Source organism: Atractosteus spatula (genome assembly GCF_055471065.1).
Source record: "Atractosteus spatula isolate fAtrSpa1 chromosome 10 unlocalized genomic scaffold, fAtrSpa1.hap1 SUPER_10_unloc_6, whole genome shotgun sequence".
In the NCBI taxonomy this organism is placed as follows: domain Eukaryota; kingdom Metazoa; phylum Chordata; class Actinopteri; order Semionotiformes; family Lepisosteidae; genus Atractosteus; species Atractosteus spatula.
This window is the reverse complement of record NW_028296626.1, coordinates 1,303,795-1,375,512: the sequence shown is the minus strand read 5'-3', so window position 1 is coordinate 1,375,512 and position 71,718 is coordinate 1,303,795. Positions and strand designations below refer to the sequence as shown.

At 44.6% G+C, this 71,718-nt stretch overlaps 2 protein-coding genes and 2 non-coding genes across 4 annotated transcripts; 2 read left to right on the top strand and 2 right to left on the bottom strand.

Moving 5' to 3' along the window:
- Positions 1-17,133: 17,133 nt before the first annotated feature.
- On the bottom strand, positions 17,134-21,440 carry LOC148811980 (uncharacterized). Its single transcript, XM_088908710.1, has 6 exons — positions 21,364-21,440; positions 20,452-20,645; positions 19,855-20,009; positions 18,922-19,310; positions 18,164-18,372; positions 17,134-17,532 (listed from the first exon to the last, which is right to left on the bottom strand). Exons 1-6 carry the CDS (start codon positions 21,377-21,379, stop codon positions 17,344-17,346), a joined length of 1,152 nt encoding a protein of 383 aa, XP_088764836.1. The 5' UTR covers positions 21,380-21,440; the 3' UTR covers positions 17,134-17,343.
- An 8,030-nt stretch (positions 21,441-29,470) lies between these two features.
- On the top strand, positions 29,471-35,112 carry LOC148811979 (uncharacterized). Its single transcript, XM_088908709.1, has 6 exons — positions 29,471-29,486; positions 29,799-29,998; positions 30,898-31,052; positions 32,506-32,969; positions 33,760-33,968; positions 34,888-35,112. The coding sequence occupies exons 1-6, from the start codon at positions 29,471-29,473 to the stop codon at positions 35,110-35,112; spliced, it is 1,269 nt and encodes a 422-aa protein (XP_088764835.1).
- A 4,673-nt stretch (positions 35,113-39,785) lies between these two features.
- Positions 39,786-39,896, bottom strand: trnal-caa (transfer RNA leucine (anticodon CAA)). Its single transcript has 2 exons — positions 39,859-39,896; positions 39,786-39,831 (listed from the first exon to the last, which is right to left on the bottom strand). It is a non-coding gene; the product is annotated as a tRNA-Leu (tRNA).
- Positions 39,897-44,840: 4,944 nt separating this feature from the next.
- On the top strand, positions 44,841-44,914 carry trnan-guu (transfer RNA asparagine (anticodon GUU)). Its single transcript has one exon. It is a non-coding gene; the product is annotated as a tRNA-Asn (tRNA).
- The last annotated feature ends 26,804 nt before the right edge of the window (positions 44,915-71,718 follow it).

Here is a 71,718-nt window from a genome sequence, read left to right as displayed (position 1 = left end):
AATTACCCCAAGAGCACAGCGACGACTCATCCAAGAGGTCACAAAAAACCCCACAACAACATCCAAAGAACTGCAGGCTTCACTTGCCTCAGTTAAGATCAGTGTTCATGACTCCACCATAAGAAAGAGACTGGGCAAAAATGGCCTGCATGGCAGAATTCCAAGACGAAAACCACTGATGAGCCAGAAAACATCTTGATGACCCCCAAGACTTTTGGGAAAATACTCTGTGGACTGACGAGACAAAAGTTGAACTCTTTGGAAGGTGTGTCCCATTACATCTGGCGTAAAAGTAACACAGCATTTCAGAAAAGGAACATCATACCAACAGTAAAATATGGTGGTGGTAGTGTGATGGTCTGGGGCTGTTTTGCTGCTTCAGGACCTGGAAGACTTGCTGTGGTAAATGGAACCATGAATTCTGCTGTCTACCAAAAAATCCTGAAGGAGAATGTCCGGCCATCTGTTCGTGACCTCAAGCTGAAGTGCACTTGGGTTCTCCAGCAGGACAATGATCCAAAGTGGGCAAATTCTATGCCCGCTTTGATGCTCTGAACACGGGCAATGCTGAGAAGACAGCAAGTGTGCAGGGCGAGTTTGTTCTGAAACTCTCAGAGCAGGACGTGCAGAAGACTCTGAGCAGGGTGAAAATCCGTAAGGCTGCAGGGCCTGATGGGATACCACCTCACGTCCTGAGGACATGTGCAGCCCAGCTGACCACAGTGCTTACGGACATCTTTAACTCCTCCCTGTCACAGTCCATGGTCCCCACCTGCTTCAAAAAAACCACTATTGTTCCAACCCCCAAAAAGACAAAAGTGACATGCCTGAATGATTACCGCCCAGTAGCATTAACATCTGTGGTGATGAAATGCCTGGAGAAGCTGGTGTTGTCACACATCAACTCCTCCATCACAGAGTCCCTGGACCCCTTGCAGTTCACCTACCATAACAACAGATCAGTGGATGATGCTGTCTCCCTGGCTCTGCATACAACCTTGGAACACCTGGACACTAAGAACTCGTATGTGAGAATGCTGTTTGTGGACTACAGTTTAGCATTCAATTCCATCATACCCAGTCAACTGGTGACAAAGCTCAGGGGATTAGGTCTGTACAACTCTGTCTGCAACTGGCTGCTGGACTTTCTTATCGAGAGACCACAGGTGGTGCGGATAGGCAATAAAACATCAACACCACTCACCCTGAGCACTGGAACCCCAAAAGGCTGCTGTCTGAGTCCAAGGTTGTACTCCCTATTTACTCACGACTGCACAGCAAGACACAGCAACAACCGCATCATTAAGTTTGCCGATGACACCACTATAATAGGACTGATCAGTGATGATGACAAGTCCACTTACAGGGATGAAGTTGTACAGCTGCTTAGGTGGTGTCATAGCAATAACCTGGACTTGAACATAAAGAAAACGAAAGAGCTAATAGTGGATTTTCGGAGACACAGGCCATACACTCACAGCCCACTCAGTATTGATGGAACGGAAGTGGAAACAGTCACCTGCTTTAGGTTTTTGGGAATTCATATTAAAGATCTAACCTGGACTGTGAACACTGACTCTATCATGAAGAAGGCTCAGCAGCGCTTTTATTTCGTGAACTTCTACCGCTGCACCATCGAGAGCGTCCTCACCAACGGGATCACTGTGTGGTATGGTAACACCTCTTCGCGAGAAAGAAAGGCACTACAGAGAATGGTCAATATGGCCCAGAAGATCATCGGCTGCGGTCTCACCGAGATTAAACAGCTCTATGAGGACCGCTGCCATGGTAGAATTCTGGCCATCACAGAGGACAGTCACCACCCCGGGCATGAGCTCTTCACCCCACTGCCCTCAGGCAAGAGATATAAGAGCATACGGACACTTACCACTAGATTCTTCAATACCTTCTATCCACAAGCAGTGAGACTGGCGAACACATTTAGCCATCCCCCTCGGACCACACCTACACCATCACCATCTACCTCTTTATGATTTCTTATCTATTGCACATCTCCAGTCATTGTTTACACGTCTGTATTGTTTACATTCAAACTATCTACATGTTTACTTGCACATTGTCTATTGTTTGTTTGTACATTGTCTTGATGCACTGTTTGCACTTTGTCTTGTTTTTTACACTTGTTTTACAATCGAGAGACTTTCTGTAAGTAAGAATTCCATTGTACCAGTACCGGTTACATATGGCAATAAAGTTCAAGTTTAAGTTCAAAACACACCAGCAAGTCCACCTCTGAATGGCTTAAGAAAAACAAAATGAAGACTTTGGAGTGGCCTAGTCAAAGTCCTGACCTGAATCCGATTGAGATGTTGTGGCATGACCTTAAAAAAGCGGTTAAGGCTCGAAAACCCTCCAATGTGGCTGAATTACAACAATTCTGCAAAGATGAGTGGGCCAAAATTCCTCCACAGCATTGTAAAAGACTCATTGCCAGTTATCGCAAACGATTGATTGCAGTTTTTGCTTCTAAGGGTGGCCCAACCAGTTATTAGGTTTAACTAAATGTTATCCACAACTTCAAACACCTGTGAGAAACGGGCAACTGCAGTGTTTCGCCTGCTGGCTCCACAGATAATCCTTTTTTGAAGTTTAAGGAGAGGATTTCTTTGTCAATTCAATTAAATGTTTCAGAAATGCTGAACTATTGATGTGTTTCACACGCAGCACGGGCTCTCCTTTGCTTACAAATATTTTTTTACACCAATTTACTCAACTACGATTTTTGCTGTGCATTTTGTTTGCTTGCTTCCTATTGTATACTGAGCTGATTTCTGTATTGTTCAATTTCCCTGTTGATTTTAATTTCTTGTTTTCTAAGACAATCAGACCAGCTGTTCTGACCTTACCCTGCACTGGAGCCACTCTTTTCTTTCCAAAGGCGTGGAGAGAGATACTACTGCAGGTAACACCCCATGAGAAACATCATGAGTTTCTGGAAAAGCTCTCTACCTGCCCGCTCCCCACACCAATGTGTGTGAGCAGGGATTTAAAGGGACTGAAGTGTAGAAACATTTTATCGTTACATACTTTTTCTGTGCAGTTAGTTCTTCTTCAACTCCGCCCGACAACAGAGGTCGTTTTTAATACAGGAGTAAAGGCACACTGCACATCTGCAAAACATCACGTTAAGGTTTAGGGAGAGCGACATCAGTGATTGGAAGGTACAGATGCAGCCATTCAAAGTGCGCGGTACAGACACGTACCGGAGGTAATTGGCTACGGCGTCGCACATTGTGACGCGCGATGACGCAAAATACCGCGGTACGTGATTGGTTGACCGACAGGGGCACTCGTGGTCCGTTGGTCGGTCGTAGAAAGATTTACAGTAAATGTCTTTACTGTGCCCGTTTTAGCGTTGAATATTCATATGGAATTTTACCACTGAAGGGAAATCTTAATACCTGAGCATAAAAAGAATAGGAGCATACTGTAACGCGTGTGAAGGCCATAAACGATATTAATTTTGGAACATAAACATACAATATATGGCTGGTCTCTGTACTTTAAATAAAAAATACACACCAGTATTCCATTTCTCCCTTAACATTTTAAGCTTCAAAGTCTTTAACTAATGTGATACTGGAGTCAACAAGCATACTTTTAGAATTTGATTAAAAGGGAATATAATATGGAATCGCGTATCTAAAGAAATTAATAACGATATAATTATATTCATGTACCGCAACACAAGAATAGTACACGCTGTACATTGTCTGTTGATAATGTTTCTGTAGTGCTTTTTCATCACTTTGCATGTGACTTTGCCGGTGGCACTGTGGGTTAGGCTCCTGACTCCTACCACACATGCTGTGTGTTTGAATCCTGCTGGAGTCATGGCTTTTTTTTCAACAAACATTTCTTTGAAAAAATAAAACATTTCCCTGGGTCAGAGATTAAATAAAACCTCACTCGCACCAAACAAATGTATATTTCTAAATATCACAACATGATCGAATTTAAGTCATTTTTATAACAATGCATAGTCACCTATGCGTTACAATATAAACATTTATATTGATTTAAATCGCGTTTTGATTTAAATCGCAAACGCGGGTTTAAATATATGTGTTTTTTGATTCACAATCAGACAAATGCAACATAAATTGATATCTTTGTCTTCTAAGTATCTGAATAAACTTTCAGCATAGCTTTCTCCCCGTTTAGATGTATTTTTCTTGGGATCTTGGGATCAAACATGGAAAGATTAGATTGTAATCGTTTTTATTTTTTAAATACATTTTAGAAAAGTGTAATCTATACTAAAAAGTTGTACACCACCTGCTATAAAGATACATATTGTAATACTTTCGGGTTCGGATAGGACAGACACAAGAACTCAGACTTGCGGAGTTAAAGCAAGTTAAAGCCTTGATTTTATATATCACCTTTAAAAGTGGCATCTCAAAGCAAAGTAAATACCCAACACTGATTGTACCAATCTGTCATGCTAATAAAGCACCTTGAATTGAATTGAGAGAGAGAGAGAAGGGGAGGGCGAGCAAGCGAGAGAGCACAGCCAGGACAGACAGGCAAATAAGATACACTCCACAGACATTCACAACAGCGACATATCATAAAACGTTTGCACATATAGTTAAATTATCATTTGTTTTTCAGGAAGTTAAAAAAAAAACACTTGAATTACTTATCCAGTCTCTCGAAATAAAATTATTTTTCAAGCAATGCAACTAACGTCGGGCAATGTGTTTTTTTTAATCCAACATTGACAGCCACATCTTAAATCTTGTCAGTCAGCTCTTTTTTCTCTATTTGAATTGTGGCAATTCAAACAACCTGGGATAACAAGTGGTCTCAAAGTCACAGAGCTCACAGAGCTTTCACAACAGATGACAATTCCCTTAGTCTTCCTGAAATTGTCAGATTATGAGTGAACAAAAGCATTTTATTAAAAATGTAATAAAAAATATTTTTTAATCGCGTATCTAAGGAAATAGCAGTATAACCTTGTTCATGCAGTGGCATGTTACATTATTAATTTGGGTGTCTCCTCTTGCCAGAAAGCTCTAAATTGCATTTTGAGTGCGGTTTTTGACTTTTTTAAAATTGCAACCCATAAATAAAGCTGATACTGTTTAGACTTTTAATTATTTTAAACTGTATTACAGCAGCACAATGCAACGTAAATTGCAAAAATGCACTTGGAATCTGTCCAAGCCCTGCTTTGTCAGGCATTTTCTTTTACTGTAACGGACATAAAAACTCCCTTGCTTTTAACAGAGCGTTTCATAATTTCTAACTAAGAAAATTATTTAAACTGCTACACTTATCATTCAACCAGAGCTCGAAATATCACAAGGATCCTCAAGAGCACAGCAAAGACTGTATTAAAAGTATACTAGTGACAAACTAGTATACTTTAGATCTTTTTTTCTGATACGGGGAAAATCTGATCATGTTTCTCTATAACAATAAAAAAAACATTATTTTACATATCACCTTTATGTGATATCACCTTAAGGACAGCACATACAAGTGTTAATTGCACAATGGACCACGCAAATAAATTTAAAATAGTCTTCTTTAGGTGTGAGGGCAGGAGTGGATCGCAGAAGGCATAATCAGCAAATTAGGAAAACAAAGAACAGGACAGGTGAGACGTGTATCCAGAGAGCGGGTGATCAGAAAAAGGAACAGCTGTTATGCCCAGGTTTTACGCTCTCTCTGCTGAATGAATAAAAGCATTTTATTAAAAACGCGTTTGCGCTTGTCTGGGTATTTACTTTGTAATCTGTGGTTTACATCTACTGTATTGCTTTGAGATGCCACTTTTAAAGGTGATATGTAAAATAAAGTTTTTTATTATTGTTATAGAGAAACATGATCAGATTTTCCCTGGTTCAGAAAAAAGACGATTAAAATCTGTAATCTTTCCACTTGTATGTCATCGGAAAATACAAGAATTTTCTGCTTTGTGTAAGGATGGTATCAAAAAGTAATCTAACTGGTGAGAAAGCTGTGCTGCTCAAAGCGCTTTACAGGATAAAAACAATAACAACAATACTGTTAGGCTGGGCAAACGATTTTTTTATAGAAATACAAAATGAGATATAATGATGTGTTCCGGCTAAGACATTAACAAGTACAACCCCCCTTTCTGCGGGAGTGTTGGCTGTGACGAATTAAACTGGTTTCACAGGTATTTTCAAAGTAGAAGGGGGCAAGATTTCCAGCTAAAGACACCTCCCCCCTCCAAAAGTACATTACTTACTAGTTAAGAAAGCTAGGCTCCTCAATGAAATCGCTTTAACATGCTAATGCGTTGGTGTAACAGTCCGGGCGTGGCAAGCTTCTAATGTCAACCCGACTACGGCAAAAGGAACCCTTCTTTCATTGGAAGACAATGAACATATTCTAGCCCTTAATGAATTAATAGCAAACATGGTTTACATAAAAGACATTTTTCCAAGAAAGTTTAGCCTTTGTCGCTAATGAAACCACTAAATAAAGACATAAATATAGAAATCTTAAGATTTTAAAAATACATGACTTTGCTAAAATTTATTTAAAAATAAAAACGATTACAAACGCCAGCGGAGAGAGAGAACAGGGGAGGGATGTTGGTTTTGCATTAGGGGATGGGGCTATGGAAATTAGGTCTATTTGGGAATGTGGAGTTACATGTTCTGGTTGTTTGTGAATTATCGTTGTTGAGTATAGAGTGTTGAGGTATTGATTTTGTGTAATGCTTTATGTTGAAAATTGAGCTGGATTTAGTTTATGATAAAGAGGATAAACTGGGATGGGAGGAGGGTTTGGTTTTGCATAAGGGGCGGGATTATGATAATTGGAGGAATTTGAGTGAGTTTGCGGGCTATTTTTGGTTTGTATTACAAATAATTCATACTAGATATTGAGATTTGTTGTGGTTTTGTTGAGATTTAACTCCGCAAGTCTGAGTTCTTGTGTCCGTCCTATCTGAGCCCGAAAGTATTACAATATGTATCTTTATAGCAGGTGGTGTACAGCTTTTTAGTATAGATTACACTTTTCTAAAATGTATTTAAAAAATAAAAACGATTACAATCTAATCTTTCCACGTTTGATCCCAAGATCCCAAGAAAAATAAATCTAAACGGGGAGAAAGCTATGCTGAAAGTTTATTAAGATATTTAGAAGATAAATATATCAATTTATGTTGCATTTGTCTGATTGTGAATCAAAAAAACACATATATTTAAACACGTGTTTGCGATTTAAATCAAAATGCGATTTAAATCAATATAAATGTTTATATTGTAACGCATAGGTGACTGTTCATTGTTATTAAAATGACTTAAATTCAATCATGTTGTGATATTTAGAAATATAAAAGTCAATTAATTGTCCATAATATTGCTATTCTATTTTTTCAAAGAAATGTCGCAGTACACGAATATAATCATATCGTTATTAATTTCTTTAGATACGCGATTCCATATTATATTAGCAGAAAAGCTTAAAACTACCACTTTTTAACATGCTATTTCACATGTTAGTTAAAGACTTCAATGCTTAAAATGTTAAGGGAGAAATGGAAATGGTGTGTATTTTTTCTTTAAAGTACCGATTCCTGGAATCTGGCTGGCTGACATCCTTCTGAAGTGGTTCCATAATATCTGGTATACGGAAAAGAAAGCGTTGATAAAAAAGCCTGGATTATCATGTATCTGATACAAGTATCTTTTAATACAGTCTTTGCTGTGCTCTTGAGGATCCTTGTGATATTTTGAGCTCCGGTTGAATGATAAGTGCCGCAGTTTAAATAATTTTCGTAGTTAGAAATTATGAAACGCCCCGTTAAAAGCAAGGGAGTTTTTATGTCCGTTGCAGTAAAAGAGAATGCCTGACAAAGTAGGGCTTGGACAGATTCCAAGTGCTTGTACAAATGTGCTAAAGAAATTATACTTTGAGTTTACAGCTTGTCCAAAGTCATTCATTATTAATACTATTAGTAATATCTTCGGTAAAGGCTTTGATGCATAAATATTTCTGATAAAGGTAGGTTGTGTACTTTTGTCCAACTGAGCAATCTTGCTTTCATAAAATATACCAAATTTTTAATGACTGATGATTAACATGCTGTAATACACAGTTCAAAACTAAAAGCTCAAAATTTATACCACAAAATACCCCACCCATTTTGAATGGCTGCATCTGTAGGAAGTTTCAGGTCACTTTTTTTGTTATAGATTCAAGCAACCCTAAATACCTTTTCAAGAAACATTTCAGAATCCATGTCACATCCAGTACGATTGCTACACAGGTCTACAGAATACAATCAGAATACTGTTATTTTGAATACAATCAGAATACTATATAAAACACACCGCCCAAAACATTTCTAAAACAGGAATTACACGTTTAGGAATGCGCCCTCCTTTATACATTAAATAAAAGGTGTGAAGCCTGCTCCAAAGAAGAACTATATTCAGAGCTGACAAAGAAGTGATAGGAAACATCTCGGAAAACGAAGGTGCTGTCATTTTCAAGCGTCGGACACCAAGAGCTGAACCCGGCGTCCTCTGAAAAAAGTAAGGTGTTGGGAGTGTGGCTGGGTGGTCTAAGGTGCTGGGTTTGTGCTCCAATTTCTTCGCAGGGGTAGGTTTGAATTTTGCTGCTGCTAAGTGTTTGTGGGTTAAGACCATCCTTCTATTGCGAGTTCAATGGGTAAAAACTTTGCTTGACAGTCTGTTGAGAGACTGAATTAGGTGTTTCAAGATAGTCTTTGTTAGCTTAACATCAAGGCAGAAAAAAGCCTCATTTTGTCTTCCCAACAGCAATGCTCTTTGGTCCCTTCAGCGTTATGCAGGGAACAACATCTGCCGTGATCATTTTTCAGAGTCAGTGCGAATCGTAGTGTGCCGTAGTTGTTTATAAAATTGGTTTTGTCGGCATGCTGCATTTGTCTGTGAAACTTTAATGCTGTGTTTTTTCACGCCGAATCGATGGCAGGAGCAAAGCTTATTCAACCTTTGCACTCAGCGCTCAATCAGAAATACAGTATGTATTACTATTAGTGGCACTGAGGTCACTATGGTGCAATTGAGCGATGTAAGACCAATGGCATAATGGATAACGCGTCTGACTTCAGATCAGGAAATTGTATGTTTGACTCCTGCCTGGCTTTTGTTGCGTTAAAACGATTTACCTTCCTTTATATAAATTAACCGCACCTGAAAGCTATAGAAAACACTTTGGGTAAATTGTCGAAATTCGCATGAGACTGCAGACAGCTTAACACTACTGTCTGGAGATCAGCTCCTTCTCTGAGCTCCATTTGAATGAAATCCCGTGGGTAGCAAAGATGGAGAGCAGCTCAACTTGTGCTCAGTACGGTGCTGAGGGTTCAGTACTGGTGTCATTCTACTTAGCACGAACTGCAGAGGCTCTGAATCAGACCATTTCAATTAGTTTGGTCATTTCAATTAGTTAGGACACTTAATGTAGAATTATTACTTTGCCTGTCTCTTGTTTGTATATAATTTAATGTCTCTGATAACTTAATGTTAGTTTTTAATTTAGTTTTAGTTTTACGATGTAGGTTAATGCGTGGACATATGCACGAACACGCGAAATGTCTCACTCCTGATTCAGCTCATGCTCCATAGGAGAGAAGAGATTCCTCTTGCTTCTCGTACAACCATATCAGAACAGAAGCCCGTGTCACCCAGCTCTAATTCAAGAGTGACTCGCATCTTCAGCCCTTTTTTTTGTTCGTGATCATTAATTTCTTTAGTTATGATCAATATTGAACTTTTTTAAAATAAAAATAATCAAACACGCAGGCAGGTTTTTGAAAAGTATTAGGAGTTGACAGGGCGCCCATTTGGAATAGTCGTCAGAAAATGTGAGAAAAGGAAAGTTACGTAAACTCTCACACACAGCATTAGAGATTGGAATCTGATTGTAAAAATGCTACCTGTCTCCCCGTCGGTAATCAAACCCCGGTTTCCCATATGACAGGCAGGGATACACACCATGACACTAACTAGGAGCGCTTGCTAGCTGTTAGGAGGCATTTACTCTTATGGCTACTACTGTTTCGGGTTTCAACTTTTATTTTCATTCCTTCCAGAGGAGCACATGAAAACGAGTTTCCATCTGCGCCATCCTCACTCCTGGTCTACTATTGTCACAGCTCCTCCTTGTGCACGACCAACACCCATGGAGTCGGTTCTTTCAGCTTTACTAATTAGGTTTTCAAAGGCTGGAAGTAGGGCACAAGACACACGAACACTAAAAGCATCCTTATCTGCTTTCAGCTGTGAAATGTCATTCATGGAAGCTGAAGAATTTGTTTCCAAGGCAGCGGTTTCAAGCAATTTTGCGTTTTAAAAGTAGAGTAGTGCGTTTCCATTTTTATGCAGGCACACGATGACATAAGGAGATTGTTGTAGCTGGCAGGACTTGAACCTGTGTGGGGAGACCCCGATGGACTTCAAGTCCTTCACCTTACCCACAAAAACACAGCAAAACTCTTCAAACCAATTGAAGTCTGATTGAACCGCTCCACCAACCTGTCGTTCTGGGGATGCAGCGGGGTGGTCCGCGTCTTAGAGATCACCAGGCGCTGGCACACACTGGCGAAGACCTGGGATTCGAAGTTACGCCCCTGGTCACTGTGTAACTCCCCCGGCACCCCTAGCCCGGCAAACATCCCCTCCAGTAGTGCATCGGCCACGGTGGGGGCACTCTGGTCCGGGAGGGCATAGGCTTCCGGGCACTTTGTAAAATAGTCCACTGCCACCAGGACATAGCAGTTTCTGGCCTCGGTGCGCGGAAACTGGCCCAAAACGTCAACCCCCACCTGCTCCATAGGAGTCCCCACCTGGTGTTGTTGGAGGGGGGCCCCTTCTGGGCCACGCGCACCGCACACGTTCGGCAATACCGCTCCATGTCCCGGTGGCAAAGACCCCAATAAGAAGTTTTTTTTACAGCCGAAATGCCCCACGTTTCCTTCTGGCCGTGCACCACTTGGAGCACAGCCCCGCGGAGCGACTGTGGCACCACTCGCCACTGATGGTTGCCCGCCAACCCCGGCGCAGCACCCCATCCTTTACCTCCAAGGCCTCCCACAGGGCGCAGAGGGCCTTGACGGACTTTGGGTGTGGGGCAGGCTCCTCTCGCATAGGCCGCGCTCCTGCTGCCCTCCAGCAGAGCACCGGCCCCACATCCGGATCAGCTGCCTGTCGCTGCGCCAAGTCTGACAGACCCACCCCCAGCGGCCCCTCCAGGGCCGTGGCCACGGCACTCGACTCCGCCACGGTGCGGACGGCCCCCTCACACTGCTCCCGCTGGGCGCAGTAGCAGCAGTCCGCGGCCTCATAGGGGCTCCACGAGAGAGCGTCAGCATTGAGATGGCGAGATCCCGCACAGTGTACGACAGTGAAGTCGTATTCCTGCAGGACCTCTATCCATCACACCATCTGCCCCTCCGGCTCCTTAAAGTAGAGCAGCCAGATGAGGCCTGAACAGGTACGGCCTGAAGTGGCGGACCGCCACCATCACCGCCAGCAGCTCGCGACAGGTCACGCAGTAGTTCCGTTCAGCCTTATTCAAAGCCCGACTGTAGTAGGCAACTACCCGCTCCCCATCTGGCCCCTCCTGCGCCAACACCACGCCCACCTCCGAGACACTCGCGTCGGTATCTAGGATATACTGTAACCACTGATCGGGGTAGTCTAGCACGGGGGCCCCCACCAGAGCTTCACGTAACCGGCCGAAAGCCGTCTCGCAGCCCGAGTCCAATTTGAAACGGCGGCCCTTGTCGGTGAGGCAGTGCAGTGGGGGAGAGATGCTGGCAAAGTCCCGGTCGAACCTCCGATAATACAAAGCCAACCCCAGAATGCAGCTCTGCGACGGAGCGGGGAGTCGGCCATCCCCTCACTGCAGCAACCTTACCTGGGTCTGTAGCCACCCCTCGCGGTCCAACAACATGTCCCAGGAAGGTCCCCTCCCGCAGCAGGAGCTCTCACTTGTGGGCGTTGAGCCTCAGGACAGCACAGCAGATGCAGGCCAGCACCGCCTGGAGGTTCGTCAAGGCCTGGAACCAGCAGGTCGTCCAGATGCAGCACACACTGGTTCAGCGGGACCAATGCCAGCACCCTCTCCATCAGCCTCTCGAAAGTCGCCAGGGCATTGCACAGGCCAAAGGGCATGACAGTAAACTGCCAGAGGCCCTGGCCGATGGAAAAGGCCGTCTTTGGTCGAGCATCGGGAGCGAGCGGTACCTGCCAGTAGCTGCAGCGGAGGTCAAAGGAGCTGAAGCAGGTCGACCCTGTGATGTAGTCCAAGGCGTCGTCTATCCTCGGCAGGGGGTAGGAATCTTTCCAGGTGACCTCATTCAGCTTGCGGTAGTTCACGCAGAACCTCCATGAGCCGTCTTTTTTTCGGAGCAGTATGCTTGGCATGAGCCATGTGTCCCGGTGGGATGCAGATGGGCCTAGCGTCGCCAGTGTTGATGTCGTGTTGGACCAGGGCGGCGCGGGTGCAGTCCTCATCCCTTGCCGCAAAGAGGTCCTCTTTTTGGGCAAGTAGTTCCTGGAGCCGCTGCCGCTGGTCCCAATCGAGGCCCTCGTCGCTTCACTGGTAGAGGTCCTCAATGGCGCGCTTCGCTTCCACGCAATGCTCGGCCCCCACCACCGCCACCGCCGCCTTGTCAGACCCCCCGGGTGATTCAGGGGCAGGATCCGGCACACTCGCTCCCCGGCTCGCAGGCCCGGTCCGCCCCGGCGACTGCCACCGCCACGGCCTCTTTTTCCCCTGGCTCCGGCAAGCCCGCGTCCCTCGGCCTTCGCCGGGCCTGCCCTCCACCAGGTGAAGTCGCTCTCCCTGCCACACCAACTCCTGCCGGCCCAAGTCCAAACCGGTCCCCACTCCCTGCAGCAGGTCCAGCCCCAGGATGCAGTCCTCCTGGATGGGTGCAAGGTAGCAGGCGCACCGTCGCTGTACCCAGACGGAAGGCAAGCACCTGTTTCCCTGTTTCGGCACGGCTCCTCGGGTAAGAGGGCCTTGAGAAAGGCCTGAAGAGCCATCTCCCGCTGCGCCTCCCGGGGGAAAACCGGGTATCCTCAGCGGGCGAGGAACATGACATCAGTGGCGACCGGGCCCAGCCGGAGAGCTGCTGCCAGCGCCGCGTATTCACCTTAGTCCTCCTCTGGGACATCCAGGAGAACCTGGCAGGCCACTCCTTCCAGCGCCGCTGCCAGGTGGCCGGCCATCTCTGCCCGGTTCCAGCCATTTGTCCGGGCCGCGAGCTGGAACTGCGCCTCGTAGGTTTCCCATGCGCTTCCCCGTCGTAGCGACTGGGTCGCACCCGCGCTGGCGGGTGTGGGAATAGCTGGCCGACTCCGGCAGGGAGGGCATCTTCTCTCTTGGGCATCCACTGGGCAGGAGTAGTGGGCAGTCGCCCCAATTCTACCAGCGAGACCACTACTGGGTAGCCCTGGTAAGGGCTGTGGCCACCTGTCGCACCCAGGAGTTGCTCAGGCTCTGTATGTGCGCTGCCGGTGGGTTCAGTCTCTTTTAGGGTTAGCCGGCGCTTGACAAAATCAGTGAATGTCTGCCATGGTCTGTCCATCCTGCCCGCTTCTGACACCAATGTAACATTTTTCAGGTTCCCTCAGGACAAAGGACAAGTGGAGACATGATCGTAAACCAAGCGACGGCTTTATTCTCCAAACAAAACCACACAAAAACCAAACACAGGCTATACACACATGAGGAGACCGACAGAACACTTACACGTGGTTAGGGTGGTAACTCGTTAACTTCGGGCTATACACTTATAGAGCTATACAGGACACTAAAACTACTATCACAATATTTACGTATGCAGATACATATCATCCTGCTGACCCTCAGACTCCCCCCGGCTACAACTCCCAGCCTGCTTTGCGGTACTATGAGCGCCTAGGTGCGCTTCCTCCTCACCACTGGGCGAGGGCGTTAAGGTATTATGCTATTGGCTTGTTTGTTTATTACCAAATAGATTTACCGCTGTAAAAGTAAACTTTATAGTTGTGTTCAGAGGCTATTGGGAATCTTTTGCGTTTGCAACGTTTTTTAGGAACACGTATTTTGTTTGTGGCAATGTACACTTTGTAGTGTTAAACGGGGATTGCTGCCCCAGTGTCTCCAACCAGTTATTAAATCTCCGTCTCAGAAGAAATTATTGAGGGTACTGCAAAATGTGAGAAATTCCGAGACCTTCACAAATTCTTGAACGTTGTGCAAGTCCTGTATGGTCGCCATGTTTGTGGAGATCAGGGCAAGGCTGCTCTCATCACGGGTGAGAGCTCGCGAGAATTGTGATGTAGGGGCTGCCCTTCCTGCTGGGGTCAGTTGTAATGAACTGAAAGCAGCACCCCAAACTGGAATTCAGCCTTAAGACCAGAAGCAACAAATGTGGCCGCTGAAATTAGCCCCCTGTTTAACTTGAATTGTTTTTAGTGTTGACAGCATGAAGTCTGCAGAATAATTTCTTGCTTAGAATGTTTTTTTCTTTCCATTTACAATGATTTTTTTTTCCTTTTGTCTGTTTGCATATCATACATCAGCTCCACTGTTATACTCCTGTTTTTTAAATTATTTCATATATTTTCTCCTGTGATTCCTCATATGGTTACCTTATATTTCTTCATTAATTATGGGTTTTCTTATCCATTCAGCCCTGTTTGCTGGGTTGTTAGATGGTCTAATTTCCAGTTTCGTCTCCTATGTGTTCCGATCATTTGATCGCAGCTCGTCTGAAAAAGGTCTTTACACCCTGTATCATTCACACCACACTGTGTTGCAGACAGTAGCTGCGGTCACCCACTTTATCTGTCTCTGGAGCTGTAATCGAGAGCATTATCAGATATGGTATTTCAGTGTGGTTCGGTCATCTATCAGTTCATTTTAAATGGCAAATGACCCGCCTCATCCAGACAGCTTTCAAGGTCAAGGGAGTGAAACAGCAGCCCTCCCCGCAGGCCATCTTTGAAAAATCCCTAATCAGACAGACAGGAACAATGATATCAGATCCTTCCCACATCCTCAACCCTGAATACCAACTTCTTCCTTCGGGCAAACGTTTCAGGGTTCCCAAAGGTAAGTGAAACGGATACAAAGATTCCTTTGTTCCACTATGCATTACAGCTGTCAACACAAAAATGTCAAGGATAAACAATTTTGACTCTTACAACCCACCTGAGTGCAATATGTTTTTGCGATGTGTTATAAACGTTCCATGTTATGTGTTCTACTGTACATGTGCAATAGAATGATGTGCAGTGTTTTTCTTATTTTTTGTAATAGTGTAATGTGCAATGATTTTATTTTCTTCTCTCTTTTTGTGCATGCTATTTAAATGTACAGGAGTGCTGGGTGTCCATACAAAATTCCCTCAGGGGACAATAAAAGTCTTATCTCTTTGCTGGAATTTTTTTTTGCCCATCTGTTGAGAGAATTGAAGTGTGAAAGAGCGTGAGGTGTTAAAGTAGCTCCTGTCAGGTTTATTATATTGCTGTTGCTTTGTTTGAATATACTGTTATCTGTTGTGGGAATTAAAAAAAATCATCTGTGTTAGTGTGGGTGTTGCTCTGTAAATGGCTGACTTAGCTTTTAACTCATCATTCTGTAAGGTACAAAACAGAGCAGAAGATATATAGGACTTTATTGATCCTGAAGGGAAATTGATGTGTTACAGCAGTCCAAGACAAGCCAAAAAAAACAGAAAACCAGACACCAGAATAGACGAAAAATTAAGATGCGTACAGCAATACAAAATAAATATTAAAAAAATCACTTAAATAGAAATATAAAAGACTCTTTTCACAGGTCCCAGGCTCTTACACAGTCGGGTCTCCCTGGGGGGCGGCGTTTATTTGAACATCTCTCCAGGCTCCGTTCTTGTGCCTGTGTCTTCTGTAAGTCTCTCTTTCAGCGAACTCAGAGCAAGAGCTGCTGCCCTCTAGTGGTTACTGAAGTAGGGGGACGAACTGACATCACCTCTTCATGAGGTTTAAGCAGCTGGAGTCACATTAGAACATCCCCAGATAGGGTGGACATAATACGGTCACTACTGTCATGAGTCTGTTATGCAGCTGTCGCTGGGAACATTTTAATATTTAACTGAAACTGCTTTCCAGTGAACATTAATACATGCATGAACTAATACGAATGTCATTTAGTAATGGCGAACTTCAATGTCTGTCTTTGTTCGTAGCTGTATTACAGCTGGTGAATGTAGAGCCATGTGCGATGTGAGGGCGTGGTGTGTGAGAGTGGGTTTTCAGAGATCATGGGGAGCAGAGCGATCTGAAATGAAGGAAAGGCACGTTTAACTGGGGTGTAAACCTGAAATGTGTTCGGTCACCTCTGAGTGTCAGTTGAATAGATGTGTTGTCTTTTGTTATTTGGATGGGACTCCACCCTCTTGGCTCTCAGGGTAAAGCAGGGATATGGAGAAAAGGTTGTTTAGTCAAATGGAAGGGTACGTTTGTATCCCACCCCCACCACCCTTTATGTACAGAGGAGCCTCCTGTCCTGACTGGAGGAGCTCACCCAGGTGTGTCTGGAGAGAAGCCAGGGTCTCGGCTTCCACCACAGGGATGGGCGGCTTGTTCCACACCCCTGCCCCACTCTGTGTACAGAAGACCCTCCTGTCCTGGAGAAGCTCACCCAGCTGTGTCTGGAGAGAAGCGAAGGAATAAGCTTCAACAACACGGCCGGGCAGCTTGTACCCCACCCCCACCACCCTCTGTGTACAGAAGAGCTTCCTGTCCTGAGTGGAGGAGCTCACCCAGCTGTGTCTGGAGAGAAGCCAGGGTATCGGCTTAAACTACAGGGCTGGGCAGCTTGTATCACAGACGGCAAAGGAATCAGACTGCTCCCATCGAGACCATTTTATTGTGCAGTTCCATTATTTCATGCCATACAGATGGGGATCAGGCACATGAATTACACCGTGTGTGGGGGATCCCAAGTATGACATTGTGGAGCTATGTGACAGTCACCCCCCTCACTTAAGCTGTCCAAATTCCATTAATGAACATAGTCAAAAAGGTGCATTTGAAATTTTCTGCAGTCACACTAGAAACATGGACATAACCAAACCCCCCTGCTGTAGATTAGCAACACCCTAGCCTTGATCCTAGTCTGCATGATAACCCCTCACCAGAACCCCAGGAGCAGGGAAAAGCGATTCCCATCCTCCATGACATCATAAATCACCACATGACATCATCAAGAAACTAGACAGATGGCCAAGCAGGGACCCTATTATAATGCAGGAAGCGCAGAGGAAGTGAGAGAGCTCTTCCCGGTCCTCGTCCTCCTGCCTCAGACTCCGATGGCCATGTCCTGGGAGAGGCTCAGCTGCTCCAGCTCTTGCAGGGCCCGGTCGTACTCCCTCTGCAGCTGCTCCGCAGACAGACTGGAGGGGCGCAGGGCCAGGAAGCTGTAGGCGTCTTCGCAGTGAGAGAACTTCTCCCCCACACTGGAGCAGCAGGCACACAGCACCTGGAAGGACTGCAGTGTGCGTGTGCGCAGATCAATTGTGTGTATGTGTTGCATTGATGTACACAGTACAAATGTGTAGTGTGTATACAGTATAGTTGGGTGTAGAGTGTGGTTGTGTGTATTGTGTATACAGATCAGTGGTGTGTAAAGTGTGTATGCATTGATGTATGTAGTACGAATGTGCATGCATGTGTAGTGTGTCGTTGTGTGTATTGTGAATACAGATCAGTTGTGTGTACAGTGTGTGTATGCATTGCGATGATGTGTACAGTATGAATGTGTGTGCGTGTGTAGTGTGTATGCGTTGTGTTGATGGATATAGTACGAATGTTTGTGCGTGTGTAGTATGTATACAGTATAGTAGGGTGTAGAGTGCGATTGTGTCAGATCAGTTGAGTGTATGCATTGTGTTGGTGTGTACGGTGCCATTGTAGTCAGAATGTGTGTAGTGTGCATTTGTGCACAGTGTGTAGATGTGTGGAGAAAAATGGCAGTTATTAACTCTAAAATGAATGACTGTCCTAAAATATCGTAGTTTCCTTATTTCCAGCTACTGTAGAGAGCTACCCGTCTGACTGACGGAGGCTCCCACTGAAATTCGGGAGAGAAAATCACACCACCGATCTGCCCCTCCACCCACCTGCTCCGCCTCATCCAGGCTCTTCAGGTACTCCTCCTTGAAGTCCTGGATGTAATCCAGGAAGCTCTCTCCCGCCTCGGTCTTCTGCCCCAGGCTGGCGATGGCCACCCGAGCCGTGTCGCAGAAGTTGTGCAGCCTCAGCAGGATCTGCTGGACGCGGGACAGGCAGCGCTGCACCTCCTGCAGCTGCTTGGGCTTCCCGAGCTTCCCTGAGGGAGAGGGAGAGAGGGAGAAGGGTGGGCAGCAAGCAACAGGCACAAGGCAGGGTTCACCCTGGACAGGACAGCAGTCCATCACAGGACACACACACACACACACCCTGGACAGGACAGCAGTACATCACAGGACACACACACACACCCACACACACACACACACCCACCCTGGACAGGACGACAGTCTATCACAGGACACACAGACACTCACGCACCCTGGACAGGACACCAGTCCATCACAGGACACACACACACACACACACACACACACACACCCACCCACCCTGGACAGGACGCCAGTCCATCACAGGACACACACACACACTCACACACCCTGGACAGGACGCCAGTCCATCACAGGACACACTCACACACACTGGACAGGACACCAGTCCATCACAGGACACACACACACACCCTGGACAGGACGCCAGTCCATCACAGGACACACACACACACACACACACACACACACACACACACCCTGGACAGGACACCAGTCCAGGACCAGGCATGGACACCCCCCTCAATCGGCACGCTTACCTATTTCCACCAGCACCTGGGAGTAGACGGCCTGCATGCGGTTGAGCTCGGCGGCATTGTCCCAGATCTCCCGGGTGAGGCAGTTGTCCTGGCCGTAGAGGTGGCGCAGCTCGCCCTCCAGGGCGCTCAGGCGGGCGTTGTTGCTCTTGTCGCTGTAGGCCCAGCAGCCGCCCTGGCGCTGCCTCTTCTCCGCCAGCTTGTCCTGGATCTGCCGGCCCACCTGGGCCTTTTCCTCGTTCAGGCGGGCCAGCCGGTCCTTCAGGGCGTGGGCCTGCGCCCGCAGCGCCTCCGCCTCCTGCGTCTTCTTCTCCCTCTCCTGCTGCTCGCTCTCGCGGACCGCCTTCACATCGCTGCAGGTGCCGGCCACGCTGCCGTTCAGGCTCTCGTACCTGCGGTCGAGAGAGAGAGAACAGGCAGGAGGAACTGAGTCTCTTTAGTCTGAAGGGTGTGTCCCACACCGTCAGACTGGAGGAACTGAGTCTCTTTAGTCTGAAGGGAGTGTAAAACTATCTGAAAGCGTTTGAAAGCGGAGAACAGAAAACACCTCTTTGCACAAAGTGTGGTGGGGGTGTGGAACAACCTGCCCAGCTCTGTGGTTGAAAACTGGCTACTTTCACACCATTGCAGCCTCGGATCCATTAACCATTAAAACAGGCTAGACCGGTTCGAAATGAAAAAGAGGACTTGGCCCTTCTTATGTTCTCACGACAGAGAAAAACGAGTGCCTTGGGGGGGGGAACGAACGTGAGACTTGACGTATCGTTCAATAGCCTTTATCCATTTGCTCAGCTGTTCAGTTCAACCCTTCCATCTTGAGGCTGACTGAACTCCGATTAAAATGATGAGAATGATATTTAACCCCCTTCCCCAAGAGAGCATCAACAGACCCAGCAGACGCAGCTGGAATTCCCCAGAGAAAATAAAGATGCGTACTTTTCCACGACGTTCTGCACGTCGGAGCACATCTTCTGGATCAGGGTCTTGGACAGCTCCAGGCTGACCCGGGCCGACTGCATTTGCTGGTCCCTCACCGCCTGCCGAATTGCTGGGAACACCCGTTTCATGATGTCGGTCCCCACATTGGCGCACTTCGGGGGGGGGAAGAACCGGAAATGAGAGAGAAAGGTAAAGTTACTTGTTCCCCACCCCCACCACCCTCTATGTACAGAAGAGCCTCCTGTCCTGACTGGAGGAGCTCACCCAGCTGTGTCTGGAGAGAAGCCAGGGTATCGGCTTCAACCACAGGGCTGGGCAGCTTGTTCCCCACCCCCGCACCCCTCTGTGTACAGAAGAGCCTCCTGTCCTGACTGGAGGAGCTCACCCAGCTGTGTCTGGAGAGGAGCCAGGGCATCGGCTTCAACCACATGGACTGGGCAGCTTGTTCCACACCCCCATCCTTTGTGTACAGACGTGCTGCCTCCCCCCCTCCATCAGTTTGAAATACACTTCCAGGCAGTGGTCCACTACACGAGCATCACTATTAGTGCTGATGGGCCAGCAATAATGATATTTAAAGGGCGCGTTGCCTACCTGTAAAAACGTAGCCGCCGTAGAGATGCACAGCTTGCGCGACTCCGTCCCCCGCTGGTGGACTTTGGTCTCCAGATCCGGGTACTGGCAGAGGCTGAAGTAGGACACCTTGAACAGCACGGCCGCCTTCTGCACCACGGAGACCAGCTCCTGGAGCTGGATCACCGACTGCACCGCGTGGAAACCGGCCTGGACTGCGGCCGCACGCAGGCGGAGAGAGAGAGAGAGAAACCGGACAGGAGGCCACGTTAAAATCCGCTGCGGGCCGCCGAAAACAGCCAGACGGCAGACGGATAAGACGGGAGGGGAGGAGAGCATTCAAATGCAGCTGCCTCGGCCGCTGCAGGAAAAGCTCGTCCCAGCAACAGGGAGGAAAGAGCTGGGAGTTTGTGCCATTCCCGAAGGGGGAACCACAGCGCTGTTTCCACTTAAATCCAAAAATAAAAATTAATTTTCTAGAACATCGATGAGGAAATGGTGGTAACCGAGATCTAATAAGCGGGTCTTTTAGTAGTAACGAGTAACTTTTTTTACTAGTTGTTTGAGGACGCCTCATTGTTGAAGGCTGATAATTCGGCCCTTTTCCGCCAGAGGGCGCCCCAAGTCCTATCAGACTTCCATCAGGTCTACGCGTTCCCACAGTTGAAGCCATTTGGACATAAGGAAGAGATTCCCGAGGATAATATAACCACCCGTGGCTGTTTTGGGGGGCATTCATTTTCGATTTTGTAAATTAGATCTCACTTGACGCTGCTCAAGAACGTCATCTTTGATTTTCTCAGTCTTCCGTCCTTATAAGATAACGGGATGAGAAGTTCCTTTAACAGCGTCTGATCTTTAAGCCGACTTGTCACGCACATGGCATGCAGTCGGTGATCCTTTTTTCGACCTCGGAGGTACCAACACACCTACCTTTGTTCTCCGCCATTTTTGTTGCTGATCTTCTTTACTTCTGGAAAAGAGAGAGACGGAGATCAAAATGTTTTTTTTAAATAGCTTGGTTTCTCCCTCCCTCGTCTTTTTAAAAAATCTGTGGTCAGTATCTGCTCTTCCTTTCCCTGCATCTCTGTCACCCTAAGCGTCACCCAGGAGGGGCTCCACACTGGTGGGGGGTGGAGGGGATCCCCGTGACCCGGAGAGAGCTGGAGAGTCCGGAAAGGCGCTATATAGGTGTGAGGGGGTTGAATAATATGACCTGTACCCCCCTTTTGGGTACTTTTTCCAGGGTCCTTCATTATAGGGGCAGCTCCAGCGTGCGTGTTTGCTTCTTCGCTGGCGAGTAGAGGGTCGCTGGTGTGTTTCTGCCGGTGCCTCGCTGTATCTAATGAATTAATTCCTTATATACAAAGGGGCGGAGCGCGGAGCGGTGACTCTGTGCCTCAGGGTCTGCCGGTTCCAATCCCGCGGCCGGCAGTGGTAGCCCTTCACCCCAACTGTTCCAGAGGTGCTGTATAAATGGCCGACCCTGCGCTCTGACCCCCAGCTCCCTGTCTGTGTATCTCACGGAGAGCAAGCTGGGGTCTGTGAAAATACACTGTATAGGGCTAGTTAAAGTAATCTCATCTTATTTTATAGCTGCTGCCTCTACCGCGTTTGCTGGGGATCGGAGTGAAGTTGCAAATTCTTACTGAATGACAGTTCTAGTGCTCTTCACGCGAGACAGGGGAACCCGAAAGAAAGCCACGCGCGTGTCCCTTTTTAATCCTTATTGCGTTACGCATCGGTCATTAAAACCCCCAACAGACGCAGATCTGAACCTTTCTGATTGGAACAGGAACCCGAGACACACACAGCCCTGCACCGTGAAAGACTGCGGCGGGGATTCATTCCACGCAGAAAAGCAGAAACGGACACACACGCTGGGTTTTTTTTTCTGTCCACGTTTTGGCGTGGAATTAACTTTTAAGCCTGCTTAAAACACACACACACACAGGACAGGACACCAGTCCATCACAGGACACACACACACACTCCGTGCTCGCGTAGGATCGGCGCGTCCGTGTGACCCTGGATCGTGGATTAATATCGGCGTACCCACCCCGACACACAATGCAGAGCAAAACCCGCAAACCCGCAGGCCAGCCCGATCAAGCGCGGCAGGACCGGCAAGATGATCGCGCGATGCAGCGGCCACGCAGAAGAGGACCGAGCTCAAATACGCACCGAGGAGCTGCTGGAAACGCGCGTGAAAGGAATAAAAGCGTGCGAGAGGAGGAGGAGGTGGGGCAGGTTGGTGATACAGACCTGTGTGCGCGCGGCCCCGCCTACCCCCTCCCCCCTCCCCTCGAACCTCTCACCCCGCGCGACACGCAGCCTTTCCTGCTGAAACGGGTGATTTTTGAAGAGGTGGCAGTTTTCCAGGCCAGTCAAGATAAGAACAGGCGCCGGCTTTCCTCAACCGTCCGCTGTCCAACCCGGCTGTGTCTCTCGGGGCACGTCCCGCCTTTCGCTTGCGTGTGAACACACCTGCATCCACCAGGGGCCCGTTCAGCCCGTGGGACCCCTCCGCCCCCTGTTTGATGGTGAGGAATTAATTGTTCCGAGGAGCTCATCCAGCTGTGTCCCGAGAGAGGCTTCAACAACAGGTTGGGCAGCCTGTTAATAATAATTAATAACTCCTTACACTTCTATAGCGCTTTCCTGGACTCTCCACTCTCCAGCTCTTCCCAGGTCACGGGGATCCCCTGCAGCCCCACCTGGATGATGCTCCAGTCCGCTCAGCACACAGCAGCTCTCAGTGGGGAGGAGAGCAGAGGGATGAAGCTAGTTCAGAGGGGGGTTATTAGGAGGCCATGATGGGTAAAGACCAGGGGGGGAATTGGGCCAGGACACTGGGGTAACACCCCTACTCTTTCCCAGAAACACCGTGGGATTGTTAATGACCACAGAGAGTCAGGACCTCGGTTTTACGTCTCATCAGAAGGACAGTCCAGTGTCCCCATCACTATACTGGGGCTTCAGGACCCACACAGACCGCAGGGTGAGCGCCCCCTACTGTCCCCCCTCACACCTCTCCCAGCAGCAGCCTCAGCTTTCCCAAGAGTCTCCCCTCCAGGTACTGGCCAGGCTCACACATCCTGAGCTCCAGTGGGGGGGGGGACTGCCAGCTGGGCACTGCAGGGTGAGATGGCCGCTGGCCACACCCCCCACCACCCTTTGTGTAAAGAAGCGCCTGCTGTCCAGTTTTAAACCCACTTTCGTGCAGTTTATACCCCAGCCCCGGGTTGTGCTTCACCATGAGCAGTATGATACTGGGGAAAAACTGAAACTGGACGCCAGCCAGACAAACTGAATCCTTATTTTTTAGATTGACTTCTGCACTCGCAAATGCTGACTGTTAACATACCCAAATGTGATTTTAAGAAGTTCCCCGATGGCCTGAGGCTATTTGGATGACATTTTGTTGAGATAAAGACGAATTTAATGGAGCAGGAAACAATGATCCGCAGACCTCAATTGAACCGAGCCTATAATATAAATTCAATCAGACTTTCACTCTTTTCCAGGATTCAGCACCATACGTGCTGATGGAGTCTGTGAGCAGAATCAGTGTGTAACCCTGTACCCAGATAGTGGCAGGAGCTGTGAACTCCTGCTGCATTCACATGCTAAGCTCTAACCTTCACGCTGGCTTGAGCACAGATGCTTCTCACTTCCTGTCCCAAATTCCCAAATGGGGAATGTTTACACTAAACTCCTGACAAGAAAGGAATGTTTTAAGTGCTTTCCGAGTCCTGGGAGTGTCCTGAGAAAGCTACCTCGAAGACAGGAGGGGGAGGGTGTAGAGAAACGTGTATTTATAAGCTGTGTAGAGGCATGTCCCCTCTGAGCTACTACAACTACTATAGTCCTTATTGTGGTTCCTTGTATGCCTACTATAAAGCTTGGCTGGACGAACGGACACTTCAGGCTCGAATCTCTTGGTTTCTACAATGCCAGCTGATCTGCTGGAATATCGTCAAGTATAACAGTGGCTAGGACTTCGATGATCGTTTATGGTGTGTATTTTCATATCTGCACTTTGTTAAACACAACAATATGATCCTAATAAAGCTTAGAAGATCTGGCCTTTTCAGTATTTAGGAGTTAATTGATCTGAGGAGCTCATCAAGCTGTGTCCTGAGAGAAGCCGGGGTTACCGGCTCCCAGCAGCATAGCTGTTCCCCACCCCCACCCCCCTCAGTGTAAAGCAGTGTCTCTGTTTCTCAGTTCCATTTGCCCTTTCACAGAGCTCCTGTTTCTCTTATCTTTTTCCGCTGGGTTGACGTCGACGTCCCCGGGGCCTCAAAGGAAGGCATGCTAAGAGCATCCTGCTAACAGGCCACTGCTGGAGGGGGTGGGAGCGTTGGAGGCCAAAGGCGTGTTCTGGCATGCCCCTTCAATAGCTTCAGATCACTCCAGATCATCTTACTGTGGCTACTGAGGTGGATACACCCCTCCTGCTCATGTCCTCTGGCGTTCTGTGAGTGTGTGAGCCCAGCCGTCTCCGTATTGAGAACAGGTTTTTGTTTTTTTACTGTCCTCCGGTTTGGTATTTTGCCACGTTAGTATTAATTTAAAATTATGCCAAAAAAACTTGATTTTTATTGTGTTCCAGATTCTTGTAAAGCAGAGTTTTTATGATTTATTTATTTATTTTTATTATTGAGCCCACTCCTGAAAGGTAAAAGGACTTATCTTCTGTAGGACTTCTGTAGGACTTGTAATCCAAATCTCCAGACATCATGAATGTAGTAGATGATATCAGTCTGAAGTTGACTCCAGCTGTGGAAATCCTGATATTCAAACATACTGTACACTCATCCCTCAGGAAATGGGTACCTTGCTTACGAGTACTGAGTACTCTGTCACTGACAAAACATGAAACAAAACATTTTACTGTCAGTGTTGGACACCCCCTTCAGACTAAAGAGACTCAGTTCCTCCAGCCTGTCAGTGTGGGACACCCCCTTCAGACTAAAGAGGCTCAGTTCCTCCAGCCTGTCAGAGTGTGACACCCCCTTCAGACTAAAGAGACTCAGTTCCTTCAGTTTGTCAGTGTAGGACACCCCCTCTGCACACACACACACACACACACACACACACACAGAGCAGTCCTTCCAGGTGCTGTGTGCCTGCTGCTCCAGTGTGGGGGAGAAGTTCTCTCACTGCAAAGACGCCTACAGCTTCCTGGCCCTGCGCCCCTCCAATCAGTCTGCGGAGCAGCTGCAGAGGGAGTACGACCGGGCCCTGCAAGAGCTGGAGCAGCTGAGCCTCTCCCAGGACATGGCCATCGGAGTGTGAGGCAGCCGGCTCCTTCCCCACTCTCCCGGCAGAAGGAAGACGGATAGGTACTTTATTCATCCGGTAAAATTCAGGTGCTACAGCAGCCAGGCACAGTCAACACAGCACAGTGCAGATGTAGTAATACAGTAATACAGTAATACAATACAATAACTAAATTAAATGGAATAAAGAATTACAAACAAAACAGAAAAGGCACACAAAGCAAAAAAATGAATGTACAGAACACAAGGAAGGTGTAATAGACAGTATAGATATTACAAACTCCCAAGCACATTGCAAAGAGTAGGTAACTATTGAACAGTTGTGAATAATAAATGAATTGCCCATTCCACTTCCACCTATTGCACTATAAACCAGATGTAGACAGAGCGCCAGTAACACAGAGCATCAGTTGTTACAGAGGAATCAGGTTTCAGGAGTACAGGTATGGTGTTGCAACAGGTCAGTGCCCCTGCCCCCGCCCAGACATACTGTAGTTGGGTTGTAAAGTCTTATGGCAGAAGGCACAAATGATCTTCTGTAATGGTCCCTGTCGCACCCTGAGTACCGGGAAAAGCTCTTTCACAGCTACAGCGCCTCTGCTGTTTCTGCAGGATAGTTAGTCACTTGGTCCTGCTAGGCAGTCTGTTTACTTTATTGATGTTAAACAATCAAGCAGTGTTAAACAACTGGAGGACCTCACCCGGTCTTTTCTCAGGACACAGCTGGACATCGGCTTCAATGATAGGGTTGAGCAGCTTGTTCCCCACCCCCACCACCCTCTGTGTAATGAAGAGCCTCCTGTCCTGGCTGGAGGAGCTCACCTAGCTGTGTCTGAAGAGTAGCCGGGGTATCGGCTTCAACAACAGGGCTGAGCAGCTTGTTCCCCACCCCCACTACCCTCTGTGTAAAGTGGCGTCTCAGTCTCTGAGTTCCAAATGCCCTTTCAAGGAGCTCCTGTCTCTCTGCTCTTTTTCAGACGTCCGCTGGGTTGACTTCATCCCCGGGCCGGAAGTAAAGACATTTTGAAAGTATAACAGAGGACAGTGCTGGAGGGGATGGGAGTGTAAGAGACTGGGAACATGCTCTGTCAGACCTCTTCGACAACTGTAAATCATTTCCTGCCACAATCGAAGCTCAAGTCTGCACAAGTCTCTGGCACTCTGTAAGTGAGTGAACCTAGTCGCTTCTGTCATTAATTTCAACTGGTCAGGACCTGTATTCAAATATTGGGTCTTTTTTTTAACATGATTTTAGAACAGGTTTTGTATTTAATTGTCCTCCATTTTGGCATGTTTCTATGAATTTGAAATATGTTTTCATGTTGTACAAAAAAGTAACTGGATTATTTATTGGTCCCAATTCTCATGAGCGAGTTTTGTGTTTTATTTTTTTACTATTGCACCCACTCCTGAGCAAAGCGTTTATTTTCTGTAGCTTACAGTCGAAAGCTTCAGACATCATGAATCAAATAGGTGATATCATTCCGATGTTGACACTATGGCTGGAAATCCTGACATTAAAAGTCGGACTAAAGAGACTCAGTTCCTCCAGCCTGTCAGTGGGGGACCCTCCCTTTAGACTAAAGAGACTCAGTTTCTTCAACCTGTCAGTGTGGGACCCTCCCTTCAGACTAAAGAGACTCAGTCCCTCTGGCCTGGCAGTGTGGGACCCCCCCCTTCAGACTAAAGAGACTCAGTTTCCAGCCTGTCAGTGTGGGACACTCCCTTCAGACTAAAGAGACTCAGTTCCTCCAGCCTGGCAGTGTGGGACACTCCCTTCAAACAAAAGAGACTCAGTCCCTCCAGCTGGCAGTGTGGGACACTCCCTCAGACCCTGACATGTACTCTGGTTGCTGAAATCGCCGTACATTGCTGTTAACACACATGACTCTGGTGATTTCACTGATACTTCACAGAAAAGGCTCATGTGAGCCCCTGTCCACACAGCTGCGTACATTAGTGAGAGAAACACTGGGGGCTGCTTGTGTCAGAACACTGTAATAGGGTCTGCAGGAATGCCTCCTGGTAGAGGTGTCTGCCGAAGGGTGTGGGGGCAGAGCAGTCAAGACCCGGTGCATCGCCCCCTCGACTCAACTGTCCTGCCCCCTCAGTTTTGGACAAAAGGACTTTCACCTACTTAACTCGGGCCCTAAAAAAACAGATGTGCTTTGTCAATGGTCAGATAATGAACACGAACCCCCGAATTCGCAGGTCCTGCATCGGGCTGTCTGATGTGCCAGAAGGGCTATCCGTCCATGAACAGCACCTATTCCATGGTGTCTGCATTCCTGGGTGTCAACATTATTATAAAGCAGCTCGAGAAGGTTTCCTCTAGGTAACAGGTAAGGACAGGTAACGAAAAGAGCAGCAAGGCAGCGCAACGTTTCAGCCTGAAGAAGGCTCCACGGCCCGAAACGTTGCCTTTCTTTCCTTTGTGGCAGGGAATAAACCCATTACCCGTCCCTTTGCAGCATTATTACGATCTCGAGGGCTCGGGTGGACCGATGCCTTGCAAGAGTTTATCCTAATACTTTAGAGTTATTCTATAACGAGGACCGTAGTTATCGGAGTCTGTGCCTGCTGTTTTCTTAATCTGGAGGGGGGACTCCTGGGAAAGCTGAGGCTGCTGCTGGGAGAGGTGTTAGTGGGGCTGCACACTGGTGGGGCTGGAGGGGATCCCCATGACCTGGGAAGAGCTCTGAGTGGAGGGTCCAGCAAGGCGCTATATAAGTGTAAGCAATTATTAATTATTATTATTATACTTCAGGACATACAGCTCCACTTGCTATTATTATTATTATTATTATTATTAACGATTCAGAACGTTGGTGCATTTTGCTACTCCGGGCAATAATAAAAATAATCGCGCGGGCACTGGTGAACGTGAAACCGGGCTTCGTCGCTCAATGCCAGATGGCTCATCGGTATCTTGATCACTACCGTCAGGGGCCTGGTTGCGAAATTCTGCTGGGGCAGTCACAGCGGCTCTGTTTCACTCCCCCCCTCCGAATTTCAGACGGCCCCCCTACAGATTTTTCCCCTGGAGCAGTCTGAGTAGGGGCGGGGTTCTGCAGCCCTGCAAGCCTTATATGGTGTTTCTTACCTGTTCGGAGCACTATAAAACAGGCTCAGAGAAGGGCACACTTTCAAAGTCCTCCGGGAAGAGCTGAGAGAGCTTCGTACAGCCGTGAGTCTAAAGGCTTTTTTTATTAATATGCTCTAGGATGCCTTACTATATCCGTTTAGGCTCCGTTGTCCCATCTGCTGCCTTTGCCATGTGCTTTCGATTTGAACCAGTCAGGCTTGCAGTCCTCCTGTCTCTCCTGGTCTTAATGTGGGGGGAGGGGTGTGTGTGTTTTGTCCGCTGGTCAAAGAAAATGATTAGTTGTTAAGAGGAGACCAGATGCTCGTTTTATGAAAATTTGCACACCATTCCAGTGAGCTGTGAGGCCGCTAGAAAATGCGGCTGAAACTTGTGTAGACTTGAAATCGGTGTGTGCTTTCTCTACTTGATACCTCCCCAGTAGGGTATCTCAAGCAATTTGTTGGTCTCTCAGCTTGTATTGTAGTTCATCTCAAACCCAGCTGCTCTCCATCGGCGGTGTTCAGCTGGTGTTCTGGCATAGGAGCGGCAGGGGGTGAGAGGGAAATAACTTTATTATTTTCTTGATATTTGCCTTAAAAAAACACCCTCTTTCTCTTTGCAGGACAGACGTTTCAGTGCCTAAGGTCGCCCACAAACCTGCTTCAAGATGTCTCAGTGTCGCGGTAAGCGTGTTCTGATCCGTTAACCCGATTCGGATATTGTGATTCTCCGACTTCAGCTGTGGTTTTTGACCCCTTGGTGTCTTATGGAGGTATAATGAGGCTTTAGGATTCACGAGCTGAACCACAGTGAACTGTCTTGATTTCAGTTACTGAAGGTGTTTGCACAAGGCAGATGTGCAGAAAGTTTTACACAGACTCAAGGGCTCAAGGTGTTCATGTTGGACACTCTGGGTTGGGAGGGTTTTGACATGGGGGACGTGGGGGTGAAGAAAATATTTAAAAAGCCTTTTCTTTCCTGAATGTCTCTCTCAGACCTAGTGCCTGCGGATCAGCAGCTGATGAATGACATGGAGATGTTCAGGGATATGGTCCCGGCCGCCGAGAAGACAGCTTTGCTCTTCCACCTGTCCTACCTGTGTCTGGCCACCCACCCTGAGCTGGAGAGGAAACTGAGGCTCAAGGCCACCGAGAGCCAGCAGCTGTTCGCCTCCTCCGAGGTCCTGCTGCTCCAGGTGGGTCTGTGTCTCTCTGTGTGTGTGTGTGTGTGTGTGTGTGTGTGTGTGAGTGAGTGTGTGTGTGTGTGTGTGTGAGAGAGAGTACCTGCTGCTCCAGGTGAGTCCTCGTACTTACAGCTCCAGGTTTGCGTGAGTGTGTGTACCTGTTGCTACAGGTGTGTGTGTCTCAGTTGTGTGTGTGTGTGTGGGCACCTGCTGCTACCGGTGTGTGTCTCAGTTGTGTATGTGTGTGCACACATGCTTTGACAGGTGTGTGTGTCTCAGTTGTGTATGTGTCTCAGTTGTGTGTGCAGAAAATTTAATGAAATTTAAAATCTGGAAAAAATCTCATTTTCAAAGGGTTCTACAAATGAACTTGTATTCCATACATTTAGTTGGGTCTTGGGAGAACCCTGGGAGGCTTCCATAGACTCCTACAAACTCCTACATGGACTTTGCATATTCTCCCTGTGTTCATGCAGGTTTCCTCTGGGTGCTCCAGTTTCCTACCATAGTACAAAATCATACTGGCAGGTGCATTTTCCCTAGTGTGTGTGTGTGTGTGTGTGTGTGTGTGTGTGTCCGTGTCCTGTGATGGACTAGTGTCCTGTCCTGTCCTGTCCTGTCCATGTGTGTGTGTCTGTGTGTCCTGTGATGGACTGGTGTCCTGTCCAGGGTGAACCTGCCTTGTGCCTGTTGCTTGCTGGGATAGACCCCAGCTTCCCCCTGTGACCCTGTACTGGAGAGAGCTCTGAGAAAATGGATGGATAGTCTGCTGTAAAATACATCCCAATCCTAAAATCTAGATCCAGGGTGTCTTCCCTGTTGAAATAAAAGCGCTGGAGACTCTTGAGACAGCAGAGGGGTCAGGATTGCGAAACAGAGATAACGGTGCTGGCGCTTGATCTCGCTCGCAGTGCGCCAGTACGGGGACCAACATCGTTGGCACCATGCTGCCGATGATCCGGACGGCCGTGAAGAAGAGGAACGTGGCGCTGGCCAAGAAGTTCCTGGACAAGTCGAAGGGCTGGATCGAGGACATCTGCCACCAAGTGGACCGATCGGTGGAGAAGTAAGACCCCCCCAGAGCTCCAGCTCTGCCATGGGGGAACCCGTCATTGCAAGCAGCCAGAGATCCTGGGATATCAGGATTCATTCCAACCGAGCGGCTTACTCCACCCTCCCACCACCCTTTGTGAAAAGCACTTCCTGTTAGGCTTGAATTATCCGCTCCCATACTGTCTCGGGAGCTGACGTTTGCTTCATATTAGATAGACTGTCAGCCCAGGGTGCCCGTTATCGTTGTTCTGACACCACTGAATACCTTATTTTACCAACTAGGAGAAAGTACTGCGGGATCCTCCTCTGCTGTTGGCATCAAATGCATGAGAATGCATCAACCCAGTCAAAACTCTTCATCGGTCACCCAGTAACCTCAAAGATCACAAACCAGAAGTAGCGCAGGGGATGAGAGGCAGAGTAATTTATAAGATCACTTTATTAACCCTATACAGTTTCTTGCATTGGGAATTTGTCTTTTCACACTCCAGCTTGCTCTCCATGAGACACACAGATAGGGAGAGAGAAGCTGGGGGTCAAAGCGCAGGGTCGGCCATTTATATGGTGCCACCTGGAGTAGCTGGGGTGCAGGGCCTCGCTTCTCGCCAACAGAGTAGGATTGCCCTACAGTATGCACACATACAGTCCATAGGAGTTCGTATTGGCCCCGTTCTCTCGGGAGGCGCACAGTACAAAAAAGACGGCACAGTGTGCATGGCACGTTACAAAACAGTAAATAACAACAGTCATGACAGCCCACCATCATGCACAACCCAACACCAACAACGGGCAGTGCTGGACAGTAAATGCGCAATAACTTCAGTAACACCAGCAAGAAGAGCAGCGCGCGGAGGCGAGTGGAGTTCAGCAGATGTAGCGGTGAATCATTCACACTGCTGCCCTCTGATGGCGAACAGGGGGAGGCTCCTTCCACTGGGTCCCAGGCTGCTTTCAAGCAGCAATAATAATAATAATAATAATAATAATTGCTTATGCTTATATAGTGCTTTTCTGGAAAGTCGACTCAAAGTGCTTTACAGGTAATGGGGACTCCCCTCCACCACCACCAATGTGCAGCCCCACCTGGATTATGCGACAGCAGCCATAGTGCACCAGAACGCTCACCACACATCAGCTTTCAGTGAGGAGGAGAGCAGAGGGATGAAGCCAGTTCAGAGAGGGGGACTTTTAGGAGGAAATTTGGCCAGGACACCGGGGTTACACTCCTACTCTTTTCGAGAAACACCCTGGGATTTTTAATGACCACAGAGAGTCAAGACCTCAGTTTTACGTCTCACACGAAGGACGGCGCCTGTTTACAGTATAGGGTCCCTGTCACTATACTGGAGCATCAGGACCCATACAGACCACAGGGTGAGCGCCCCCTGCTGGCCCCACTAACACCTCTCCCAGCAGCAACCTTAGTTTTTCAGCAGGTGGACATCTCCCCCCCTGTCTCCCCCCAGGTATGAGAATCTGAGCAAAGGTGTGGGTGACACCTGCAGCGACGTGGTCAAGACCAAGGCGGACAAGGAGCAGCAGAAGAAGGAGAAGACGGCGGAGGCCAAGGCCCTGGAGGGACAGTGCAGCAAGCTAGACACCTCGGTCAAACAGCTACAGGGGGAGAGGAACCAGCTGGAGACGGACATCCAGGACAAGAACAAGGAGCTGCAGGGCCTCATCAACAGCATCGGGGAGCGGGACCGCAAGTTCGGCATCGTGGCGGCCGTGGTGCCCATCCTGGGCGCCATGATCAACACCATCCAGAAGGCCACCAACGACCCCAAGGACAAGGCGGCCGTGGAGTCCCTCAAGGTCCAGCTGGAGGAGCTGCGCAGCCGCAAGGACGCCAAGGTGTCAGAGCTGTGGCAGAAGGAGAAGGAGCTGATCCGGCTGCAGCTGGACTACGCCAAGGTCCAGATCGACATGGGTAGACGGGCGGGTTGCCGGATCGTGGGGGCCGCTGGAACGTGTTTTGTGCGGGGTATTGGCCTCAACAACATGGCTGGACGGCTTGCTCCACACCCCTACCACCCTTTGTGTGAAGGAGCCGCTCCTGTCCTGACTGAAGTCCCGCTCTCGGCTTCAAGCCCATAGCAAAGTCAGGATTTAGGGAAATGTGTTTTGTTTTTTTATGTGATTGTTTGCTTGTAACAGACCTGAGCTGTCGCCAGAGTTGAAACCAGTAGGCGGGTGGGTTGCCGAACCGTGGGGGGCCGCTGGGATGAGGCTTGTCTGCCGGGGTGAGGTCACGGCCTCGGCGACCCCGATTCCCACCGGCAGCTCAGGACAGGCCTGTCCCGGTCCGGCAGCTCGGTGCACGAAAACGTCCTGTTTGTAACCTCCAGGCTCGGCTGGCAGATCGGTAACTGACTGAGAAGCAGATCTCAGCCAGCTGCGTCTTAACCGAATTCTGGGTGTTGGCTTCAGCAACATGGCTGGGCAGGGTGTTCCCCACTCCCCCCACCCTTTGTGTAAAAGAAGCGCCTCCTGTCCAGCTGCATCTTTACCCAATTCTGGGTGTCGGCTCCAGCAACATGGCTGGGCAGCTTGTTCCCCACTCCCCCACCCTTTGTGTAAAGGAGACCCTCCTGTCCTGACTGGAGGAGCTCATCCAGCTGTGTCTTGAGAGAAGCCAGGGTATGTTTCCATCTAAAAATGACATCTGCCTCTTGATCCAGCCCCTCCAGCAATTCCTGTTTTCCTCCTCTGCCTCCCAGGATCCATTGGAGATCCCAAGATGCTGGCGGAGGTCCAGAAGTGCCTGACCAAGATCCAGGAGATCCTGCTGCAGATGAAGAAGTTCTGGGAGACGACCGGCGTGGCGCTGGACAACCTCAAGCAGAGGACCTTCGCCGGAGATGACATGCTGGACTTCCTGGAGGACTGTGAGATGGACTTCCTGTCCAGCCTGGATAAGGCCGAGCCGGTCAGTGTTGTTTTTTTTTCCCAGAGCGATTCTGGTAGATCAATCTCAGAGCGGGGGTGGACAGAGCTGTCCTGCCTGGCGGGTTGAGCTTCTCTGATCTGGTACCTGTTGGCCCAGATCTTTGCCTGCACACCCCAGACACTCTGATTGAGCTGCAGCACCAACAATCCTACAGGCAGCCCCTGAGCTGCCGATGCAGTGGTTACTGTGGCTTCTGATGGGTGCAGTGCTTGTCCTGTATAGGCGCGGGTGGTGTCGTGGGGAGGCTGTTCTGTCATCACCCTGTCAGGTGGAATAAGAAAAACGAGAGTCAAAAGTGTAGCCTAAGGCGATGGAGACCAAAGGCTACGAGATTGAAGAGCAAGGTGGGAGGTTTCACAGGGGACGCAGGGGATCATGAGCTGTAGCTGTGGATCAGAGAGTAGTCATGTGCTAAACATCCAGACGGCCCCCTTCTGGGCTAGAATTCGGTCAGATCCTTTCACTGGTCAGGGATAATCCTGCGGGTGGATTATCACTGCAAGGGTTTGCGAGACATGTGGACCGCACCCCAATGCCTTCTGGGATAGAGGTGCGCCCCCCCGAGTGAGCAGATGATTCCTGGCGGGCTGATGGGTGCGTTTTGATTCCAAATGGTCCGCGTTATTCTCCAGGCCTCTGTGTGACAGGGATAAATCCTGTTGCTCTGAACTGCCCTTCACTGAACGGTCTCAAACCCCCTCTCGCACCCAAGATGGCAACTGCCATCCCCACTGGTTGCTGCTGGAAGAGGTGTTAGTGGGGCCAGCAGGGGGCACTCACCCTGCAGTCCACATGGGTCCTAATGTCTAGTACAGCGAGATCTCGCGTTTCCCGCGCCGCTCAGGTCGACCTCACGTCTGTGCTTCTCCTCCTCCCCCTTCCCCCCCCCCCCCTGCAGATCTGGAAGAGCTTCTGCAATGTCTGCATGCACATCCGCGGAATGTTCATCCTGCAGTCCAAGGAGGCCTACAGGTTCCTGGAGGTCAGCCCCTCGGCCCTGAGCAAGGAGCAGTGGCAGCAGGAGTACGACAGCGTGGTGGCGCAGCTGGACAAGCTGAACCCCCCCACCATCTGGGAGCTGCCAGAAAAAGCTGCTGGAAAGGCGGTTGAGGGGCCGAAGTAGGGCGGCGCTTCGAGTCAGGGGGCTGCTGGGATATCGACCGCTCTGAAGGGGTCGACTCCTTCCTCCGCCCCCAGTTCGTGAAGCTCCGGTGATGCTGTTCACACTCAATAAAAAGTCGGTCAGCACCTCTTGCGTAGTGGCTTTTTTTCGCAGTGATTATCCGTAAAAGAGGCCGGTGAGACCCCTTATTTTTTGGGGGGGAATGACGCACCTTTCGTCGAACTGTTTGGTGAAGGCAGATGGGCCTTGAGGACCTCTTCTTTCAATCCCCTGCCCATCAGCGGGTCCTCTGCTGTCTCGATCATGTGGCGCAAGAGGGTGCGAGGCTCTGACAAAGATGGCGGCTTGTGTCTGAAACTACATTTCCCAGAAGGCATTGGGGGGGGGGGGGGATAACCTGCGCCATCCTCTGTCACCTGACTGATTTGGAGGCATTGGTCAGGTGACTGCTTCAAGCTAGGAAGCTGAGGACTCTAGGTCAGCTTTCTTCCCACTGGCTGTACTTCAGTTATATAGCACAGCACAGTGCCTTACAGCGCTGTGGCCCCGGTTTTGACTCCTGGAGTGCTCTATCTGTGTAGAATTTGTACGTTCTCCCAGTGTCCATGTGGGTTTCCTCCCACAGTCCAGAGACATGCTGGTGGGTTCACTGACGTCTAGGAAAATTGGCCCAGGTGTGTCACCTTAGTCTTTTTCTACATTTCTAAATCTCACAGAGTTTTCCTGCCTGCACAGTAGTGGTAGAAACCATGAAGTTAATTCTTCCGATCGGCTTTAATTCAGACCTCTGTCTGCCAATTTCCCTATGGGATTAATAAAGTATTATGTATCTATCTACCTAATGACACCACACCATCCCAATGCTCAGGGCATGACCATGACTCCCCCCCCCCCAGCTGCGTGTAAAACACAGGAGGAGGAAAGAGGCTGGTTCTCTTTCGTCTGGAATGATTCATGGGGGGTTTGACTGGATTTGGAGATGGGGATCGGGGTCCATTCTGTTTACAGGAATAAGCAGCCATCACATTAATAATTCAGTAGATTACACATCTAAAAGAAATGGCATGCCGTAATCTTTCACAGAGGACATTTCAGCTCCCATGGGAAGGTCAGATGGAACCGGCTGCTCTGATGAAATCCTCCGACATTGTGAATACATCACGAGTTCCTTCTAGTATTGAGAAGGAATTGTGAAGACATCCCATGAGTTGGCTTTTCATCGCATGAAATACTAGTATCAGGTGCCCTATTAGTTTTCCCTATTATGTCCAGCAGCCATATCACTCTGCAACTTTTAGCTGGCAGCCCCCACTGAAGCTCAGTGGGTGTGAGCCTGGTCAGTACCTGGATGGGAGACCTTCTGGGGAAAAACTAAGGTTGCTGCTGGAAGAGGTGCTAGTGGGGCCAGCAGGGGGTGCTCACCCTGCAGTCCATGTGGGTCCTAATGCCCCATTATAGTGATGGGGGACACTATACTGTAAACAGGTGCCATCCTTTGGATGAGACAAAAAACCAACGTCCTGACTCTTGGTGGTCATTAAAAATCCCAGGGTGTTTCTGGAAAAGAGTAGGGGTGTTAACCCAGTGTCCTGGCCAAATTTCCCATTGGCCCTTATCAATCATGACCTCCTAATAATCCCCATCTCTGAACTGGCTTCATCCCTCTGCTTTCCTCCCCACTGACAGCTGGTGTCATCTATCATCCAGGGGGGATTCCCCATTACCTGTAAAGTGCTTTAAGTGGAGTGTCCAGAAAAGTGCTATATAAGTGTAAGCAATTATTATTATTACTTGTATTATCCCTACTAAACCGCACAGCCCTGCCGAGACCATTACAGCTCAGAGTCCAGCCCCTACTCAACAGAGCCACAAAGTCCAGCCCAATCTCTTTGCTCATCAATGTGCGACTGTCACTAAGGATTAAACTGAAAACCAGCTTGCACTCAGAAGTCTCTTTACTCATCAACGTGTTACTCTCAGGAAAAATGTGATTGGGAAGAAAAAGAACAGTTCTCTGGCAGTTCTAGTCAGCAGTTCAGAATCTGTCCCTTCAGATCCGGACAGCCGCTGTTCCTCGGTCCCGAGTTGAGAAGATTAGTTCCCCTGGGATACCTGGGCCTCGGAGCCCGCTCACTGTTCGAACCCCGGCCCACAGGGGCCAGACACGCTCTCCCTGAGATCTCGGTGGTCTTGACCTCCGTGAAGAGAGCGGGCATGGTTCTCTTGTCCAGACTCCCAGTCCTGCTGCTCGGAGCTTGGCGGACTGGGCACAGCGGCACTGAGCAGACTCGCGCTTCAGAAGAAGGCAGAGTCCAGGGGAAAGGAAACTGGCAGGGGGCTGTTTTGTCTCTCCACGTCTCCTGACAGCCGTCCAGCCTGCAGAACCGCACACACAGGCGCCCAGCTCCTGTCCGTGAGGAACCGGTCCTTCATCATTCCCCAGGGAAGGCAGGTGTGAAGTTGACACCCCTAGGACTGCTCCCTGAGTGCAGGCTGGGCTGGAGTCTGGAATTAAAGAGATCCCCTTAGTTTATTTAATTGATGTATTCTTTTGATGTTGTATCTCACTACTGCTGGTCCTACAGGGGCTTATTTTAATGTTTATGTCACAGTAAGGTGAACCCTATGGGCGAGGAATGTTCATGCCTCGTGTCCGACTACGCCACCTAGCAATACAAACGGGGTGCTGGGGCCCCTCTACATTACCACAGGTTCTGTTTATCTCCCAGAATCACCAAATGCACACACAGACCAGCGACAAGCATTTGTATTGTATCAGTGCCCTTTTATTTTCTAACTACATTCACATTCACTGTCACCCAAAAACACATCGAAAAACAGCATTCACAGCAGCAAAAGGTCCTTCCCAGGGTCATATTGAATACAGAGGGGCAGCAGTCTTCCCTGTAAAATACTGAAGAGGGCCACACAAACATTTCTACTTAGTCCCTGTAGTCTCTGATGGCCCACATGGAGGAGAGGGGTATCACCCAGTCCTATTTCCCCAGTCTCTGTTCAGGTAACAATAGAAATCCTCTACGGGCTGTATTACATTCCTCTCAGTTTGAATCGGCTAACTGTGCCAGTTTCCTTGTTCCTTGCCTTCAGGTGTTAAAAGTCTCTGTACAGTACCTCTGTTCCAATGCCAATGTCTCCCGTGGTCGTCAGTTACTGAACCAGTAGATCCTTGCCTCCAGGTATTAGAAGTCTCTGCGCAGTACCTCCGTGGTCTCGCACTCTGCAGCTTCCCTTGTGCTGCCTGTGTCGTCTCCAGGCTCCAGTGGGAATCGTGCTCCGTCCATGACAGGCGTGCTGAGCTCTGGTGAGAGAGCACGGTCAATCAGCGCACCCCAACAAAGACACTGGAATCAGCAGAATAGCATTGGCGAAGCTAAGGTGTGGTCATGAGACACCCGTGGGGTGTTGTTCTGTTCTTGCTAATTGCTTCCTGCCCGTCGCAGGCAGGAGTCCACGCGAGGAAGATACGCTGGACAGAGCTCAGAGGGCGCAGCTGGGTGGCTTTCCTTCTGAGTGATGTTCCCGCAACACTCTCCCGCTCCTCTTGGTGCGCTCATGCTGCAACATAGGAAGACTAGAGCAGGTGGCTGTGGACTGTGCACACAGCTGAAATAGCTGAGTTAGGAGAGTGTTAGACTGAAGATCTAAAGGTCCCTGGTTTGCTCCTGGGTTGCGACATTTTGTTTCATCGCGGCCTTTTTTCCTCTCTCCAGCACCCCCTGCCTAAAGTGAGGCTTCCCTTTCTCAGCCTGAAACGCAAGCGAGACACCAGCAGGGGCCCCTGCAGGTTTCTGTAGTGTAGCGGTTATCACATTTGCCTAATACGCGAAAGATCCCTGGTTCAAGACTGGGAGAAAACAGCCTCTTTTTGCATGCTCCTGTACTTCACAGAGGTCTTGAGCCACCGGTCATTTGTTCCCAATGTATTTCCGGTGCCTTCATGCACTCTTGTACCAAACGCACGTTCCTTCTGTACGCGGAGCCGATCATTTGCAATTGGGCTGTGCCAACAGACCAAGACGAGCTCTGTCGGCTCAAAAGCAGCGCAGCACCTGCGAGAACAACAGAAAGATTAGCATCCAGCGGGGGCCTCTTAGTGAGCCCAAGATCTCATCAAGAATCGGCTCCAGCAAACAGGTCCCTCCTGGTCTCTGCTTGAAATGCACTTTCATGCGTTTGCTTTGGTGTAACTGGCTTCCCCTGCATGGGTGAATGTGAAGAAGATCCTTAGTAAGTCATTGAAGAAAACAGAGAAGAGGTCGGAGTGGCCTCTGTCGTTCATCAATGATCCAGTCAGGCAGTACTCCTCTGTAAAGCGCCGTTCGTTCACATCGATTGACTTTTTTTTGCCTTCATTCGTGCATGTAGTAAAAGCAGATGCCCCTATTCTGCCGGGACCCGGAGTCGGACCGGGGTTGTTGCGGCCACAACGCAAAGTACTGACCACTATACGATCACGTTCATTGTTCCATACTCTGACCACTCTCGGTGTAAACAGGTCCCTCTTTTCTTTCTGCTAATCACATTGAAGTGTTCATGAAGCATTTCCCTGCCCATCATGTGCCTGCTAAGCGGTTTCTCCGTTTTCCTCTTCCTGTCGTTGTCAGCGAGCACAAAACGATGGGAAAAATGCAAGACAGGGAAACGGTATTAGCTGTCAGGAGTGGGATTTGAACCCACGCCTCTATTCAGAGACCAAAACACCCAAGCAATGAAAAGACATGAATCCTTGATTCTAGCACCTTACACCACTCGGCCATCCTGACGAGCTTCATAGATTGGTGTGTTAAAAGCACCAGTAGTTCACAAAAGTGAGAAATGCTTTGCTGGAGAAGCGCCACGTTGCCTGTTGTTGCCTAAATGGATCGCTGAAATCAAATATTCGGATCGATTCAAAGTGTGCTTTACAGCCTTTGTGTAATATTTTAAATTGTTTTAAAAAAGTGTGTACTGTGTACTACGTTTAGGACTAGTTAGAATATGGAGATCATCTCCAGCTCTGAGCTCAACCGCAACAAGAAGTCGTGCTGAACAAGTCAGAGCCCAGCTGATCGTGTGCTCAGTGTGGTGCTCAGGACTCAGGAGCATTGTTGTGGTTCTAATTAGCACGAACTGCAGGGGCTCGGAATCAGAACATTTCAATTTATCTGTTCACTAAGTTAAAATGCAGGACACGTTAAAATAGGATTATGTACAGTCCCATCCCATTCAAAAATATAACAGATATACTCAATTGATATATTCAATTAACAAATATAAAAAGATATTATGAACAAGAGAACTCTTTTTCATATAGATCCAGGTTTACACAATTAATTTAATGCATACTTGAAGTGCCTGAAGTCTTGCTCTGCTGTTTTAAATATACCTCCAAAGCATTTAGTTGTGTTAACTACCAAATTATTTGAACTAATTTAACGTTATATTCAGGAAATTCAGAGAACATCTTCAGACTTGTCGTGGCTGTTGAAGAAGCCACCTGTTGAATCTCACCCTGGATTTCTTGAGAGATCATTCAGCGAGCGAGTCCTCCTTCTGCACTCCGCACTGAGCTAAAAGCTGTGTGAATTCCTCACTGCGTGTCCTGTACTGTTACATGTGCTCTCGTCTAGATGTGGAGCACAGCGACAAGAACACCTTGAACTTTTTCCATAAGTGAAGGAAAATTCAAAAGAGCATGAAAAGTATGGATCGTATGAAATATCCATGGTACAACTCAAGAAAAAACTGAAGGACTAAACAGTGACTTTTGATGATTACAAGAGATTCAAGAAACACAACCATCCGCACATGGGCTTGGATCCTGAACGCTTCGAACTGTAAACTCTCTTCACATCTTACAGTTTATGAAATAAAACAATTTCTTACTTTCTTAATAATTTCTTACTGCTGATAGCATTTTAACAAAATCACAATTACAAACATTTTGGGTTAAACTGTTATTCACATACTCTAACGGAGAGAAACGTTAGTGTCTTCAGGTGTGTGAGCCCATTTCTAAAAAAATAAAAAATAAAAGTTATATGAAATTAATTGTTCTACTTTTTAGGCTTGCATAGCCTTATGAATATTTCGGTTAAATCTTTTTTACTGTAGTAATTTCAGTTGATATTAATATTAGTCATGATTTACAATTTTTGGACATGGTTCATCTTAAATCATTTTGTAATTAGTTCCAGTTTTGGAAAATCGCACCCAGAAGCTACCAAAACTGGTAATGTTCATATACTGTGTAATTCAATAGCAGCATTTTGGGTGGGAAAACAAAAAGTATTTCTTGGTATGAATCCCAACACTTTATAAGCGGCGTCCGAGGACTTCTCGCTTCAGATAAAGCTGTCAATACATCATAGATTTTTACTCAATCAATATCAGCAGTTTTATCGGTACCGAACGCTAGATATAGATCCTAGCAATACTTCGTGAGATCTTCATAAGAAAATCCAAAATACTACAGAAGCACTCAAATGTTTACGTTTCTTTTGGATCGAGAAGAGGATAATTATGAGACTCAAAACATGCCTGTCTTTTCTTTTTTCGAGGACAAATGGATTATTGAGGTGTAAAGATGGGTTCAAAACCAAAATCATCTGCTATTGGTGCTGTTTCTTTGATAGTTTCTCCAAATCCTTCAACTGATCATCGGTATCAAGGAATAATATTATACAAATTGTGGTTTTCTGTTAATTGCCAATTTTATTGTAATTACATTTTCGTTTACAGATGTCTTGCATGTATCACAAGGTTTGATAGTCGCCATGCGTCCTCAGCAAAAATGTTTTAAAAAGTACGACAAAAGTACAATATGCTTAACAACATTTATGGTTATATCTTTATTAAAATGAAGGTAAATATACCAAGATATTAAAATACAATTTTACAGTCCTAACCTAATAATGCTTGTGAAGTTTTCCAATATATCCGAACTGTAGTTTTGAAATATTATTGCTGAGAATGCAAAGAGAGTACAAAGATCAAATTCAATAAGTGAAAATACAAAAGTAGTTCACTAAACTGAGTTTCTTCCCTGAAATGATTTGCTTGTGAAACACTAAGCAGCTTTGAATGGATCGTGGGAATCAAATATACAGATGGGTTCAGAGTGTGCTTTCCAACTTTTGTGTAACATTTTCCTTTGATAGGGCAGAGTTGTCTTCACAATCTGGGTTAAATAAAAAGGAGTGACGTCAGTACAAAACAGCTTTCCTTCTTGGGGAACAACGGTTGTGTTCCATATTTCTAACTATTTTGGTTTCAAGATCTCAATTTTGTGTGAAACATAAAAGCCAGCTGGATAAATCTCTTACACGTCATTTACAATGGCCTTTCAACTAATAGCCCGTGCAGGGATCAAACCTCAGCTAATGGTACGAGTTGCGTAAGGCTCTGCAACATGCAGATAAGAAAGTAACTTCTGCTTCTTCATTATATACACAGTGAGCTATATTTGCGAGCCTACTACCCCCTGCGGGCTCCGTATTTGATTGTGGTACAAGACCGGCCGTGGAGATGAAGTGAGACGGGTGTGTACATTAAAAGGCTCATAGTGTCCCTGGGAGGGCTCAAACCACCACCCTTTTGGTTAACAACCGAGCCACAAAGACTCATGTACATCTTAACACTCCTCGGTCTCAGTGAAAGTGATACACTCCGCAAAATTTCCGGAGATTAATTTGTTTTTAAAGGAAAATCACCAACAGCAGCCGAGATCTACTGGAGTTTTTCATTCTACTGCGATTTCTGTAGGGTACCCTGTGAAAATACGAGTTTTGACGAGAAGGGATGGACATATAAGGTCAGAAGGCTTGGGAAATTGAACTTTAAGGTGAAGACTGCGGGTTCAGCAGCAGCAGAACCTGATCAGTATCAGTTGACTCCGATATACTTTGAAAATTAACTTCGGTTTTTAGAGTCAGACGTGCTACCGTTGCACCATGGGGTACTTAATTAAAAAAAATAGAAAAACAGTCAGTGTTCCTGGATCTGTTATCGAGAACAACACCTGCACAAGAGCTGCGCAGGAAGAATAAAATGTGGTCTGGGATGAAGAGACTCTCTTCGGAAGAGCGGCGCTCTTCACATGAGAATTTTTTGTGAAGCTGATTTGTCTCCTTTGGGGAATTCAAATTAGCTGATAGCTGTGACCTCGTGGCGCAAAGGTAGCATGTCTGATTCTACATCAGAAGGCTGTGTGTTCAAATTATGTCGAGGTCTGCTTTTAGTTTTTCAGGTTCTGCTCGTCCTGAACACGGAATTCACACCATGTAGTTGAGTTCTATCTGTACACCACATAGATAATCTAAACAAAACAGAGCCCTACTGGATATGCAGTTAGGATCTCACACAGCGAATACCTCTTGAACACAAGAGAGAAGGCACAGTTCACATCTGCGAAACATCACATCCGTCTTTAGAGACAGCTACATCAGATAATGGAATCCCGGAAGTTTCGAATAACTTCTTTTAATACAGGTTCAAGCAAACCTGAAAGTTAGGGAGTTTCCGGACACTTTTGTTTTATTAAAAAGTGTCTGAAGCCTGAAAATGTTATTTGAAAAAAAAAAGCTATTGGACATTAGCAGGTACTTTTTGTAACGATTTGCTATTTCATGCTGGAAAACAAAGGAAATAGACCCAACGTTCGCTTTCAGGTGCGGTTCATTACGTAATAGACATCTATTACTGAAGAGCTTGAATATAATTTACACGAGCCAGGTAGAAGTCGAACCTACAATCTTATGATCCGAAATCAGACGTGTTATTTATTAAACCGCTGGCATTTCACATAACCTGAATTCTCCCATACTGTGCTCAGCGCCGCTACTAGTAATGCACCGCTCCGTCTAAAATTTCAAAGTGAGAAACATGTGTTTTCTGATTTTTTATGAGTTTTAAAATATAACCTCTTTAAATATAACAAGGGGTTTATGTTTCGCACTGAAATTCCGATTGATTGAGAATTCAAAGAAATACTGTTTTCTTCCGCAACACCGTATAATTATCACATCCACCAGACTCTCCAGACCTTGCTGGGTGAGCAATTGCTCCGATAAATTAGGTCACGTATCATGTTAAATCATTTCTTCTCAACACAACATTTCCTGGTGCACGTTTTCTCTATGAAAAAAATACATTTTTCCCTTGCACGATTTTTCGTTTTTTATCAAAGCGTACAGAAAGAAAAAAGAAGAAGAAATCGTGTTGCAAAAGAACTCTGTCGCCCTTGGGAGATGTCAAACGCATTGGACATGAAAAATGCCAGATTAAAGCCAGTTCTCTTCGTTTCTCAGTGTCGGGGCTGCTATGTAAAAGAGGCAATTTGCTCTGAGAGCAGGTTCAGCGCTTACTGAACGCAGATGTCTCAAAGCGGTGTGTCCAAGTGGCTGTAAAACGTGATAGCTGTCCTGTCACCGTAGCTTAGTTGGTTAAAGCGCCTTTTTATTAAACAAAAAAACCTAGGTTCAAATCCCAGCCGTGTATTTCTTCCTTTCTTGTAGTACAGAACGTGCCATTTTGGGCACTCACAAAGGGCTTGATTTCGTTAAATGCATGTGTTCATTTCCTTTCTGGAAAACTTATTTTTGATGAAATTCACACAGCTTGCGGAAAATTCTTGGTTATCAGTGCAGAAGAAATATTACCGGCTGGCAAAATAGAAGATTTTTTTTTTAACCAGAAATTTGTGATTCGAGAGACGAACCTACAAGTTAGTCTCTGTGGCGCAATTGGTTAGCGCGTTCGGCTGTTAACCGAAAGGTTGGTGGTTCAAATCCACCCAGGGACGGATTTCGTTTGCGATGTAAACACTTTCTTTGGTTGATTGGATTTCTCAGCGAAACCATAGCCATTTTAATATTTGCAACAAATGCGAGTGTTTAACACGTGTCAGGATCACCAGGAAATGTCCAACAATGCCCAACATCGTAACTCCCCAGAAAACCATATTCACCCAAGAAAAATGATCGTCGAATCGTCATTTATACTCCAGTTGAATCCTCTGCTGAAATATTTTAAAAATACAATGCAGGTTTGTTTGAGAACTTGACAAGCATTGTTACGATAGCACTGTGCAGGTGGATTTTGATATTTTGACATATTTACCTTAATTTTAAACATAAATACTATACAGTCTATTGTAATTTTAAAATATGTTAGCTGAGGATGCAAAGGGGTGAAAGGGAAAGGTCAGAGGGTATAGTAACAACAAGGTTAGGATTGGTGGAGGTGGTAGGGGTGTTGATGGTTTTTCTATGTAAAGGATGATTGAATGTTTTATCCTTCTCTGAAGTGAGAAACTGGAAGAGTTGGGAGTTGAGAGATCTGATGAGGTTAGATATAAAAGGAAGTTGATGTGGAGCTGTTAGCAGTAAAAATTACTTAATGTCTTTGATGTTGTCATCAAAGATAAACTGCAGTCAGCAAAGATAAAAAGAAAATTATCTTTGCTTACTGCCCTGTCTTTCTCACACCTGAAGAAGGCTCCACAGCCGAAACGTTGTGATTCTTTTCTTCTCTTTTCAGCATGGAATAACCGTTTAGTTGTTCCTTTGCAGCCTACGCATGCTGACGCAGCTACTCACCTGATATTTAACATTCCTATAATCACAAATATGAATACCACTGTGGGTATTTTTTCCATGATTATTTATTCTGTCATTGAAGCATATTTTATGTCATACCGAAGTGTCATAATCACTGAAAAAATATTTTTTTTTATTTAGAAAATAAGAAAATGATAAATCACTATGAATTGCATTTAGCCTGTTCTGATCTAGATATTCTATATACTTTAACATGCCATGTTCACAATGTCACAACTCAGAAATGCAACAGTGAAGTGTTGTAATTACAAATGTACATACTGTTGGTGACATTGAGATGTTTTGGTAATGAGGAAGGAGGGACATGCAATGTTCACAGGATCAAATTTAAAAAAAAATACAGTAAAATTTCTTGTACTTCGGGATTATGAGAGGCTGTTACATTGTGTCTCACACCTCAGTGTCAGAATTTTGAGACGTTTTTATAACCAGGGGGAAAACACTTTAACCAAATCAGCCAAGGTGCTGTCAGAGTATTAACATCATGTCTGCTTCGGTGATTACAGCTGACTATCGCTGGAGGACACTTCACTGTGAACAAGTCAGCCTGCATAATGAGGGGGAAGAGACTGACCTCTGTGATGCACTATAGAGTTACACTAACCTTCAATCAACTGTTCTATGCTGCATTCTACCCTAGTGGTAAATATTGGTGTCCGTGCATGTAATATTCCTTTTTTTGTCAAATATTTTCAAGCACAGAGTTTGCTGTTGAAAATAAGCCTTGTGGTTCTCAGTGTTGTGATCCTTTCCCCCCAGTGTCACCCAAATTGATACATTGTGCTTTGGCAATTCTTCAGGCTATATTGTTTAGAGGAGCTCAGCTCAATTAGTTTGCGTAGATAAAGTATTTCTTTTCCCTTTAATCCTTTAAAACATATTACATTTTCAATACATTGTACTGTATCTTTCTTCCTACTAATTGTCATCATTTTTTTCTGGCTTGATCTTGTAATCAGAGATTTCAGAATATTCCTTAAAAACTAGTAAAAGAAGAGGGACAGATTCGTGCACACTAAAAAATATGAAAGGGTAGCAGGACACAGTAACCACCAAACATCTTTTAGATTATGAATGTGCCTGAATTTTTTCAGTGATTTAGAGGGTTCTGCCATTTTAGATGTTATGCTGTTCCTGTGTGATGTATCAAATGTGTTATTTAAATCTCCAGTCATTACTATATCAGTCTGAAGGCCTTGCAGTATAGATTGCAATTCATCCAAAAATGCCAAGTTTCCCACTGGTGATACACACAAGGAAATTAATGTACATTTCCCCCCCAAATCAACCAATTTAAAATCAAATACCTCCCTCCTCATCTGCAGGTGGAAAGATTAATGTCAGAAGAAATACAGGTTTAAAAGTCAGGAGCATTGATAGTCCTATTTTAAAATTATGCTAAAATGCTCACAATATATTTAAAAAGTTCTGTAAAATGCAAAAATAATTAAAAAATATTAAAATAAGGTTAAAAGAAATGATACACAGTTATAAAGCTCAGGAATGATCAATTTGAAGTTACAATCCACTTACAATATGCCAAAAATGGCAAGAATATGTAAAACAGGTGTATAAAATTAAAAAAAAAAGTTAAAACTAAATACTAAATACTTTTAAAATTCAGGAATGTGATTGGTCAGATGCTAACGATGAGTGTTGCTGGTGTTTCGTGTGATTTAGCGAATTGAAACAAAATTATTCAATTTAAAAACGGCAAGAGCTCGTATGAAAATAAGTTCGTAATGTATCTTTGTTGTAAGAACTGCGCCAGAACTAGTGTATTCATATACATCAGAAAAGTACCTGAACTTGACTGGTTTATATTCAGTTATGTGCATTGGGAACAAAAGGGAAACTTACATGGATTTTATTAGGTTTTAGGAATCAGAAAATTTATTTTTAAAAGTTTATGCCTAATAGCAGAAATAACTTCCTGCTTTCAGCGCTTTTATTGTTTCTGCTTGTAACCTCGAACAGAGAAACCCAGTACTGACTCACAGAAACGCTCCGGAGTTTCGGTGTTTCTGGGATTTAAGAGGGATGTATGAAGACAGTAAAGGGGAGTTTTTTTTTCCCCGCTGTAGAGTATGAAGGCCGTGTGACGAGTCTGGAGGGAGGAGACGCGCATTCCGCACGGGGAGCGCAGAGCAATGAGTTTCACCTGCAGCTCGCCGAGTCCTGTCCTATATAACCGCTGAGCCCGGATACACAGAGTCTCCAGCCAGTGTTGGAGATTTACAGGGTTAAAGCCTAGAAGTTGAGAGTAGAGTTTTTGTACGAGTATAAGATTAAGGGTTTGGTGCATAGAAGAGGTTTAGGTTTGGTTTGGTTTGCTTTGCTTTGCTTTTGACTCATTTGTAACGGCCATGGTGGCCTGTAGGGTCGGCATGCGCCGTTACTTTTGCGCACGTTTGGTGTACAAGGGTGGTGAGGGCTCAGCTCACTCGGGTGATATTTCACGGTTGGACTTTTCAAGGAAGGTGTTACAGAAAGAGTTAAAGGTTAAGGCATTAGATGTCAATTGCTTAATTACTTTGCTGAAGGGAATTGGTTTTGACATTAGTTTCAAATCGGCAAAGTTATTGGAAGAATTTTGGAGAAAAATAAAAGAGAAAAAAGATGTGGGCCTGATTAGAATGTTTGAATGGCAGACGCTGACAGATCTTTCTAATAGGACTGTGATTGTTCACATGTTTAATGAGATGGTGATGAAGGAAGATATTGTGACATGGTTGCCTAAGTATTGTTTAGTGAAAGGTGAGCCTCAGAAAGTCTTGGATGATGATGGCATCTAGAACTGTGCATGGAGAGTACCTGTTTTGTTGCATGAAGATAAAAATGGTTATGGTGGATTTAAACACATTCCTTCTTTGATTGGATTAGGTGAAAATAGAGGCCTTGTGTTCTACCAAGGGCAGCCAAAACTGTGCAGGAGGTGTGGGGAGCTGGGTCACTTTGTGGATGCCTGTACAAAGGTGGTGTGTGGGAAGTGCAAGGAAATTGGACATGCATATACTGAATGTACAAGCGTGAGGAAATGCAATCTATGTAAGTGTGAAGGTCAGGTGTTTAAAGACTGTCCAATTTCCTTTGCAAATAGAACAAAGCTGGGAACAAAAATACAAAAACAGTTTGAAGAGGCATTTTAGGGCTGGAGCAGTGGTTATAGATCAGGAACTGGATGTGGTTGAGGTTGAAGAAAGTGGTGAAAAGGAGAGCGAGGGTTCAGAATAGAGTGAAGGGAGTGAGGATGGGGTAGAAGAGAATGATAATGATGCAGAAAGATTTAGATCTCTCCAATATATGTGTAGTGTGCTCTCACGAGGCACCAGTTCTGTAGGGTTTGGGCATTTACTGGGACAATTGTTAATTGTAGCAGTAAATCACAAAATGATTCTTTTAATGGCTTTAGAATCCAACCATGCGATATAACTCAAACAATGCACACACACAGGTACTAATACACGAGGATACATTTATTAATACATAGAATATGTATGTAAACCTAACACATCTTATCGTGAGGGTTATCAGAATACAAAAAGAATATATTCAATCAGTCACAAAGAGTTACATATATCAAGAGGACATACGTTCAGTATATCATTCAGTTAGACCGTTTAGTAAATGCACTTGGTTATAACTTCTACATTGGATACTCAAAACAAGTACATAACTCTTAGAAATTAAATTGATATCAACTGGTTGGAATAACAATTGAATTCTCGAGCTGTAATGCATAGAAGTTGAATACTCATCCAATCTCTGGGGATTCAGATCTCCTGCGGGCACAAAGAAACAGTTGCAGGCTTGTTGCTGTCCAATCCACGCTGTCTGGCTAGGTGCCAGGCTGTGCTGTGCGGCTTGCGATGGTGCGCTGCTGATGCTCACTGACTGGCTAGTTAGTGTTGGCTTTAACTAGCACGGTTTGTGCAAAGGAGAAAAGATAACTGTGGGTCCCAGCAAGTCAGGAAGAAGACCGGTTCATTCCTGATGAAGCACTAGTTCTGAATAGTGATTCGGCTGTCCACAGTTCCGACCTGTTCATGAGGCTTGCTGCTGGTGCTATCCTCGGGTGGATCCTCTGGTTACTCATGGCAACCTCCGCTCTAGACTTAGAATAAAGGAAAGTTCTGGCACTCGGACACACTGGCCATTCCGTGGTGGTCCGGGCTGAGTCTCAGGATGGTCAGGAGGCACGCTGCAAGAATGTCCTGCCCTTGGGAGCCTTTCTGCTCCTGGGCCGTCCTGGCCTGGAATTGTCTCGCACCCCTGGAATTCTCCTTAGAATTTCCGAATAGTTCTCCTTCTCCAGGCTCTCTGTTGCCTGTTTTTACCTGGAGGAACTTCAGCTTGTTCATTGGCTGAAAGTTTAATGGGCATCAGAATTTCATGACGGTTACTCGGCCCTACCAGTCCCTGATTGGTTGATCAAGGTGAGATATGAGTAACTTACTCCTGACACCTAGGAATGTAGCCCAGATGTCCATCTGGCACTCCCTAAACAGATAGGCGCCAATGGATGACCATTGATCATGATAGCCAGGCTTAGCTAAGTGCATCCCCATTTGGGAGCTGTCCCTTATCAAAAGAAAACATCTTTAAATCAGCCTGCATGAATAGTTTCTCTGTGGCTGCACCACAGAGCTGAAGAGGGAGATGGGGCCTCATTTGGGAAAGCACAGCAACACTTAATTCTGTCTTATTAATAAGCCTCGCCGCTACATATGTAATCCTACTGACCAAGGTTTAGAACCGGTGACTCAAGGAGGGCAGATGGAGAACTGTCCTGTGGATGGTGGGGGTGGTGGAGGAGGAGAGAAGGAAAGCAAATGGGCGGGGGGGGAGGAAAAGGCCTGTATAGTAGGTAGAGGTACGTCAGCACCTTGTAGTGAAACCAGCGAGAGCACTGGTGCTGTATCTGGGTTTCATGAATGTCAAATTTAAACTCTTAAATATATATTGTCTGAGTTGCTCACATGACGGATATGTCCTAATTCAGGAACTGAGTATATTTATTGGGATGGTAACCAGTGGTTTTAGCTGGGGATTTTAATTGCCTTTTAGAAAGAGAAGGCAGAATGAAGGGCGAGAGATGGGTCCAATTTCATAATTCATCAATATTATTGCAAACATTATGGAAAGATTTTAAACTGAAAGATGGCTTCCAACTTCATAGTCAGGGGAGGGCAGGTTTCACATGGCACTAGTCTAATGGGACCCAAGCCTCACGTATAGATTTTGTTTTGATACTTGATTATACTTGCACGACCGCAGGCTTAACCCCTGTTTTTTTTTCTCTGACCATTGTTTACTGTCATGTACACCTTCTATTCCAATGGCTGTTACTGTGGGGAAGGGTGTGTGGAAGCTCGATATTTCACTTCTGGAAGGTGAGGAAGAGACATGTAGGTTCAGGGAAAGATATAAGGAATGGCAGTCTTTGTATGACCTGTTTGGCACAAGAGCACAGTGGCTGACCCTGCGCTCTGACCCCCAGCTTCTCTCCCTGTCTGTGTGTCTCATGGAGTTAGAAAGACTACAAGCTGTGCAAACTTCCAAATCTGTCACATCATTTCAAGGGTGTATGATAGATCATTCACAAGATCACATGGCTGTTTATTATTGTAAGATTGTAGTTCACTACTGTTCTTTTGACTCTTGAGCTTGCATTATACAGCCGTTGAGTGCATTTTGAACCTAAGAGATATCAAACTGATTCAACCTGTCTGATGAATGTTAAATGGGTTGTGACTTTTGGCAAAGTTTTTTGCAACATTATTTGTTTCATGAATACCATTCATCTCTATAACAACTTTCCTGTCCCCTGAACATATGTTTTAAATTGCTTGATCCCATTTGGTGCAACCTTTCCGTTGTACTCGTAATGTGTTGTTTGCATTAGGAGTCTGTTAAATAAGCAGAAAAGAAGCCCGTTTCTTCTACTGCTTCTGATCTTATACAGTGATCAGAATCTCTCATCCAAAAGCTGATGAGTGGGAGGGGGGGAAATTAGTGCAGATGTACAATCCATAAAAAAACATTAAAGAGCATAAGGGTTTTCATCACATGGACTTGTTTGACTGTTTAGGATTAATGTTTTGGTGGCAGATCAATTAAAGGACAACAACCAGAAACACTGGTTCTCACACTGAACGCATTCTTCTTCAATAATCTTTTTTACCAACAGGTGAGTGGAGTTGCCATGGGCACCAGAATGGGACCCAGCTATGCCAATATCTTTGTTGGCTGGGTAGAAGAACGTTTCTTCTCTTCCTACACTGGCTATGTCCCTGACCTCTTCAAGCGATATATTGATGACTGTGTCAGTGCCGCCACATGCTCCAATGATCAGCTTAAGTGCTTCCTGCACCATTTCACCAACTTCCACCTGTCCCTCAAATATATAGTTAACATATCTTCCACTACTCTTCCATTTCTGGACATCAACTTCTCCATCAACTACCCCAGACTCTCCACATCTGTTTATTACAAACCCACGGATTCACATAGCTATCTCTTGTATAGCTCATTTCACCCCAAACATAATAAAAATTCTCTCCCTTTTTCACAGTTCCTTCGGCTACAACAAATATGCAGCGACGACATCGACTTCCAGAACCAAACCCTCAAAATGTACTCCTTTTTCGTTACCAGAGGATACCCCAGTAGTGTTATTGACAGACCCTTGCCCGAGCCAAAAACACCCCTTGGACCATCAACCCAATCAGGAACTCCCACCGTAACAACCGCATTCCTTTGGTGCTTCCCTAACACACTTCCTATCCCCAGGACTGTTAACGACAACTTTTCCATCCTACACGATGATCCCTCCATTGGGGCCCTCTTTTCTGACCGCCCCATCATCTCATATAGCCAATCACCTAATCTGCGCAACCTTCTTGTTCATAGCTCCCTTGACCGCCCTCAGCAACCATCCACACCAGGTACTTTCCCTTGCAACAGAGCTCGCTGTATCGCCTGCAAGTACACATCCAAGACCACACTCATTCAAGGCCCCTCAGGACAATTCTGGATCACCCAGATGGCATCTTGTACCTCCAGCAACCTTATTTACTGTATCTCTTGCAGTAAATGCCCAGTTTCTCTCTATATTGGAGAAACAGGAAGGAGACTTGGAGACCGCTTCATTTTTTTGGACTTCTTTTAAAGAATTGGCACATTTGGCAGAGCAGTGGCTCTGTGGCTAAGGATCTGTACCTGTGGCTGGAAGGTTGCTGGTTTACATCCCACGGTCGGCAGAGGAATCCTACTCTATTGGGCTCCTGAACAAGGCCCTTAACCTCAACTGCTCCAGGGGTGCCGTAAAAATGGCTGACCCTGCGCTCTGACCCCCAGTTTCTCTCCCTGTATGTGTGTCTCAAGGAGAGCAAGCTGGGGTATGCAAAATTGCAATTCCTAATGCAAGAAATTGTATATGGTCAATACAGTGATACAGTGATCATATCTTATTGGCACATGGTAATCTCCAAGGAACAAGTAATAGGTTTATTCCATGCTGAAAAGAGAAGAAGAAAACACAATGTTTTGACCATGGAGCCTTCTTCAGTTACGATTTGATTTTTTACAATCATACCCACACAAACTTTGCAATTTTTAAAAATCTTGCAAACACAATCCAGATATGTTGACTTTTAAAAAAAAACAATTGGGGGGTATTTTTTTTAAGAAACACATACTTCTTTTACAGTTTTTTATGTGGCTGTGACTGTCAGAAATCCTCAGTGAAAAGGTATGCAGATCCTGTGCAGATGCAGGAGCAAGTAGTTATTGAGACAGGCGAAAAATCCAGAATGTCAGGCGAGATTGTTAGGTGAAAGGTAGATCGAAATACTGGAAGTACAGAGAGAAGCAAACAATCCAAAACAGAAGGTGAGGTCCAAGGTCGAGAGGCAAAAGGAAGTTCAGTAACCAGTAAGCGAGATTCAGAGTAAACACGAGGTAGAGCTCTCAAAGAGAAGACTCAATACCGAGTAGCGGGAAGCGGGTTTGGATGGTTAAAACAGTGCTGCTTGCCGCACAGTAGAGCATGTGCTGGTGGATTAACACATGTTACTATTAACCCGCTGCTGGTACTGGTTAGTTCTTTTGTGAGTTGATCTCCCCTGGCTGGTGGTCGTGACATTGACAGAATGCTGTTTTGTGATTGATGCTATATCAAAATATAGGGTCCCTCAAAAATTAAACACAGAAATAAAAACATTTAATGGACTTGTACATCTGTTACACTCCGACACTATTAACATCCATTGGGAGTTGAATTTCAATTAAGTTTCCACTTCATTCAGATGTGTTCCCTATTTTTCAGATTGTTGGCAAAAAGGGGATTAAGAAAGATTATGTCTGTGCCTAAAACTTTCCAAGTACAGATGCAGCCATTCAAAATGCGCGGGCGATACCGCATTATTTTCCGGTACGCTGTACGCAGTCTACCGCGAGTTACCGGTAAATACCGTGAGTTACCGGTAAATACCGCAAGTTACCGTAAATTCTCCTATAATACCGCAAGCAAAATAATAGTATCCTGAATTTCCGCAAGGTGGAGCTAATAAAGCTCAACCTCTCATGTTTGAGCTGTCGCCATCAAAGTCTTTAACGAAGATATTACTAATAGTATTAATAGTGAATGACCTTGGACAAGCTGTAAGTGTAAACTCAAAGTATTGCCCTGGTCCACATTCTTTTTTTCATTGACCGTCTTTGTAAAAGTAACACCACAGCATTTCGCAATCACGCATTTGTTTCCAATCATGCAAAGTACAGTAATTTTTGAGAATCGATTCACCATGCCTTTCACATGCTCATAAAGGAGATTGATTTAGGAACATAAACATATTACCGTATGCAAACTGTACTGTATACAGTATGTATATGTATATTTAATGTCTTAACTGTGCCCGTTTAAGTATTGAATATTTATATGGAATTTTACCACTGAAGGGAAATCTTAGTGCCTGAGCATAAAAAAAATAGGAGCATACTGCAACGCGTGTGAAGGCCATAAACGATATTAATTTTGGAACTTAAACATAAAGTATATGGCTGGTCTCGGTACATTAAAGAAAACATACACACCAGTATTCCATTTCTCCCTAAACATTTTAAGCATTGAAGTCTTTATCTAACGTGATACCGGAGTCAACAAGCATACTTTTAGAATTTGATTAAAAGGGAATATAATATGGAATCGCGTATCTAAAGAAATTAATAACGATATAATTATATTCATGTTGCAAAAAAACTGCAACGGACATAAAAACTCCCTTGCTTTTAACAGAGCGTTCCATAATTTCCAACTACGAAAATTATTTAAAGTGCGACACTTATCATTCAACCAGAGCTCGAAATATCACAAGGATCCCCAAGAGCACAGCAAAGACTGTATTAAAAGAATCGCGTATCTAAATAAATTAATAAGATATAATTATATTCGTGTACTGTGAAAAAATAGAATAGCAATATTATGGACAATCAATTGACTTTTATATTTCAAAATATCACAACATGATCGAATCTAAGTCATTTTTGATAACAATGAATAGTCACCTTCTTCCCTTCTGACAACGGTCCCTGCTTCTGCTTCCTGCTTCTATTGTGTGTGTGTGTGTGTGTCGGGGGATCCCTTCAGATCTCCCTTCAGATTTAAAAGGTTATTAATCATATCTTCAGGGTCGCATCTTACCAGTGCAGCTGATCTTTTGCTGCCTGGGAGGGTCAACTATCACAGAGCTTTAGAGAACCTAACATTTCTATTATCAACTAATTGTAAATTTGTAATGAGTACATTTTTATAGAGAAATGGAGGCTGGACAGTATGCATTACAATATAAACATTTATATTGATTTAAATCGCGTTTTGATTTAAATCGCAAACGCGTGTTTAATTATATGTGTTTTTTTAAATCATAATCAGACAAATGCAACATAAATTGATACAGTATCTTTGTCTTCTAAGTATCTTAATAAACTTTCAGCATAGCTTTCTCCCCGTTTAGATTTATTTTTCTTGGGATTTTGGGATCAAACGTGGAAGGATTAGATTGTAATCGTTTTTATTTTTCAAATACGTTTTAGAAAAGTGTAATCTATACCTGTCCAGACTGTACGCCCGCTTCACTGTGGGACAGCCGCACTGGTCGGCGGCCTTCCTAAACCCCACCCTCACCACTTTCACTCCTGTCCTGCTCTTCTCCGCGCACCCCAGCCGGGCGCTCTTCGGCCTCTGCCCGAGATGAATGTATATTTAGATATTTACACCCAGCGCGGCACCGAGGGAGCGTCTGCATTTATAACTTAGTCAAGCAATACGAAGCATCTCCTTTTACTTTTAAGTCCCTTAAATACATTGAGCACAGCTTTCTCACCACTTAGATTACTTTTTGATACCATCCTTACACAAAGCAGAAACTTCTTGTATTTTCCGATGATATACAGTACAAGTGGAAAGATTACAGATTTTAATCGTCTTTAATTTTGTTATGTTATACGTTTTAGGAACGTTTCATCTATACAAACACCACAAAACTATTCTTGATTGTATTTCTGAATGTTATGTTACACCTACAGTAGTTCACTGCTTTAAATACATCGAATTAAGAAAGTTAGGTGTAGCACTTTAGATCTTTTTTTCTGAACCAGGGAAAATCTGATCATGTTTCTCTATAAACAATAATAAAAAACATTATTTTACATATTACCTTTAAAAGTGGTATCTCAAAGCAATACAGTAGATGTAAACCACAGATTACAAAGTAAATACCCAGACAAACACAAACGTATTTTTAATAAAATGCTTTTATTCATTCAGCAGAGAGAGAGAGACATCCAGCAGAGAGAGACACACACACAGGTTTTCATTGACAAAAAGTAATTGTTTTTTTTACATTCCTCTTGTCTAACAGGAATGTTTTGTTTGGGGACAGACTGTCCACAAACGTGAGACTGTCTTTCTCAAACTCACATTCCCGAATGTCCCCCGCCCCGGTCAACAATCCTAGGAAGAACACGAAACAGTCTGTTAATAAAATTGTTACAATTTTGTTCAGTCAGTTCTTCCTCCCAGAATTTATAGATCCCATCGATCAGTTCCTGCTTTGTGACGGGCTTAGCAGTTTTCCGAACGTAGTCTTTCAGCGAATGCTAAACCATCTCTATCGGATTTAGATCTGGGGATTCAGCTGGAGTTTTCACCCAGTTCACTCCTTCTGCTACAAGCCTTGCCCTTGCTGCTGTGTGTTTCGGATCATTGTCTTGAAAGAGACGGTGCCTTGATCCAAAGTGCTCCCTCATATATGGGGCGGCATGTTGTGTGACCACGACTTCCTCGAAGAAATCACGGTCCATAATTCCTTCGAAAATAAGAAGTGGTCCCGGGCCTCTTCTAGATATACCCCCCCAGACGTGAACCTTCAGTGGATGTCTGGGCTTTGGCTTGTCCACATATCTCCCCTTTTTGCAAAATGACATTGTTGAAAACTGTTCCAGAGCCACTGCTGTTTCGTCGGTGAAAAGTACATCCTGAAATGCCTCCCCCTGTTCAATCCATTGGAGCGCTTGCTTGAGTCTTTCCTCTTTGTTTTATAGCCTTATCATGGGGCATGTGTTGGTTTTTCTGTATCTCCATCCAAGCCTCCTGCGTACTCTTCTTATCGATGTCGGACTAACGGTCGCACCGAGGTCAGCCCATAGCCGTCTTTGGACTTGCATCGCCGGTAGCTCATCATTTTCATCAGTCAGTTTGTCGATAGCTCGCACAATAGGACTTGAAAAAAAAGAGATCAACAGTTAGTTTTAAAAATAATGTGCGTAGTTGTATTTACATGCAAGAAAGTATTTTTAGAAATGTATTTACCTTTGAATTGTCCTCGGTTTAGATTCTCTTTGCCTCCTCTCCCCTTTATTATGTCGTCTCACTGTGCTTTCAGAAACGAAGATGTCCATCGAAGCCAAATGCTATACAATGTCCCGTGTTGACTTCCCGTTTCTTTTCATCTTCATTATTTGGTGTGAGAGAGTCTTCGTGATTTTGGCCATTGTCCGTCTCCTTACCAAAGCGATACAGTGGTGCAGCTTGAATTCTGTACCTATATACTGTATGGTATGGTACAGATAAAACTTACACCATACCGATGAGCTAATACCAGGGAAAGACACTCCTATTTTATTTAAAACACAGTACGCTAGGAAATGTGTCTGATGCATTAGCAAGTTAAGACAATTGGGTCGAAAACCTGGGCGTAACACCATTTCCTTTTTCTGATCACTCGCTTTCTGTATACACGTCTCACCTGTCCTGTTCTTTGTTTTCCTGGTTTGCTGATTATGCCTGCTGCGGTCCACTCCTACCCTCACACCTAAAGAAGACTATTTTAAATTTCTTGGCGGGGTTCATTGTGCAATTAACCCTTGTATGTGCTGTCCACGCTCAAAATGTAATTTAAAAAAAGTCAAAAACTGCGCTCAAAATGCAATTTAGAGCTCTTTGGCAAGAGGAGACACCCAAATCAATGTAACATGCCACAGTTTGTGCATGAACAGGGTTATACTGCCTATTCCCTTTGATACCCGATTAAAAAAAAATAAAAAATGTTTTGAATCCCCGGCGGAACCGGGCATCCATATGATTCAAGTAACAGGTTTATTACATGCTGAAAAAAAGAAGAAACAAAACACATTCCATAAGAATTGATTGAGCTCCGCTCTGTATCACGCAATGATCCCCCCGGAGTCTCTGCCCTGGGTTATTTGGGTTTTTAGACAGAGGGTAAAAAACTCTCTGACTTGACCTCCCCCTCCCTGGGTATTGTCTGTTTTTTTGTTAACAAGGCTCGCCAGCTAATGTGAATCGAAACCTGTCTTTCTAGCTTTTAAAGTCGTGCGATGTGTAAGCCACAATTCAAATAGAGAAAAAAGAGCTGACTGACAAGATTTAAGATGTGGCTGTCAATGTTGGATTAAAAAAAAAACATTGCCCGACGTTTGTTGCATTGCTTGAAAATTAACTTTATTTCGAGAGACTGGATAAGTAGTTCAAGTGTTTTTTTTAACTTCCTGAAAAACAACTAATAATTTAACTATATGTGCAAACGTTTTATGATATGTCGCTGTTGTGAATGTCTGTGGACATGTGCTGGCTGGACAGGAGGCTCTACTGTACACAGAGAGCTTAGAACACAAAGATATCAATTTATTTTAGTCAAAAATTTATATATCACCTTTAAAAGTGGAATCTCAAAGCAAAGTAAATACCCAACACTGATTGAACCCATCTGTCATGCTAATAAAACACCTTGAATTGAATTGAATTGAGGGAGAGGGGGGGGGAGGGCGAGAGAGATAACCAGGACGCAAGGCAAATAAGATACACTCCACAGGCATTCACAACAGCGACATATGAAACGTTTGCACATATAGTTAAGTTATTACTTGGTTTTCAAAGTGCAATGAAATACAATATTGTTGTTGTTGCTGTTCTTGTTGTATGTATCGCATACTGTCCAGCCTCCATTTCTCTATAAAAATGTACTCTATTACACACACACACAATAGAAGCAGGAAGCAGAAGCAGGGACCGTTGTCAGAAGGGAAGAAGGTGACTATTCATTGTTATCAAAAATGACTTAGAATCGATCATGTTGTGATATTTTGAAATATAAAAGTCAATTGATTGTCCATAATATCGCTATTCTATTTTTTCGAAGAAATGTTTGTTAAAAGGAGAGTCCAGCACCAGCTGGATTTGAACACACAACCCATGAGTTGGTAATCAGGCACGTAGACCAGTAGGCTACAAGGGAAGTCGCATGAAGGGAGAGGCGAAACAGCCCTACACAGCCCTGTCGCAGTACACGAATATTATCATATCGTTATTAAATTCTTTAGATACGCGATTCCATATTATATTAGCAGAAAAGCTTAAAACTACCACTTTTTCACATACTATTTCACGTTAGTTAAATACTTCGATGCTTGAAATGTTTAGGGAGAAATGGAATACCGGTGTGTATTTTTCCTTTAAAGTACCGATTCCTGGAATCTGACTGGCTGACACCCTTCTGAAGTGGTTCCATAAGATCTGGTATACGGAAAAGAAAGCATTGATAAAAAAGCCTGGATTCCCATGTATCTCAGAGAGCGAGTGATCAGAAAAAGGAACAGCTGTTACACCCAGGTTTTACGCTCTCTCTCTGTTGAATGAATGAAAGCATTTTATTAAAAACGCGTTTGCGTTTGTCTGGGTATTTACCTTGTAATCTGTGGTTTACATCTACTGTATTGTTTTGAGATGCCACTTTTAAAGGTGATAAGTAAAATAAAGTTTTTTATTATTGTTATAGAGAAACATGATCAGATTTTCCCTGGTTCAGAAAAAAGACGATTAAAATCTGTAATCTTTGCACTTGTACAGTATGTCATCGGAAAATACAATCAGTTTCTGCTTTGTGTAAGGATGGTGTCAAAAAGTAATCTAAGTGGTGAGAAAGCTGTGCTCCTCAAAGCGCTTTACAGGATAAAAACAATAACAACAATAGTGGCCGGGCAAAGGATTTTTTTTAATAGAAATACAAAATGAGATACTGTATAATGATGTGCATGAACAAAGTTATACTGCTATTTTCCTTAGATACGCGATTAAAAAAAATAAATTTTTTGAATCCCCAGCGGAACACATTCCATAAGAATCAGCGCTTTTATATATCGCCTTTAAACACATATACAGTATTTAAACACGCGTTTACGATTTAAATCAAAACGCGATTCAAATCAATATAAATGTTTATTTTGTAACGCATAGGTGACTTTTCATTGTTATTAAAAAGACTTAAATCCGATCATGTTGTGATATTTAGAAATATAAATTTGTTTGGTGCGAGTGAGGTTTTATTTAATCTCTGACCAAGGGAAACGTTTCATTTTTTCGAAGAAATGTTTGTTAAAAGAAAAGTCCAGCACCATCTGGATTTAAACACACAACCCGTGAGTTGGTAATCGGGCACGTAGACCAGTAGGCTACAAGGGAAGTTGCATGAAGAGAGAGGCGAAACAGCCCTACACAGCCCTATCGCAGTACACAAATATAATCATCGTTATTAAATTCTTTAGATACGCAATTCCATATTATATTAGCAGAAAAGCTTAAAACTACCACTTTTTCACACGCTATTTCACATGCTAGTTAAATACTTCGATGCTTAAAATCGTTAGGGAGAAATGGAATACCGGTGTGTATTTTTCCTTTAAAGTACCGATTCCTGGAATCTGACTGGCTGACACCCTTCTGAAGTGGTTCCATAAAATCTGGTATACGGAAAAGAAAGCGTTGATAAAAAAGCCTGGATTCTCATGTATCTCATACAAGTATCTTTTAATACAGTCTTTGCTGTGCTCTTGAGGATCCTTGTGATATTTTGAGCTCTAGTTGAATGATAAGTGTCGCATTTTAAATCATTTTCGTAGTTAGAAATTATGGAACGCCCTGTTAAAAGCAAGGGAGTTTTTATGCCCGTTGAAGTAAAACAAAATGCCTGACAAAGTATGGCTTGGACAGATTCCAAGTGCTTGTACAAATGTGCTAAAGAAATTATACTTTGAGTATACAGCTTGTCCAAAGTCATTCATTATTAATACTATTAGTAATATCTTCGGTAAAGGCTTTGATGCATAAATATTTCTGATAAAGGTAGGTTGTGTACTTTTGTCCAACTGAGCAATCTTGCTTTCATAAAATATACCAACATTTTAATGACTGATGATTAACATGCTGTAATACACAGTTCAAAATTAAAAGCTCAAATGCTGTACATGAGAGGTTAAGCTCCCCCTGGCGGTTTTACAAGGTGACGCCGGATAATTTCCGGCATGACGTCAAATGACGCGATTAACCACGTGATATCGCGTGATACCGCAACACGCCCACCGGGGTATGCCGCGAAATACCCCACCCATTTTGAATGGCTGCATCTGTATGTGTGAGAGTAGGGGTGTGGACCCCCAGTGTCCTGACTGCTGGTCAGGGGTGTTGTTTAGTCAGGGTTCAGTCTGTGCTCTCTAAAGTCCCTCTCCTCAATTGTTTGCAGGTGGGATGAAGGGGGTCCCCGCCTTTAAAGTGCTTTGGGGATCCTTTGAGATAAACTTTCCTGAACCCCAAACAAGAGAGTTTTCTTATGAAAAATAAAAAAAGTATTTTTAAATTCCTAAGTGATTAGATAAACCAGAAATGTTCATATCAGGTGGCGCTCAAGTCTTCATTCTGCCCTGAAGAGGTTATCATTAATTGAACCAAGTAACTATTTTGTCAAGGGCCACTGAGAGGACAAAGTCCGGCCCTTCAGATCACCAGGAAGAGAAGGAGAGAGAGAGATGGCGTCTGAGAGCTCAGCACTCTGCCCTGGTGAGTTAATCATTAACTGAACCCAGTAAATATTTTATCAAGAGCCACTGAGTCCATTTCTCTCCCTTATCTGTCTGAACATAAGAAAGGTTACAAACCACAGACACAGACAGGACACTGTAAGAGTAGGGGTGTCGACAATGACACACACAATACGTATAAATATAAAAAAAGTCCTGACTGCTGGTCAGTACAGATCCAGGACACTGTGTGTGAGAGTAGGGGTGTGGACCCCAGTGTCCTGACTGCTGGTCAGTACAGATCTAGATTGTTTGACAATGGGATTAAGTGGGGTCCCCGCCTGTAAAGTGCTTTAGGGATCCTTTGAGATCAACTTTCAAGAACCCCAAACAAGAGAGTTTTCTTATGAAAAATAAAAAAAGTATTTTTAAATTCCTAAGTGATTAGATAAACCAGAAATGTTCATATCAGGTGGCGCTCAAGTCTTCATTCTGCCCTGAAGAGTTTATCATTAACTGAACCAAGCAACTATTTTGTCAAGGGCCACTGAGAGGACAAAGTCCTGCCCTTCAGATCACCAGGAAGAGAAGGAGAGAGAGAGATGGCGTCTGAGAGCTCAGCACTCAGCCCTGGTGAGTTAATCATTAACTGAACCCGGTAAATATTTTATCAAGAGCCACTGAGAGGACAAAGTCCTGCCCTTCAGATCACCAGGAAGAGAAGGAGAGAGAGAGATTGCTACACATACAGATGCAGTCATTCAAAATGCATGGGCGATACCGCATTATTTTCCGGTGCGCTGTACGCAGTCTACTGCGAGTTACCGGTACATACCGCTAGTTACCGTAAATTCTCCTATAATACGGCAAGTAAAATAATAGTACCCGGAATTTCCACAAGGTGGAGCTAATAAAGCTCAACCTCTCATGTTTGAGCTGTCGCCATCAAAGTCTTTAACGAAGTTATTACTAATAGTATTAATAATGAATGACCTTGGACAAGCTGTAAGTGTAAACTCAAAGTATTGCCCTGGTCCACATTCTTTTTTTCATTGACCGTCTTTGTAAAAGTAACACCACAGCATTTCGCAATCACGCATTTGTTTCCAATCATGCAAAGTACAGTAATTTATGAGAATCGATTCACCATGCCTTTCATATGCTCATAAAAGAGATTGATTTCGGAACATAAACATATTACCGTATGCAAACTGTACTGTATACAGTATGTATATGTATATTTAATGTCTTAACTGTGCCTGTTTAAGTATTGAATATTTATATGGAATTTTACCACTGAAGGGAAATCTTAGTGCCTGAGCATAAAAAGAATAGGAGCATACTGCAACGCGTGTGAAGGCCATAAACGATATTAATTTTGGAACTTAAACATACAGTATATGGCTGGTCTCGGTACTTTAAAGAAAACATACACACCAGTATTCCATTTCTCCCTAAACATTTTAAGCATCGAAGTCTTTAACTAACGTGATACCGGAGTCAACAAGCATACTTTTAGAATTTGATTAAAAGGGAATATAATATGGAATCGCGTATCTAAAGAAATTAATAACGATATGATTATATTCGTGTACTGCGACAGGGCTATGTAGGGCTGTTTTGCCTCTCTCTTCCTGTGACTTCCCTTGTAGCCCACTGGTCTATGTGCCTGATTACCAACTCCCATGTTGTGTGTTCAAATCCAGCTGGTGCTGTGACTTTTCTTTTAACAAACATTTCTTTGAAAAAATAGAATAGCAATATTATGGACAATCAATTGACTTTTATGTTTCAAAATATCACAACATGATCGATTCTAAGTCATTTTTGATAGCAATGAATAGTCGCCTTCTTCCCTTCTGACAACGGTCCCTGTGTCCGCTTCCTGCTTCTATTGTGTGTGTGTGTGTGGGGGGGGATCCCTTCAGATCTCCCTTCAGATTTAAAATGTTATTAATCATATCTTCGGTGTCGCATCTTACCAGTGCAGCTGATCTTTTGCTGCCTGGGTGGGTCAACTATCACAAAGCTTTAGAGAACCTAACATTTCTATTATCAACAAATTGTAAATTTGTAATAGAGTAAATTTTTATAGAGAAATGGAGGCTGGACAGTATGCGTTACAATATAAACATTTGTATTGATTTAAATCGTGTTTTGATTTAAATCGCAAACGCGTGTTTAATTATATGTGTTTTTTTTAATCATAATCAGACTAATGCAACATAAATTGATACAGTATCTTCTAAGTATCTTAATAAACCTTCAGCATAGCTTTCTACCCGTTTAGATGTATTTTTCTTTTTGGGATCAAACGCGGAAGGATTAGATTGTAATCGTTTTTACTTTTCAAATACGTTTTAGAAAAGTGTAATCTATACCTGCCCAGACTGTACGCCTTCCTAAACCCCACCCTGACCACTTTCACTCCTGTCCTGCTCTTCCCCCCGCACCCCAGCCGGGTGCTCTTCGGCCTCTGCCCGGGACGAATGTATATTTAGATATTTACACCCAGCGCGGCACCGAGGGAGCGTCTGCATTTATAACTTAGTTTTTAAAATTAGTCAAGCAATATGAAGCATCTCCTTTTACTTTTAAGTCCCTTAAATACATTGAGCACAGCTTTCTCACCACTTAGATTACTTTTTGATACCATCCTTACACAAAGCAGAAACTTCTTGTATTATCCGATGACATACAGTACAAGTGGAAAGATTACAGATTTTAATCGTCTTTAATTTTGTTACGTTATACGTTTTAGGAACGTTTCATCTATACAAACACCACAAGACTATTCTCGATTGTATAGATGAATGTTATGTTACACCTACAGTAGTTCACTGCTTTAAATACATCGAATTAAGAAAGTTAGGTGTTAGGTTTTTAATCGGGTATCTAAGGGAATAGCAGTATAACCCTGTTCATGCACAAACAGTGGCATGATACATTATTAATCTCGGTGTCTCCTCTTGCCAGAAAGCTCTAAATTACATTTTGAGCGCGGTTTTTGACTTTCTTTAAATTGCAACCCATAAATAAGGCCGATTGCAAAAATGCACTTGGAATCTGTCCAAGCCCTACTCTGTTAGGCATTTTCTTTTACTGTAACGGACACAAAAACTCCCTTGCTTTTAACAGAGCGTTTCATAATTTCCAACACCGAAAATTATTTAAACTGCGACACTCAAAATGCAATTTAGAGCTTTCTGGCAAGAGGAGACACCCAAATTAATAACGTAACATGCCACTGTTTGTGCATGAACAAAGTTATAATGAGATTTTCTTAGATACGCGATTAAAAAAAAAATTAAAAAAATTTTGAATCCCCGGCGGAACACATTCCATAAGAATCAGCGCTTTTACAGTATATATCGCCTTTAAAGGTGGCTTCTCAAAACGCTTTACAGGATAAAAACAACAAGAACAGCAACAACAACAATATTGTATTTCATTGCACTTTGAAAACCAAGTAATATCTTAACTATATGTGCAAACATTTTATGATATGTCGCTGTTGTGAATGTCTGTGGAGTGTATCTTATTTGCCTTACGTCCTGGTTATCTCGCTCGCCCTCCCCCCCTCTCTCCCTCAATTCAATTCAATTCAAGGTGTTTTATTAGCATGACAGATGGGTACAATCAGTGTTGGGTATTTACTTTGCTTTGAGATTCCACTTTTAAAGGTGATATATAAAATTTTAACTAAAATAAATTGATATCTTTGTCTTCTAAGTATCTTAATAAACTTTCAGCATAGCTTTCTCCCCGTTTAGATTTATTTTTCTTAACTAGTATACTTTAGATCTTTTTTTCTGAACCGGGGAAAATCTGATCATGTTTCTCTAAAACAATAATAAGAAAACATTATTTTACATATCACCTTTATGTGATATCACCTTAAGGACAGCACAAACAAGGGTTAATTGCACAATGGACCGCGCAAAGAAATTTAAAATAGTCTTCTTTAGATGTGAGGGTAGGAGTGGATCGCAGCAGGCATAATCGGCAAATTAGGAAAACAAAGAACAGGACAGGCGAGACGTTTATCCAGAGAGCGAGTGATCAGAAAAAGGAACAGCTGTTACACCCAGGTTTTACGCTCTCTCTGCTGAATGAATGAAAGCATTTTATTAAAAACGCGTTTGCGTTTGTCTGGGTATTTACTTTGTAATCTGTGGTTTACATCTACTGTATTGTTTTGAGATGCCACTTTTAAAGGTGATATGTAAAATAAAGTTTTTTATTATTTTTATAGAGAAACATGATCAGATTTTCCCTGGTTCAGAAAAAAGACGATTAAAATCTGTAATCTTTCCACTTGTATGTCATCGGAAAATACAAGAAGTTTCTGCTTTGTGTAAGGATGGTGTCAAAAAGTAATCTAAGTGGTGAGAAAGCTGTGCTCCTCAAAGCGCTTTACGGGATAAAAACAATAACAACAATAGTGGCTGGGCAAACGATTTTTTATAGAAATACAAAATGAGATATAATGATGTGCATGAACAAAGTTATACTGCTATTTTCCTTAGATACGCGATTAGAAAAAGTATTTTTTTTGAATCCCCGGCGGAACACATTCCATAAGAATCAGCGCTTTTATATATCGCCTTTAAACACATATATTTAAACACGCGTTTACAATTTAAATCAAAACGCGATTCAAATCAATATAAATGTTTATTTTGTAATGCATAGGTGACTATTCATTGTTATTAAAAAGACTTAAATTCGATCATGTTGTGATATTTAGAAATATAAATTTGTTTGGTGCGAGTGAGGTTTTATTTAATCTCTGACCAAGGGAAACGTTTCATTTTTTCAAAGAAATGTTTGTTAAAAAAAAGTCATGGTTTCAGTGGGATTCGATCACAGACCACATGACATGAAAGTCAGGAACCTAACCCACAGCGCCACCAGCAAGGTTGCATGCACTATCCTGAAAAAGCACTATGGAAACATTATCAACAGACAATGTACAGTGTGTACTATTCTTGTGTTGCGGTACATGAATATAATTATATCGTTATTAATTTCTTTAGATATGCGATTCCATATTATATTCCCTTTTAATCAAATTCTAAAAGTATGCTTGTTGACTCCGGTATCTCTTTAGTTAAAGACTTCGATGCTTAAAATGTTTAGGGAGAAATGGAATACTGGTGTGTATTTTTTCTTTAAAGTACCAAGACCAGCTATATACTGTATGTTTATGTTCCAAAATTAATATCGTTTATGGCCTTCACACGCGTTACAGTATGCTCCTATTCTTTTTATGCTCAGCTACTAAGATTTCCCTTCAGTGGTAAAATTCCATATGAATATTCAATACTACAATGGGCACAGTAAAGACGTTTACTGTAAATCTTTCTACGACAGACCAACGGACCACAAGTGCCTCTGTCGGTCAACCAATCACGTACCGTGGTACCGTGCGTCATCTTGCGTCATAATGCGCGATGCCATATTACCTCCGGTACGTGTCTGTACCGCGCACTTTGAATGGCTGCATCTGTATATTGATGATTAATATATATCACTATGGAAGTGTAGGGGTTTTGTGCATTTACTGAGACAATTAATAATTGTAGCAGTAAGTCACAAAATGATTCTTTGATGGCTATTAGAAAACTGACCTTGCGGAAGAACTCGGCAACGTACATGTAACGAAAGCGTTCTTTCAGTTGCCCTATGCAGACAACACGATCCGGGGTGGAGTGAAGAGAACACAGGGAAAAAAGGCAGGCAGGAGACGGGAATGAAAACGGGGGGCGTGTCCAAAGTGCGCAGGTGTCCAGGGGGGGTGAGTCCGGGGCAAACAATCCAAAACAGATTCACAATGGGAAAATCCAAGACGAAGGCAAAAGGTCCAAAGCCGGGCGGTACAAACGAGACTGACGATTAAAACCAGAGCCGGGGTCAGGACCGGCAGGAGAAATGGGAACGGGAACAGGAACAGGAACTTAAAACCATAACGGAGCCAGGCGCATCCAGATCCCGGGCTCGCACGATGCGGGAATCAATGCAGAGCCCCGAACTGAGTGGGCATCTGGCTTTTAAGGGGGGCTGGAAGGAAGCTGAAACAGGGGGCAGGTGCACAAAATCAAGTCCGAAGTGAAGGAACCGGAGCGCCCTTCAGGGGGAGGGACTACAATCGTGACAGCACACACATGAACACTAATAAACGACAATACATTTATTAATGCATAAAACGTGCACATAAACATAACAGATCTTATAGTGAGGGTTAGCAGAATACAAAAGGTGTATATTCAATCACAAAGAGTTACAAACCAAGAGGGACATACATTCAGTATACCATTCATTTAGACTGTTTCGTAAATGAGCTTTGATTACAACTTTTACACTAGATACTCGCAAGGAAGTACGTCACTCATAGGAATTAAATTGATATCAACTGGGGTTGAGGTAACAATTAAATTCTCGAGCTGTAATGCAGAATGTTGAATACTCATCCAATCTGTGTGGATTCAGATCTCCCGCGGACACAAGGGAACAGCGACAGGCTGTTGCTGCATCCAAGTGGCGTCCTCCGGCCCTGTGCCAGGCAGTCCTGGTTCGGCGTGAGGTGTGGAAGAAGGAAGGGGAGATTCTTGCTGCTGCGCGCAGGCAGTGGGCTCTCTGAAGACCAGCTAGTTAGTCCCGGCTGAACTAGCAGAGCTTGTGCACATGGAAAGTGACTGTGGGTCCGAGCAAGTCACATTCTTTAGACGGGAAGAAGACCAGTTCGTTCCCGATGTAGCGCTAGTCCTGAATCCTGAGATTCAGTTGTCGACAGTTCTGACTGTTCTGATTGAGGTGGAGGATGAGTAACAATGACCTCTGACCTTAGGGTTGTAAACCTTGGGATGTGACTCTCCTATGGAATCTCCCAGACAGTAAGGTGCCAGAGATGACCATTTATTAGGGTGGCTGGTGAATCTCAGCCTTGGGAGCTGTTCCTTATCAGGAAACTCTATCAGCTAGAAAAGCACCTTAAATGTGAACCAGATGGAATGGCCTCTCTGTATCCAGCTGCACTGAGATGAGGGAGAGAGGGACTGGCAAGGGAGCAGCAAACTTAATTCCTGTATTTTAAATAAGCTTTGCCGCTACAGAAGTATCCTTAGAAGAAAAACATCTTCTATGATAGTGGTACAGTCCATCACGCCCCTCCTATAGCCTTTCAAAGAGAAAAAAAAACTGACAACAAAGTATGTCTATGTGTGGTAATCAACCAGGTCTTACAAACGTTCTAAACCCTTCCACCTCCTTTCACTGCAAATGATTTCTACATGTTAGAAGGTAAATTTTGGCTTCTGATATTATGGTGGATTAAAAGTCCTGGAATCTTTGTAGAAGGACAAAGATGAAAGAAAGGGCAGTGTAATCATGGCCGAGAGAAGGCAAATGTTGGACTATCTGCTTGGAGTGAATGGAGCAAGACGTAGACAACTCCTTGAGCAGAACCTGCTTCATCCTTCAGACTGGGGTTTCTGAAGATTCACAATCCAATGGGACAACGACCCCAAGCATACAGCCAAGACAGTACTGGAGTGGCTTCAGAACAAGTGAGTAAATGTCCTTCAGTGGCCCAGCCATAGCCAAGACTTGAATTCCATTGACAACCTGTAGAAGTACTTGATTCCAGTTCACCCATCCAACCTGACAGAGCTCGAGCAAAACTGCAAGTAAGACTGGCCGAGCATTCTGAACTCTAGGTGTGCAAGACTGACACAGGAAGACTAAAAGTTGTCATTGCTGCAAAAGGTGCAAAGCACAGAGTATCAACTGAATGACAAGAATGACAGGTGGATACTTCAGTAAGCCAAATATTGGTTTGTCTTTTCTTACACAAATGAAAACTTTTTGCTCCCTTTGAAATGTTGCAGCTGTCGTGTGCATCACCAGAAAAGCAATTTCGAAGCATTAAAAATCTTGCTATCCTTCTGATCATTACAGTGCCATGGCCCCAGCACTGTATAGTCTTACTTTGGACGCCTGTCTGAAGTTGGATCCATTTCTAAGAATGGTGACTCACATATCCTCATGCTCACCTTTGGCTCAACCACACAAACTATGACGTTAATCATCTGCTTTTGCTCCAAGGGTTTATGTTACTAGGCTCTCTCCTGGGGATCCTTGTGTTCAAACATTGCCCTTTCGGTGGATGATCCGTGACAAACAGAATTCTAATAACTCACAGCTCAGATTCTGACTGGGCAGACTGTCATTGCCTGGTGTGAATGTGTGCATATCTGTTTCTGTGCATGTTCTGTGGCCTGCTGTACAGTACATCACAAATGAAAGGGAAATGGAAAACTAAAATAAGACTCAAGTGTTTTATCTTTCATTAACAGTTTTTTCATTAGTATCTGTGCTAGATCCTGTCATCGACTGCTTACCACGACAGGCTCTAGCACAGGATAGTAGCTAATACTGCACAATGTTGCATATTCAAGGGCTGATCTTCTGTACTTTTTCTTTCACTTTTCATTTCCGAGAAACTCAGTGCTGCCAGGAATATTCTGAGAACAAAATCAATCTGAGTGAAAATCTAAGCAGAGGAAGATTGTTTTACAGAGTCAACAAGGTCTAATTCAAGGTCATCAGCACTAACAACATTCTCTCTGGAGACAGGTGAGAAGAAAGTTGAAAGTGTGTATTGTTACACAACAGCAGAGACTCTGAGTTATGCTATCATGAGAGTGGTGATGGATTTTTTTCATTGCTTATTTTTGCAGGTTCTGTACATTTGAACTTTCAAAGTGACTAAAGTGAAGGAGTTTTCCCTTTTTACCACATAATTCCCACAGATCAACACTAACAGAGAGCCTATTTCCAGCCAGGATTCAATCATTGTCTCTCAGGCATCCCAGCAGTGGATTTCATGACTTCAGAAAGCCATCTTCACCAGTGGAGAACTCAATGCTCTGAGGTTTACTGGCAGAGTCTCACACTGGGTAATGTTAGATGTTGATAAATAATGTCCTATGGAATTCTACTATTGATAAATTCTACTATGGAACTGCGATGTGTCCTGAAAAAAGTCTTCTATGATAGTGGTACAGTCCAGCACAGCCTTTAAAAGAGAAAAAAAACTGACAACAACAAGGTAAGTCTGTGGTGTAATCAACTAGGTCTTGCAAACATACTTAACCTCTTCCAGCTACCAACATTACAAATGCTGTTTACACATTAGATGGTTATTTTTGGCTTATGATATTATGGTGGATAAAGAGCCCTGGAATCTTTGTAGAAGGACAAAAGACGGAAAGAAAGGGCAGTGTAACTATGGCTAAGAGAAGGGAAATGTTGGGGAGAGCTTTTTTCATACACTTTTTATCAGTTTTTCCAGCCCAAAAAAGATCAACATATATGAGCAGGCGTCCTGTGCCAAATCCAATCTGCCTTCCTTCCAAGCATACAGGAATGTGAGTGAATTAAATATTGACATATGAAAATACACAAAAATATGCAATCACACATATGCAGTTTGAGCAAACATAAGACAATAACCAAGTACCACAAACTACCAGGCATCTAGTATCATTAGCAGTTCAGGTGGGGAGCTGCGTCAGCATGTGTAGGCTGCAAAAGAACAAGTAATAGGTCTATT

What these genes read in the sequence shown, in the direction of transcription:
- LOC148811980 (XM_088908710.1), bottom strand. An exon ending in GTGCAGAACGTCGTGGAAAA is followed by an intron (nt 19,311 to 19,854) that starts GTACGCATCTTT and finishes TCTCGACCGCAG; the next exon opens with GTACGAGAGCCTGAACGGCA. An exon ending in CCAGGTGCTGGTGGAAATAG is followed by an intron (nt 18,373 to 18,921) that starts GTAAGCGTGCCG and finishes CCTCTCCCTCAG; the next exon opens with GGAAGCTCGGGAAGCCCAAG.
- LOC148811979 (XM_088908709.1), top strand. An exon ending in CCGAGGTCCTGCTGCTCCAG is followed by an intron (nt 29,999 to 30,897) that starts GTGGGTCTGTGT and finishes TCTCGCTCGCAG; the next exon opens with TGCGCCAGTACGGGGACCAA. An exon ending in GCCTGGATAAGGCCGAGCCG is followed by an intron (nt 33,969 to 34,887) that starts GTCAGTGTTGTT and finishes CCCCCCCTGCAG; the next exon opens with ATCTGGAAGAGCTTCTGCAA.